This window comes from Adiantum capillus-veneris, chromosome 16 (assembly GCF_014529385.1).
Source record: "Adiantum capillus-veneris isolate H3 chromosome 16, ASM1452938v2, whole genome shotgun sequence".
NCBI lineage: Eukaryota > Viridiplantae > Streptophyta > Polypodiopsida > Polypodiales > Pteridaceae > Adiantum > Adiantum capillus-veneris.
Genome location: NC_140946.1, coordinates 26,573,689 through 26,645,777, shown reverse-complemented (window position 1 = coordinate 26,645,777; position 72,089 = coordinate 26,573,689). Strand labels below are relative to the sequence as shown.

At 40.9% G+C, this 72,089-nt stretch overlaps 2 non-coding genes and 2 pseudogenes across 2 annotated transcripts; 2 read left to right on the top strand and 2 right to left on the bottom strand.

Annotated features, from left to right (window-relative positions):
- LOC147438754 (scarecrow-like transcription factor PAT1) overlaps positions 1-12,125 on the top strand; it is a 21,851-nt pseudogene extending 9,726 nt beyond the window's left edge.
- Positions 12,126-29,362: 17,237 nt separating this feature from the next.
- LOC147438752 (chitin-inducible gibberellin-responsive protein 1-like) lies at positions 29,363-54,398 on the top strand (annotated as a pseudogene).
- Positions 30,992-31,064, bottom strand: TRNAM-CAU (transfer RNA methionine (anticodon CAU)). Its single transcript has one exon. It is a non-coding gene; the product is annotated as a tRNA-Met (tRNA).
- An 8,371-nt stretch (positions 54,399-62,769) lies between the features above and the next one.
- On the bottom strand, positions 62,770-62,842 carry TRNAM-CAU (transfer RNA methionine (anticodon CAU)). The gene has a single exon. It is a non-coding gene; the product is annotated as a tRNA-Met (tRNA).
- Between the last annotated feature and the right edge of the window lie 9,247 nt (positions 62,843-72,089).

The window sequence follows — 72,089 nt, the reverse complement described above, 5'->3', positions numbered from 1 at the left end:
ATCCCTTTGGGTATCTTCTACCAAACTCCTTAATTTCTTGACTCTCTCAATCTCCTCTGTAGGGTTTGGATAAGTTTCTATCTTCTTTTTGGATCCTGGCCATTGTGGCTCATGAAGATCGTCCTTGTTGGTTTCTATCTTAGTGGTCGTTTTGGTCTCCATGGTTTCACTTGAATCAAAATCCTCTTCAGCGTCGTTCATATATACGGGGTCGTCACCAGTTCCTATGTTGGTCTTTGAACTGGGGTCTGACTTCGCTGCTTTTTGCGATCTCTTCCTTCATGGTTTCTTCTTTTTCTGAGATTGGGCAATTGATGCCGTGTCTCTTTCCTCATGAATATAATTTCGTTTTTGGAGCATCGATCATGTGTGTACGTTTACTGGTACCACAGATGTACTTTGTGATGGCTCCTCGATAACGTCAATCAAGTTTAATGGCGAGATCTTCGGTGCATTTGGATTATTTGGTTGCGGTTCCCTAGGGACCATGTGTTGTGATGTTTGTTCAAGAGGTGGGACCGGCATCAATGCAGGCACTCGAGGTGTGTCTGTCCATGCTAAGGTTGGTCTATTGTCTATCACGCGCTTAAATACTATGAAATCCTTAGCTTGATGACCATACCTTCCACGGACATTGCAGTTCCCATTGAATTTTACTCTAAAAGTAGGGCATTCACTGGTACTATGCGGTCCATAGCATACTGAGAACCATTGTTGCTCCCTTCTTGGATATATATGATTGTTTTGCGGAGCAAGATTGTCTCTAAGACTCTCTTGAATAGCCTTGGTGAGATCTACTAAAGTCATCTCAGATATCTTTGGCTCCTTAGCAATAGGCTTTAGGGTCATTGGCTGATGCCTTGATGCTTGCGAGCTAATAGATTTAGGATCAACAGACACTCTTTCTCCTTGAATCATTAAATTATCCTGCAATTGGATCGCATTGGTGGTGACTGCTTCCCAAGTGGTGATACCTCTATAATGACTAGGCCATTGTAGATATCCTCATGTCGTAATCCCCTAATGAATCTATCAAGAAATTGATTATTATTGAAGCGCTCATTTGGATTACAACGAGAATTCAAATGCTTCAAGCGACTAATAAAGTCTCTCACCGACTCTCCTTCCTCTCGTTGGGCTTTCTGGAGTTGAAAGGCTACACCCCAAAGCACTCCCTCTCGTATGTATTCTTTCAAGAAAAATCTCCTAAGAGTAGGGTAAATCGTTTTTCCTTCCACCCTTAGGGTTCTATACCAATCCCTTGCCTTCCCACTTAAGGTTAGGCTTAAAGCATTACTCTTATGTAGATCATTGTGTTCTCCTAGAGAATCGCATATTTGTTCAAACACTTCGATATGCAGGGCATTGTGTTCTCCTAGAGAATCGCATATTTGTTCAAACACTTCGATATGCAGGGCATTGTGTTCTTCTAGAGAATCGCATATTTGTTCAAACACTTCGATATGCTTTCATACATCCCCGTCTCCACTAAATTTTTGTGTGAGCTTGGCTATTTGTATTGCCTTACTTCTAGGCTCTCTATCAGGCGTGTTACTCATATTCTCAGCAATAGATCGACCAATAGCTTGAGCAAAAGTTACCAAGTCACCTAAGTGAGCAGGCACCATGGGTGAAGGCTCTCCAGAGACTACATGTGGAGTAGGTATTGACATTGGGCTTGGCGCATAGGAAGCCCTTGGGTTCCACGTTTGGTACGGTGTTGTGCCATGTGGCGGCCCAAAGTTCATATGTGTGGCCCTAGGCATAGAAAACGTCGGATGTGACATGCTAATGCTAGCTGGTATAGTCCCATGAAAATAAGAACTTGGGTGTTGTGGTTGTGGAGCATAGGTTTTTGAAACAATGGGAGGGGTAGGGACTACATGCGTACGAGGACTACATGGGTGTATACGATTGGGAGGGGTAGGGACTACATGAGCACGAGGACCCATGTGTGTATACGATTGGTACACACTTGTAGGTACTATTGCAGGCATTGAGCTACCATGTAGTGGTGCTTTACTAACAAATGAGGTCCATGGCGTGTTTCTTGGCATGCCCATCATTGGGGTAAGCATGGTAGCCGTGGTGTCATCAAGGGAAAGATGAGCTAGACTTGGAAAGGTAAAGCTATCACTTGTGGGCTCAGATTGCATTGAGACCCCTGGAGAAACAACATTTGGAGGATCCATCGGACTTACCAACGGAGTCTCCATTTGCGATAAGGTCAATTTTTTAGCCTTTCCTGTATCCAAGAACCTCATGAGACCCGTTGAAGGCATGTTGATCCCTTTGTTCTGTCTCTCTAACTCAATGACCCTATGGATGATCTCACAAACTCTTTGTTGTTGATCCTCCACACTAGTAGCACCCACTGTGGATTGCAGGACATCTAACCCATTAGAAAATTTCGGAGGTCATTTGGAGGGCCTTGTAAGAAATTGTATTTCTCTCTCTAAAAACTTTTTTTAAAATGCACTTGCACCTTGTGAGTACGTCCAAAAGGACAACCAGACACTCTAAAAAGTAGATTTATATTCCCAATCGTCCTTGCAAACGGTCACTTTTTTATTTAATGCGAGCGTCTTTTTCAGGAGGCAGGTGCGGCGCATTCAATGCAGCTTACGTCATCACTGAAAGTTAAAAAGTCACAAACTGTAAAATAGTGATAGATTTTGAGTATTTTGACAGCACCAATGCATCCGGAACGCCAAAATACCTTAAAAACGAATGTCTACTTGTCTCATTCCGACATCCGGAGAGGCAAAAAATGTCAAAAAAGCCCCAAACATGGGCTTTTTACTTAAGGCGCACGAGGAGGCATTCTAAAATTTTAGAATGCCCCTCTGCGCGTCGTTAGTACAAAGCTCCTTTTAGTGATTTTTGGACACTTATCTTTCCAAAAAGCCCCTTTTTAGAGGTTTTTGCACATTTTCCTCTCAAAAAGCTCCCTAAAAAAAAGAAAAAAGGGCCTTTTTACTAACGGCGCGCGAGGAGGCATTCCAAAATTTTGGAATGCCCCCTCGCACGCCGTTAGTACAAAGCTCCTTTTAGTGATTTTTGGACACTTATCTTTCCAAAAAGCCCCTTTTAGAGGTTTTTGGACATTTTCCTCTCAAAAAGCTCCCTAAAAAAAAGAAAAAAGGGCCTTTTTACTAACGGCGCGCGAGGAAGCATTCCAAAATTTTGGAATGCCCCCTCGCACGTCGTTAGTACAAAGCTCTTTTTAGTTATTTTTGGACACTTATCTTTCCGAAAAGCCCCTTTTTAGAGGTTTTTGGACATTTTCCTCTCAAAAAGCTCCCTAAAAAAAAGAAAAAAGGGCCTTTTTACTAACGGCGCGCGAGGAGGCATTCCAAAATTTTGGAATGCCCCTTCGCGTGCCGTTAGTACAAAGCTCCTTTTAATGATTTTTGGACACTTATCTTTCCAAAAAGCCCCTTTTTAGAGGTTTTTGGACATTTTCTTCTCAAAAAGCTCCCTAAAAAGAGGGAAAAAGGGCCTTTTTACTAACGGCGCGCGAGGAGGCATTCCAAAATTTTGGAATGCCTCCTCGCGCGCCGTTAGTAAAATGTTCTTTTAGGGGTGTTTGACATTTTTGGCCTCTTTGGATGTTTAAGCGAGGCAATTGGACATTCATTTCTAAGAGATATGTGCGTTCCGGACGCATTGGCAGTATCAAAAGTTTCAAAATCTTCCACCACTTGATAGTTTTGTGACTTTTTGAGTTCTAGTGATGATGTATCCCGTATCAAATGCACCGCATCTACCTTCTGAAAAAGGTGCTCGCATTAAATAAAAGAGAGTGCTCGTCTTCAAGGACCACTAGATTATTAAATGAGGAGAGGGACACCTTTTATATTTTTGTTGATATCAATCTATTTTTCTACGTAACGTAGGCTCTTCTCTCATTGGAGGAGCTTATTTTCCTCTCTCTACCAAAAGGCCCTCCAAAAGACCTCCGAAATCTCCTAATGAACCCACGTGATAGGTGTCACCTGTGTATAGATCGGTTAGAGTTTCCGTTTGTAGTTCGTACTCCTAGTTTTCATTTAAGAACGCTCCATCTAGGATTGAGGTGATAGGGGTGTCCTTTGAGCTAGATGCTATGTTGCTCTCTATGGGTTGACCCTTAGTGGTCAATAATTCAAAAGTGCTTGATTGCTCTCCTAGCAAGGATACTGACATAGGAGCTTTTGAGATTAACTCTCTTCGTTGCTCCGCCTTGCGTAAGCTCTCGATTTCCTTTTCCCTTGCTGCAAGGATATATCGCTCAACCTTTTGCACTTCGACAAGGATTATACCATCGGTGGGTAATATGACCTCGGAGGGGAATAGCTTTGAAGAGGCAGGAGGTGCAGTGAATGAAGTATTCACGTGCACATTCTCTAAGAACATAGGGTCTACATTGGTCATGAATGGAGAATTTACTTCCCCACCCCCCTCATTTACATCATTAGCTCCATGTTCGGAGCGAGTGGCTCTACTAAAGGTTTCCTTCAAGCAGCTAAGCACGCTCGGCCCGGACCGCGGGCCTATGGCATGCATGTCTTGGCTTGAGCTATCGGGAGTAGGCATTTGGAAACCCTCCATGACGTCATAGCCAGAGGAAGAGTCATTAGCCGCTATGTTCGAGTTTTGGTTTGTACTACCTTGGGTCCCCGTCGAGGGCTCGGAACGTAAGGTAGGTGGGTAATGAGAACTCGCGTAAGTCGAAATTCTCTCTAGTTTCTCCATCTCTAGCACACGACCAGAGCGCAGATGCATGTGCCTTTGACACCCTACAAGCGTCCACGAATAATCTCGAAGGTTAACCGCTTACTTTTTTAGGCGTCCGTTTTCACTCGTTTTTTTAAAAATGTTTTTTAATGATCGGTTTTTTTTATTAAAGTGTGTGATAGCTCAAAAAGAGCGTATCACTCAGAAGGTCGCGGTGTGCTTTACAGCACAACATTCGGTCAACTGAAGTTCGGTTGGTCCTCAAAAGAGTCGAATTTTAGCTACGTGTGAAGCTAAAATACGTAATTTTAAAGGGCAACTGAGGCCTAAGCCTGAGCGTGAGCTTGGGTTTGGGTCTGGGCTTGAGTCTAGGAGATATTCCCGATCCCGGTCCTACCTTTAAATTTTTTTCAAAAATAATATATTTTTAATTTATTTTCTTTGGGATAAGGTCATTGCGGCCTGCGCGTGAGCACACACACACACTCTAACTACCTACTTACAACTAATACACCTACTGTTACACACTAACACACTTCATTAGCTCTCACAGATCTACTTCCTACTTACTGTACTTTACATTACACAGAACTAACAACCTTAATACTAATACTCAGTACAGAAAAAACACAGTAACCATTCAAAACTTCATTAACAAAGAAATACACAGTAGCAACACAAAATCCTTCTTCTTCTCAACACACACACCATCCTTCCCTACCCTTCCTACAATTTAAATTGCACCACAAAAGAAGCACAGAGTGCCATTCAAGCTTAGTGTATGGCATTCCCCAGCAGCGGCGCCCAAAATGTGTACGTATGTCGCACGTGTCAATGGAAGGAACTTTCCGATACACTATGTGCGAGCCACAAATGGCTCCAAGCACACAACAAGCCTAAACTAGTAGCTCAAAGATGGTGATGGTGATGGTGTGTCACTCACGGCTCTACGCTTGCTGTCGCGAAGGATTCCTCGCCGCGAAGAAGAAGGAGACGCCGCTACACCGCGCTCAACCGCCTCACCACCGTGGTGCCGTCGCAATGCTCAATCGCACTCTCTATCTCTCTCTCGCACTCTCTCTCTCTCTCTCTCTCTCTCATACACACACACACACACAAGGAGATGAAGAAGAAGAAGATGAAGATGGAGCAAGAGCACTCTTCAATTGCACAATGAGAGAATGAGTGAATTTTAGGTTTAGTTGAGATATGAGCTCGCCCCATTCACACATGGACGCCCATGCATAGTCAACTAATCCCTTGAATGTTCCAGTTAGAGAGCACCTCTCATCGGCGATCACTCTTACCCTTTTCCTATTGGACCGACAAGCTTGGTACCTGACTCTATCAAATAAATAATACGGCGTCCTTCTTAGGTGATAGGAATGTGCGTGAGGGTTAATAAAGGGAAGCAACCTGGATTGCTTCAACCTTGGCCAATCCCTAATTCACCATGGGAGAGCATATCTGTGGATTTTATCTTTGGATTGCCCAAGTCTATCCATGGGAATAGAGGAATATGGACGATAGTAGAAAGGTTTAGCAAACAAGCACATTTCATACCTAACAAAAAGACTATCAAGGCCCATCAAATGGCAATCCTCTTTATATCACAAATTTTTAAATATTGTGACTTGCCAATGTCTATAGTCTCGGATAGAATTCCTAGAATGACCAGTAATTTCTAGAAGGGTCTCTTTGAAAATTTAGGTACAAGGCTAAACTTCGTTTCGGCCTATCATTCCAAAACGGATGGCCAAAGTGAACTTTGCTAAACTAACAATCCTTGATCTACTAAACGCTTACGTCACAGAAGTAGAGATGGAGTATGCTTACAATAACACTAAACATCTTCCATAGGAAAAGCACCTTTTGAGGTAATAGAGAGAAGATCAAAAAGTTCCCTGCTACTCAAGGTACATGGGAAGATCTTCGCTGCAGATGAATATAGTTGAGACCTACAAGAATCTTTCCAAAAGATTAAGGATGCTATATCCATCTCTCGGCAAAGGCAAAAGGCTGCTGCTAATAAGCACAAAAGAGCCCTATCCTTTAAACAAAATGATTGGGTCTTGCTTAACTTTCCCAAGGCTCAATTAAGGCACACAACGGGCAAGATTCCTACTGGACACCAAAAGTACTATTCTAAGTTAGCAAAAAGGTACTATGGTCCATTTCAGATTCTTAGGCCAATCAATGAGATGACCTATCAACTGAAGTTTCCCAACCATTGGCTCATACACAATGCTTTCCACGTGAGCCTACTAAAGGCTTACAAAGGGGAGCCAGCTCAAGAAGCAATCATTGAAGACCCACCGGAGATCGAGGACCAAGAAGAGGTGATGCAGCTCGAGTCCATTCTCCGACACAAAGACAAGGTATTACGAGGCAGTAAGACTATCCGCCGATATGTTATCAAGTTTAAAAATTATCCTTTTGAAGATGCTAGATGGATGCAAGGCTTCTGGATGCAAGGCTTACAATTAAAGGATAACCTTAACCTTGTCAATGCTTACAATGATTCCCTAGAGTAAGAAAATGTAAATATGTTTAAATGAACAAAGTTTTTGTCTTATAAGACTCTCTTTTTATTTATTGTGCACAAATGTTGATAAGTATGCATGCTTAGGATCATGTTTGTCGAGACAATGTCTCCCGAACACCAAGAAGAGTTTGTCACTCTACTATGGAAGATTCCTATGGACTATATGCAGACAAGCTTGCGGCGGCAGCTAAGGCTCTCAAGCACCAAATGGACTAGTCATCCATTCTAGAACGGTGTCGTAGGGTAAAATAGGGATCCTCTACCCACTAACAAATGGACTAGTAACTAGGCTTTATCTTCTCTATGTCATAAAATCTAATATCTAATATCTAACCAACCCAAATGATTTTCTCATATTAAATTGATCACTTAATGTGGGAGAATAAACGGGAACAAGTGTTAAGATATAGACATGTGTTTATAGATCTATCTCAACATGGGGCCAATGGTAAGGGGCCCAAATGAGAGATGGTATATGAAAGAGCAAGGCTAACAAATGGAGCATAAGACCTTAGCGTTAGCTTCATTGAAGACCTCCAATAATGTGTGTAAAAGGCCTTTGACCTTAGGTAAGCTAGGGAGCTTGAGGCGCGGGAACCCGACCCAGCTCGAGGTGCTTGTCCTGCTTGTCATGCTTGATGACTAAGGTGCTTGAGGTGCTTCATGATCGAGCTGCTTGAGATGCTTGAGGTGCTTAATTATTGAGAATCTGATGCTTGAGGTGCTTGACATGCTTGAGATGCTAGGGTTGCACTTGAGGTGAGAACCCAGCCCAAGCTTAAAGTGCTTATGAGCCATGCTTGTGGTGGGAAATGGGCCTATACATAAGGGGCTTAAGATGTCAAAAAGTCAAAGATTCAATGCCTACAAGGAGGGGGCGAGCCCTACATGAGGGGGGATGAGAGAGAACACCCACACACTCACACAAGGCATGCATGGTACAAAGAAAGCAAAAGGGACACTTGTCAAGTTCCTCCTCATGTTGCCCTCATGGTGTGCTTGAAGCCTATTGGTTGGCCACCCAAGGGGTCCAATAATAATTTAGCAGATTTAATTAAATGACTTAGCATTTATCTAGCCCTCTCTCTCAAAGGGGAAAGGGGGACACTTGTCTCAAGGCTACCCTTGCTGCTTGTAATGCCTCCTGCTTGTGATTGGCTAGGCCTGGAGGGGTCCAATGAGCTTCAAGCATGAGCTACAAGGGGGGGTCGACCCAAGCAAGCTAGGGGGTTGCTTAGGGGGTATACTCACCCACACACACTCAAAAACACTCTCATTGTGTGCTATGCAAAGTGCAAGAGCTCCCTCTCCTTCTCCAAGCAAGTAGAGGTTGAGAGCCTACACCAACACTCTTGGATATGGAATGCAAATCCCACCAAGAGCCATGCTTCAATGCTTAAGCTTGCCATCTCCTTCTTCTTCATTACTATGCTATTGTGTATGCTAGAAACAAGAGTTATGATAAGTGAGGAACTAATTCTTTCTCCTACGAAATGTTTCTTCTTCCTCTTCCCTACCCTCATTCCCTGCTAGCTCTCTCCACCTTCGAAGGTGTTTGAGGTCTTGGGACTGAGGCTTGGGATAGTTAAAGCTATTCTTCAAGTTTATGTTATGTTTGTGATGCATGAAGCTTTCCATCTTCATTGCATCACCTAGGTCACAAGGAACACAGATTGTATTGTAACAAGTCTCTCTTAATGGGAGAAATCATAATACAAATGCTTGTTGGAGGGACTGGCTGCACATAAATCCGGTCCTCAATTGTTGTCATGTTCTCTAAATTCTCTCTGTTGCAAAAGTATTGTTCATGCCAAGTTAGCTAATTGCTATGATTATGTTTCTATCTTCAATTATGTTCACCCGCTATGCTCACAAAGTCATTTCTCAAAAGTACTCTCATTAATTTCCGCTACTCTCAAATTAAATAGGCCAATTCCATTACACTCTACCTCATAGTCGAGGACGACTATGATTTCAAGAGAGAGGCAATTTCATAAAAACTAATATCTAATTCTCCCAAATGATTTTCTTATGTTAAAATTATCATTTAATATGGGGAAGTACCAGGGGAGTAAAAGCTAGAATATTGGCAAGGATGCCAGACCGGTCTCTGTCAGGGACCCAAAGGAGCAAAAATAGGGATCCAAAGGGGGACAATTTGCAAAAGAGCAATGTGCTTCAATGGGGCTTAAAATACCTAAGGTTCATCTCCATTAAGACTTCCATAGGCTAAAGTTCCTAAATTTAATTCTATTGTCCAATGGCCAAAGTAGGGGAAAATTGGATGTTCATGGGAAGACTAAAAAGTCTTTCCACATCCCTAGGAGGGGTTGAGTCCTAATGGTAGGGGATGAGAGAGAGAAACACACACACTCTCACAAGCTCTCCCCAAAGGAAAGAATGGACACATGGCAGGCTCCTATGCAACCTCCCACCAATTTCTCCTCAAATCCTATTAGATGGCCATAGAGGTGGACCAATGAGAATTAGGCTAGAGTAAAATTAGTCTAATCAATTTAAAAATTCTTGATAGAAAACCAATAGAAATTAAGCTCCCTGAAGACTATTGGACAGTCTATCAAGGGGTATCCAGCAACCTAATGGCTTGCCTGATTCCTTTTGGCCAGAAGACAGAAAGGTCCAATGAGACTTTAAATGAATTATTTAATTACCTAAATCTCTCACAAAAGGTGAAAGGGGGACACATGTCACAAGGCTATCAATTATGCTTCTAATTTGTGGTTGGCTAAGCTTTGCAGGAGCCAATGAGAGGCCAACACAATTTTCAAGAGGGGTCAACCAAGAAGAGAGAGAGGGCTGCATTTTAGTCTAGCACCTTGCTACACACATACACACACACAACTCATGTGTGTAAGAAGAACTCCATCTCCTTCTCCAAGCATTGAGAAGTAGAGGCCTACACCAACAACTCTTGGCTATGGAATGAAAATCCAACCAAGAGCCAAGCTTCAATGGCATGCTCATCTCTCTACAATGCTAATTACTAAGCTAAGCTATTCTATTAGCATGATTATGTGAGGTGAATACTTCTTTCTCGTAAGATACATCTTCTTCTTCTCAATCTACCCTCATTCCTTGCTAGCTCTCACCATTTGTGAAGGTGTATGAGGTCTTGGGGGCTGAGGCTAGGGACACTAGGTGTGTTTTTCAAGCATAATTTGGTGCATGAAGCTTCCATCTTCATTGCACTAACTAGTTTTGTCAAGGAACACAAAGATTGTATTGTACAAAAGTCTCCTTCAAAGGGAGAATCTATAATACAAAGCCTTTATAGAGGGGGGATCGGCTCCATGTAAATCCGGTCCTCAACTGTTGTCAATTGTTCTATTTCTCTCTCTTTTTAGGTATTGTCAATGCCAAATTAGCTAGGTGTAAATTGATATGTTGCTTTCTCAAATTAAGTACTCTCTCTATGCTCATTAGGAACTTGTCTTAATGAAATGCTCACTATGTTATCAATTTGTGCTACACACAAGCTACTAATGCATTAAATGTTACTCAAAGCTTATCATTTTTTTTTAAACGATTCAATTTTGTAGTAAAACATACGATATTCAATATGATCATAAAAGCCACGTTTATTTTTTAACAAGTATGGTTAAATCTAAACAACTAACATATGATTATCTAGTGTTTTGGAAGGGTATAAATAATTTGAATATTAAAACCAAATTAACATGTAGTGGTAAGAAAAATTGCTTAAGGACCATTTAGATAAATACTTAAAACTTTCTGATTACTTGATAACAAATCCAAAAGATTGTAGAGTGTATCTATACTTTTGCAATGCTAGATGTAGTATTAATCTATTAATTACTTTGCAAATGTATTTAAATTAAGTTTATAGATTTCTCAAGACCAAAAAAGTATTTTAAAATTTGAGAAAGATCCTTTTTGTTAATAAACCTTTGATATAAAAAAGTTTAAAATTGAGCATGCCTCTAGCTCCACTATATACTAGGCATTAAAATGCAAGTGCTTTCCTGCTATCGAAGTAAAGCTAGCTATGCAAAAACTTTGTAAAATATGCACATACATCTAGGTTGCATTTATGGTAGCAAATTGTGCAATTGTTGAAGCATTTAGAAAAGAACCCATGGTTCATATCTTTGATTTCCAAATTGATCAAGAACAAAGTGGTTCTCTCTTATACAAGCTTTGGTGAGCAGGCCTAAAGGTCCCTCATGTATGCGTATTAGTACTGTTGATGATTTTATTGCTCACTCTTATCCTTTGGGAGGCATGGATGCTAGCTATTAAAATGAGGTTGGCGAATAACCTTGGTGTTTTGATTTCACCACTATTAATTCTTTGGAATTTGAAGGACTTCATGATCGAAAGGAAGTTTGGGAGGCCCTGGCCATAAATTTTTATCTACAACTTCATCATATGTCAAATGAAAGTGTTTGCCTAGATAACCCTAGGATCGCATTATAAGAATGTGCAAGAGTATGAATCCGAAGGTGCTCACTCTGGTGGAGCAAGATGGAAACACAAACACAATGCCTTTTTTTGCCAGGTTTGTGGAAACTTTGGATTCTTACTCTGTTGTGTTTGAGTCTATTGATGTGGCACTCCCACAGGACAGCAAAGACAAAATGGATGCCAAGGATTATTGTTTGGCTCATGATATTGTCAATGTTACAGTAAACTTATGAAGGCCTAGAACGAGTTGAGCATCATGAGATTGTTGATAAATGGAGAGCACGCACGGTTGATGGTTGGATTCAAGCCGCACCCACTAAGCTTATATGTAGACAGTGCAATGAAATACCTACTTGAGTCCTACAATGAAAAGTACAAATTGAAAGAAGATAGAAAAGGTAAAACAGAAGATTAAATCTAGCACCTTCTGCATGGCATTAAGGTGTGGATAAATGCTAGCATCCTTTGTATGGCATCATTTGTGAACTAAAGCATGCATGCAGATAAAAGTGTGCATTCTTGCCAAGCATATTTTGACGTTATTTCACCTTGTTTAAGAGGCATAACCAAGGCAGGAGAAGAGATTGTGCTTACAAAAGTATCTAGTCAATAAAGAGGTCTTGGTATATGACTTTTTGTCCAATACTAGACTGAACTAGAGTTTTGCTTGTGTCACAGGGAATAGATCATGGATTATGATTATATCTCTGCACTGAGGGCTTATACTCTAACTTTAGTGTGATGGGCGACAGGTTGGATTTTGTTGGCTCATTTGTTACTAAGTTTTCAAAGATCTTTAAAGATAAGGTATCAACCCATATATTTCTTTCATTAACTACAAGGTTCCTTTTGCTTGATGGGTCAATGCTTAGATTTAACATAATTGAGGCTTGATAAATATTGAAATTAGGCCGATTAATCTTGAAAGAAGACTCGTAAGTACATTTGATAACTCCCCCAAGAATTGTATATTGTTCTATAAACCATGAAAGATCAACCTTGTCATAAAAATTAATGTATAATTCTTGCAAATGATTTTCTCATGTTAAACTGATTATTTTATATGGGGAAGTACAAATAGAGTAAAACCTAGAATATTGGTAAGGCTGCCAGACCAATCTCTATCAGGGATCCAAAGGAGGATCCAAAAGGGGACAGTTTGCAAAAGAGCAATGTGCTTCGATGGGTCTTAAAAGAACTAAGGTTCAGCTCCACTAAAACTTCCATAGGCTAAAGTTCCTAAATTTAATTCACTTGTCCAAAGGCCAAAGTAGGGGAAAATTGGATGGTCATGGGAAGACTAAAAAGGCTTCCCACATCCCTAGGAAGGAGGGGATGAGCCCTAATGGTAGGGGATGAGGGAGAAACACACACACACTCCCAAGCTCTCCCCAAAGGGAAGAATGGACACATGGCAAACTCCTAGGCCAGTTGCCCCCAATTTCCCCTCAAATCCTATTGGATGGCCATAGAGGTGGACCAATGAGAATTAGGCTAGAGTAAAATTAGTCTAGTCAATTTAAAAATGTTGAATAAAAGAACCAATAGAAATTAAGCTCCCTAGAAGACTATTGGACATTCTACCAAGGGGTTCGATGAGCATCCAACAGCCCAATGGCTTGCCTAATCCTTTTGGCCAGAAGACAAAAAGGTCCAATGAGAGTTTAAATGAGTTATTTAATTACCTAAAGCTCTCACAAAAGGGGAAAGGGGGACACATGTCACAAGGCTATCAATTATGCTTCTAAGTTATGATTGGCTAAGCCTTGCAAGAGCCAATGAGAGGCCAGCAAAATTTGCAAGAGGGGTCAACCAAGAAGAGAGAGAGGGCTACATTTTAGTCTAACACATTGCTACACACACACACAACTCATGTGTGCAAGAATAACTCCATCTCCTTCTCCAAGCATTGAGAAGTAGAGGCCTACACCAACAACTCTTGGCCATGGAATGCAAATCCAACCAAGAGCCAAGCTTCAATGGCATGCTCATCTCCTCTCTACCATGCTAATTACTAAGCTAAGCTATGCTAATTAGAGTGACTATGTGAGGGGAATACTTCTTTCTTGTAAGATACATCTTCTTCCTCTCAATCATCTTCATTCCCTGCTAGCTCTCACCATTTATGAAGGTGTGTGAGGTCTTGGGACTGAGGCTAGGGACACTAGGTGTGTTTTTCAAGCATAATTTGGTGCATGAAGCTTCCATCTTCATTGCACCAACGAGTTTTGTCAAGGAACACAAGAATTGTATTGTACAGAAGTCCCTTGATGAGAGAATCTATAATACAAAGCCTTTATGAGGTCAATTGTTATTTTTCTCTCTCTTTTAAATTATTGTAAATGCCAAATTAGCTAGGTGTAAATTGCTAGGTTGCTTTCTCAAATTAAGTACTCTCTCTATGCTGATTAGGAACTTGTTCTTAACGAATTGCTCATTATGTTACCAATTTTCGCTACACACAAGTTACTAGTGCATTAAATATTACATTGGTATCAGAGCTATTGGTTTCTCTTTTCTTTCTCAAGAAGAGAGGTCCTCAAGCTTGATACAAATGGTTGGTGTTATTAATTGCAAAAGAGTAAGTAGAGTTGGGATTTTTCATCCTTCATGCAGTTAACGGGGATACCATCAAGATCTATGGTCATAATAATGGAGTCCTACGGGTCTTGCCTATGGCTTAACCATTATTGAGCTATTAGAAGCTTGATAGGAATCGGTGTTGTCTTGGCTCTGTTGAACCCTTTCTTCTATTCCTTCCAATTCATAATATTCGAGCCACGAGTATAGATTCTTGAGTGCTTATCTTTGAAGGAAAACATGAGTAGTAACTAGGGCTTGAAGTGCCAAAGTATAAGTAAAAATTTACACCTAAAATTTGCTAGTACACTTGACAAGGGAAAATAGATTAAAATGAATGCTGATAGATTTGATAGATTAAAATGAATGTTGATAGATTTGATTTTGCTAATGAAAGAGAAACTAATGATTCCCCTATGCTTGTAAACTATCTTGTTTCTAGGCTTCAACAAGCCATGGGCAATCCATCCCTCCAAGGTGAAGTGCTACAGCAATTGCGCACCCATGGTATTCTCCAAGCTCCCCACCAAGAAGAGAGAGTACCTAGCAAAGCTCCTGGTGAGACTTCCAAAAGAGGACTCTATCCGATAAGGGAAGAAGAGGAGGATCCCTACGAAGGGCTCCAAAGCTTACAACTCGATGAGGCATATCCCTCCCTAAGGAGAGCCCAAGTTTCAACGGTAGAGCCCCCACCAAAAGAACAAGAAAGAAGTGAGTCTCCTGCTTCCTTGGCGGAGATGGCTCCACAAAGACGGCGGGCAAAACGCTCTCCAACACCCCCTAAACAGAGAAGACCATTGCATACTTCTCTACACCATAATTCAAAGAGGGAAGAGAGAAAACAAGAGAAGAAAAGGCGAGAAAGAGGTCACCCTCTTCTCCATCTTTCTTTGTCCTCTTCCTCTTTTGAAGAAAGTGATGGTTCAGACAAGGAGGAACAAGGGAAAAAAAAGGCGAGAAAGAGGTCACCCTCTCTCCATCCTTCTCATACTCTTCTTCTTCTAAAGAAAGTGATGGTGCAGCTCTCAAACTACCCAAAAGAAGAGGCCATAGGAAATACAATGCCACCTAGAAAAGGTCGTCCAAGCTAAAAAAAAGTTCAAAGAGGGAGGAAAGAACATCTCTTTCCTTACCAACGATGGCACTTTTGGTGCTACGGACAAAGTCTTGGCCTTTATCCAACAATTCGATGCATGGTTTGGAGATGAGGGCTTCATGGAGTCCTCTAAGCTACGTCATGTAGCTATGCATTTTCAAAAGTCTACCAGACAACGGAGGTCTAGCCTACGAGCAAACAGTGAACCTCCACGAACATGGAAAGCTTTAAGAGCTTCCATCATGAAGCAGTTTTTGGCTACCGATGCCAACGACAAAGTGCTCACCGAATGGGAAGCTTGAAGCTCTCTCCCTACAAATCTATTCACAAATATGTAGACAAGTTTTGGGATTTACACCTCAAATCCATTGTCTTCAAAAAGATGGATTTTGGAGAGCAAAAACAAAAAATTTGTGTGGGTTTTAACAGAGGATATGGCAGAGTATGTTAACTCCCAAAGACCACACACCATATCTGCGGTTATACACCATACCATGGTGGGTTCAAGAATCAACTTTCAACAAGGGACTAAGAGAAATCTTAAGCCCATGGAAAACAAGGAACAAGCCTAAGGGGAGGACAACGTCCAAAAGTATCCCAAAGGCAACACCAACAACAACAAAGCTAAGGAGAAGGGAGTTTATAAAGGAAAAAATAAACTCTCTCGTGAATAGCTACAGTGTTATTGAAAAGATAATCATTGTTTCAAGTGCAGGGATCAAGGGCATGCGCGCCTAGTGTGCTCGTCCCCACAAGAATACACAATGATCCTCCTAGACCTACCTTAGTCGAAATTCAAGAAGAGGATGCTCATCACACAAAGGATCTCCTCTATGTCATGCTTGGGGAAAGGTAAGAGAACATGATGCTTTCATTCTCTTTGACCCTGGTTCTAAATTTCATATCCACAAAGTTGGCCACCAAGCTAGGCATCCAAGCCTATGAGATGGCTCCCTTAATTGGGAAATTGAGGCTTCATGTCCAAAGCAATGTGGACAAGGAGCTCTCCTCTCAAGAATGAGTATGTAATTCTAGGGACGCCATGGTTTGATTGCATGGCTACCAATGTTAAATTCCCTGAAAAGCAAATCTACTTTAGGTTCAGGGAAAAATATATGTACATAAATTCTAAGGAGTTGGATAGTACCATACCCATTGTACATAAGCAAGCTTCAATAAGTCAATAAAGAGCTCTATTTCTGTGTACATGATTTTTATTAAAGGTTCTCAAAATGAACCTAATTCCTTAGCAAAAGCAAATATAAACAAATCAAAAGGAATTAGCGTTATCCAATTTCCTCAATGGGTTCCAAGATGTTTTTATTGACGACATTCCATGTGAACTACCTCCCAAACGAGGGGATGACAACCATGCAACTGAACTCCTTCCTAATAAACCTCCTTATTGAGTTTCTCAAGCTCAACAAGAGGAGATTATGCAGCAAGTGCATGAGTTGGTTGAGAAAGGCGTGGTTAGGCCTAGCTCATCTCCATTTTGTTCACCAGTGTTATTAGTGCAAAAGAAAGATGGTACATATTGTATGTGTGTCGACTATAGAGCACTAAATAGAATCACTATCAAGAATAGGTTTCCCGATCCACAATTAGAAGACCTATTTGATAATCTACGGGTCGACCTACTTCAATAGGATTGACCTAAAAAGTGGCTACCATCAAATAAGGATAGTTGATCAAGACATTGTAAAGACTTCATTTCGCACCACGTTTGATCTTTATGAGTACATTGTCATGCCTTTTGGCTTGACCAATGCACAAGCCACATTTAACCATCTGATGGAGAAGATATTCAGGCCTCATTAAACCTTTACTGGAGTGCTCTTTGATGATATAATCATCTACTCTAATTCATTAAACGAACACAAGAAACACCTCCATGTAATATTCCAAGTTTTATGAGAGAATAAACTTTATATTAATCGAAAGAAAATTAAATTTTTCTTACAAGAGATTCAGTATTTAGGTCACATTATCTCTCAAGATGGCATAAGTGGATCCATCAAAGTTAGAGGTAATAAAAGGATGGCCTAATCCAAGGAATCTGCATGAACTAAGAAGCTTTATAGATATGTGTGCATACTATAGACACTTCATAGAAAGGTTCTCACAAATCGCGAGACCATTACATGACCTAACAAAGAGAAACATCAGGTATATATGGTCCACCAAGGAGAAAAATGCTTTCAAAAAGCTTAAAGAAATGCTTATCTCTCAACCTGTGCTTACAGTGTCGGATCTCTCAAAGCCATTTGAGGTCCAATGTGATGCTTGTGGTGATTGCCTTGGAGCTGTTTTGCTTCAAGAAGGGCACGCCATAGCCTACAAAAGTCGAAGGCTCGACCCTGTTGAGCAAGCTCTAGGCATATATGAGAAGGAACTCTTAGTAGTTCTACATGCTCTAGATTTGTGGAAGCACTAGTTACTGGAGACTCCTTTCATTCTGCGAACGGATCACCAAAGTCTTAAGTACTTCATGATGCAAACCAAGCTCTCCGACAAACAAATGAGGTGGAAAATTTTCCTTTCACAATTTCATTTTTATATTGCTCACATTGCTAGCAAGAATAATCAAGTGGCCGATGCACTCTCAAGACGACTAAGAGTGAATGTGGTATCCATAGCAACTCACAATGATCTATCTTCTAAGATAGATGAGTACGATATCGATCTCGATTTTAAAGATGTGGTTTTAGTCCCCCTAGCACTAGGGAAGAAGGAAGAACCATTTACCTTACAAGATGGTTATCTTCTCTATGACAATAGACTATGTGTCACTAACTCACTACATGAGAAAGTAATATATGAATCTCATGCTCCTCCTTATGCAGGGCATAGAGGGATTCAGTCTACCCTAATTAAAAGGCACAGAAATATACTTCTATTGGCTTGCCATGAAAGCAAACATACAAGAGTATGTTTCAAAATGTGTGGTATGCCAAAAGACGAAGTTTGATAGAGGGAAGCAACCTAGGTTACTTCAACCTTTGTCATCAACAATACGGTCATGTTATTTGTTGTATCTATAAGAGATCAATTCCAATACGTTTCTTGTGCTTTCCTAAGGACTTCAGCCAGCCTTAAGATATATTGATCCAGATAGTTGATTAATTATTTCATTTTCTTTGAAATATTAAACTCGTTCAGTTCTTCATGTCGGTCCCTTGCTACCCAATTCAAGGCACATTATATCGGCTAGAGACTTTAACACTAGGTTGGTAACCTAATAGGACATAAAAGTGTCCTTTCAGGGTTTTGAAAAAGACCTCCAAAACCATAGTAGATCCACTCATTTTGTAAAATCCTTTCATGAGGTTATAGTTCAAGGCCTATTACACATGGAAAAAATAAGAAACTTGTAAAATTTCTCATCTTTTGGTCATACCAAGCCTCCAAAGTTGATGGACCAGTACATTTTCATCAAAACAGTCATTTCTTACGTTTTGTTGCATAAAAATAAGATTAGGGATTTTTGTAGGACTTGAGATAAATTCCCTAGTTAACTTCAATGGGTTGGTGATCTGAACATATGATTGCTTCTCACTCACTATTTTTTGTTTTGCCAAAAGAAATAGGTACAAAAAGTTGAATTTTTACCATTCTGCAAACCTATCATCAAAGTTTCTATAGCCACGCTCAATACAAATAATATATGCATGTTTTCGTAGTTCCCTATTGTCCTTTAGGTTTATAAGGAGGCATGGAGCATGTCAAAAGAATAATACATCTCTTACCAAGGGGAATCTTGGGGACAAAGATGAAGTGCTAAATACAGCAAACATGAAAAAACATCTGGGTTCAACATTATGAGTTGTAGAATCCCATAGAAACTATTCAATATCTAGCCAAATTTGATCCTTATGACTAGATATGGTTACTACCTACAAAATGCATGTAGTTGTCACAAGAAACTAACAATATTGAAAAAGTATACTTGATATACTAGAATGTTTCGTTTTCTTCTATAATTGAAAAAATCAACCATCGTTGTCTACTATGAAAGATTAAATTAGACTAAAATCATATAGATTTCTTGAATGGTCAAAAATCAGTACAAACTGGCCGGCCGGTCATAAATGGCCAAAGCTCATAAAAGAGCACTTGAATAAAATGTACATAAAATATAATATTCTTTTGCAATAGCCTAGCTTGGTCAAGCCTTTTCCACTTGTCAGCTGCAATAAATAATAAAATATCAATTTCATAACGTACAAACCATAAAATCAACTCTCAAAACTAAGCATAGATTGTCAACTATCATTAACAACAAACGGCTTCCATATGCAGCATCAAGCAAAATATCCCATAAGATGCATGAACATCCCAGCTCAAAAAAGAACCTCACGCAAGATCCTCCAAAAGGCTAAGTAGACACAAGACGCTAGCCACAATCTTAGAAAGGTTCTTCCGGTCCAAGTTTCAGAAACGGTCGAGAAACTACCAAAAACACCAAAAAAATGGCTTCACACAAAGTACAATAGGCAATATTTGCAATTCGGCGTACATGCGTAAGAAACGTGCACAAAGAGACGAGGAATAGTTTTTGCTCTCAAAACACAATTATAATCAATATCCACACATTTTTATTACATTTTCCATGTTTAAAAGACCTTTGGCCACATTTCCTTGCCACTAATTTTCTCTCAGACAACATCATGTAAGAGAGAGAGAGAGAGAGAGAGAGAGAGAGAATAGATCATGGATTATGATTATATCTCTGCACTGAGGGCTTATACTCTAACTTTAGTGGGGTGGCCTACATGTTGGATTTTGTTGGATCATTTGTTACTAAGTTTTCAAAGATCTTTAACACTAGAATGGTAACCTAACAGGACATAAAAGTGTCCTTTCAGGGTTTTGGGAAAAATTTCCAAAACCATAGTAGATCCACTCATTTTGAAAATCCCTTTCATGAGCTTATAGTTCAATAACTACTACATATGGAAAAAATGAGAAACTTGTAATTTTTCTCATCCCTTGGTCACTACAAGCCTCCAAAGTTGATGGACCAGTGCATTTTTCCCAAAACAACAATTTCTTATGGTTGATTGCATATAACTAAGAGTGGATATTTTTGTAGGACATGAGATAAAATGCCCCGTTAACTTCAATGGGTTGGTGACCAAAAAATATGGTTGCTTTTACCTCACTAATTTTTTTTTGGGCAAAAAAAATAGGTACAAAAAATTTGCATTTTTGCCATTCTGCGGACCTATCATCAAAGTTTCTATAGTCACGCTCAATACAGATACTATATACATGTTTTCTTAGTTCCCTTTGGGCCTCTAGATTCAAAAGGAGCCATGGAGCATGTCAAAAGGATAATGCATCTCTTACAATTGGAACCTTGGGGGCAATGATAAAGTGCTAAATACAGCAAACACGAAAAAACTGGGTTTAGCATTATGACCTCTAGAAACCCATAGAAACTACTCAATATCTAGCCAAGATTGTAGTCTATGATTAGATATCGTTACTACCTAAAAAATACACACAATTGGCCTAAGAAACTAGCAATATTGAGAAAGTTATACTTTCTACTCTAAAATGTATCGTATTCTTCAGCAATCAAAAAACTCAACCGTCATCATATACTATGCTATATAGCATATTAGGTCCCCCAAAACTCAAGGAAGATTAGCTTTATGTTATACATTACACTTACACAATCAAAATTGAATTTGGATATCAAGAAAGCCACCAAAAAAATCATAAAAGTGCTAATTTTGGCCAAAAACAGGATTATGCAATTCTTGTAAATTAGTCATAACTTTCAATTTTAACACTTAGCTCTCCCTACAAGCATCAAAACATGTTGAGAACTATGGAGGCCTAACCTCTAGCCATCTAAACCTCACAAACATGAAGTTTAGAGTGGTAAAGTTGCCAAAAATTGAAAAAAAAGCCAAGAACAGAACCCGTTTTTTCACACAGTTTAGGTTCAAAAATGTTGTGCAAGAGTAAGGTTAATGGTGAGATCGATACTCAAAAAAAAATGCTAAGTTTTTTTCAGCTCATAAGGCAACTTTGTGGATATATAGCACCTAGAAATTCATTTTCATACTCTTCAAATAATTCAAGCAAAATGGTCACTTAACAGGACACAAAAGTGTCCTGTTACCATTCTAGTGTTAAAGATAAGGTATCAACCCATATATTTTTTTCATTAACTACAAGGTTCCTTTTGCTTCATGGGTCAATGCTTAGATTTAACATAATTGAGGCTTGATAAATATTGAAATTAGGCCGATTAATCTTGAAAGAAGACCAGTAAGTACATTTCATAACTCCCCCAAGAATTGTATATTGTTCTATAAACCATGAAAGATCAACCTTGTCATAAAATTTAATGTATAATTCTCGCAAATGATTTTCTCATGTTAAACTGATCATTTAATATGGGGAAGTACCAGGGGAGTAAAAGCTAGAATATTGGTAAGGCTACCAGACCAATCTCTATCAGGGATCCAAAGGAGGATCCAAAAGGGGATAGTTTGCAAAAGAGCAATGTGCTTCAATGGGGCTTAAAAGAACTAAGGTTCAGCTCCACTAAAACTTCCATAGGCTAGCTAAAGTTCCTAAATTTAATTTAATTGTCCAAAGGTCAAAGTAGGGGAAAATTGGATGGTCATGGGAAGACTAAAAAGGCTTCCAACATCCCTAGGAGGAACAAGGGAAGAAAAAGGCGAGAAAGAGGTCACCCTATTCTCCATCCTTCTCATACTCTTCCTCTTCTAAAGAAAGTGATGGTGCAGCTCTCAAACTACCCAAAAGAAGAGGCAATAGGAAATACAATGCCACCTAGAAAAGGTCGTCCAAGCTAAAAAAGATCAAAGAGGGAGGAAAGAACATCTCTTTCCTTACCAACGATGGCACTATGGTGCTACGGACAAAGTCTTGGCCTTTATCCCCAACAATTCGATGCATGGTTTGAAGATGAGGGCTTCATGGAGTCCTCTAAGCTACGTCATGTAGCTATGCATTTTCAAAACTCTACTAGACAACGGTGAACCTCCACAAACATGGAAAGCTTTAAGAGATTCCATCACGAAGCAGTTTTTGGCTACCGATGCCAACGACAAAGTGCTCACCGAATGGCAAAGCTTGAAGCTCTCTCCCTACAAATCTATTCACAAATATGTAGACAAGTTTTGGGATTTACACCTCAAATCCATTGTCTTCAAAAAGATGGATTTTGGAGAGCAAAAACAACAATTTTGTGTGGGTTTGACTGAGGATACGACAGAGTATGTTAACTCCCAAAGACCACGCACCATATCTGCGGTTATACACCATACAATGGTGGCTTCAAGAATCAACTTTCAACAAGGGACTAAGAGAAATCTTAAGCCCATGGAAAACAAGGAACAAGCCTAAGGAAAGGACAACGTCCAAAAGTATCCCAAAGGCAACGCCAATAACAACAAAGCTAACGAGAAGGGATTTTATAAAGGAAAAATAAACTCTCTCCTGAATAGCTAGAGTGTTATCGAAAAGACAATCTTTGTTTCAAGTGTGGGGAGCAAGGGCATGCCTAGTGTGCTCATCCCCACAAGAATACACAATGATCCTCCTAGACCTACCTTAGTCTAAATTCAAGAAGAGGATGCTCATCACACAAAGGATATCCTCTATGCCATGCTTGGGGAAAGGTAAGAGAACATGATGCTTTCATTCTCTTTGACCCTGGTTCTAAATTTCATATCCACAGATTTGGCCACCAAGCTAGGCATCCGAGCCTATGAGATGGCTCCATTAATTGGGAAATTGAGGCGTCATGTCCAAAGCAATGTGGACAAGGAGGATTTCTTCATCTCTCCTCTCAAGAATGAGGATGTAATCCTAGGGGCACCATGGTTTGATCGCATGGCTACCAATGTTAAATTCCCTGAAAAGCAAATCTACTTTAGGTTCAGGGAAAAAGATATGTACATAGATTCTAAGGAGTTGGATAGTACCATACCCATTGTACATAAGCAAGCTTCAATAATTCAATAAAGAGCTCTATTTCTGTGTACATGATTTTTATTAAAGGTTCTCAAAATGAACCTAATTAAAAGCAAATATAAACAATCAAAAGGAATTAGAGTTATCCAATTTCCTCAAATATGGGTTCCAAGATGTTTTTATTGATGACATTCCATGTGAACTACCTCCCAAACAAGGGGATGACAACCATGCAACTGAACTCCTTCCTAATAAACCTCCTTATTGAGTTTCTCAAGCTCAACAAGAGGAGATTATGCAGCAAGTGCATGAGTTGGTTGAGAAAGGCGTGGTTAGGCCTAGCTCATCTCCATTTTGTTCACCAGTGTTATTAGTGCAAAAGAAAGATGGTACATATTGTATGTGTGTCGACTATAGAGCACTAAATAGAATCACTATCAAGAATAGGTTTCCCGATCCACAATTAGAAGACCTATTTGATAATCTACGGGTCGACCTACTTCAATAGGATTGACCTAAAAAGTGGCTACCATCAAATGAGGATAGTTGATCAAGACATTGTAAAGACTTCATTTCGCACCACGTTTGACCTTTATGAGTACATTGTCATGCCTTTTGGCTTGACCAATGCACAAGCCACATTTAACCATCTGATGGAGAAGCTATTCAGACCTCATTAAACCTTTACTGGAGTGCTCTTTGATGATATAATCATCTACTCTAATTCATTAAACGAACACAAGAAACACCTCCACGTAATATTCCAAGTTTTATGAGAGAATAAACTTTATATTAATCGAAAGAAAATTAATTTTTTCTTACAAGAGATTCAGTATTTAGGTCACATTATCTCTCAAGATGGCGTAAGTGGATCCATCAAAGTTAGAGGTAATAAAAGGATGGCCTAATCCAAGGAATCTGCATGAACTAAGAAGCTTTATAGATATGTGTGCATACTATAGACGCTTCATAGAAAGGTTCTCACAAATCACGAGACCATTACATGACCTAATAAAGAGAAACATCAGGTATATATGGTCCACCGAGGAGAAAAAAGCTTTCAAAAAGCTTAAAGAAACGCTTATCTCTCAACCTGTGCTTACACTGTCGGATCTCTCAAAGCCATTTGAGGTCCAATGTGATGCTTGTGGTGATTGCCTTGGAGCTGTTTTGCTTCAAGAAGGGCACGCCATTGCCTACAAAAGTCAAAGGCTCGACCCTGTTGAGCAAGCTCTAGGCATATATGAGAAGGAACTCTTAGTAGTTCTACATGCTCTAGATTTGTGGAAGCACTAGTTACTGGAGACTCCTTTCATTATGCGAACAGATCACCAAAGTCTTAAGTACTTCATGATGCAGAACAAGCTCTCCGACAAACAAATGAGGTGGAAAATTTTCCTTTCACAATTTCATTTTTATATTGCTCACATTGCTAGCAAGAATAATCAAGTGGCCGATGAACTCTCAAGACGACTAAGAGTGAATGTGGTATCCATAGCAACTCACAATGATCTATCTTCTAAGATAGATGAGTACAATATCGATCTCGATTTTAAAGATGTGATTTTAGTCCCCCTTTCACTAGGGAAGAAGGAAGAACCATTTACCTTACAAGATGGTTATCTTCTCTATGACAATAGACTATGTGTCACTAACTCACTACATGAGAAAGTAATATATGAATCTCATGCTCCTCCTTATGCGGGGCTAGAGGGATTCAATCTACCCTAAAAGGCACAGAAATATACTTCTATTGGCTTGCCATGAAAGAAAACATACAAGAGTATGTTTCAAAATGTGGTATGCCAAAAGACGAAGTTTGATAGACGGAAGCAACCTAGGTTACTTCAACCTTTGTCAATTCCTAATTCACCATGGGAGAGCATATCCATGGATTTTATGTTTGGATTACCCAAGTCTATCCATGGGAATATAGGAATATGGACGATAGTAGACATGTTTAGCAAACAAGCACATTTCATACCTGTCAAAAAGACTATCAAGGCCCATCAAATGGCAACCCTCTTTATATCACCAATCTTCAAGTACCACGGCTTGCAAATGTCCATAGTGTCGGATAGAGATCCTAGAATGACCAATAATTTCTAGAAGGGTCTCTTTGAGAATTTAGGTACAAGGCTAAACTTATCTTGGACCTATCATCCCCAAACGGATGGCCAAAGTGAACTTAATCGAGCCTTGGGAAACTTCAGCAAGACCCAATCATTTTGTTTAAAGGCTAGGGCTCTTCTATGCTTATCAGCAACAGCCTTTTGCCTTTGCTGAGAGATGGGTATAGCATCCTTAATCTTTTGGAAAGATTCTTGCAGGTATCGGCTATATTCATATACGGTGAAGATCTTCCCATGTACCTTGAGTAGCCGGGGACTTTTTGATATTCCGTCTATCACCTCAAAAGGTGCTTTTCCCGTGGAAGTATGTACAATGTTATTGTAAGCATACTCCACTAAGAGTAAGTACTCATCCCATTGGGACTTTTGATCTACTTCTGTGACATAAGCTTTTAGTAGATCAAGAATTTTTAGGTTCCACATAGAGAAATTTGTGTTGTTGGACTTTTTGTAATGTACTTCTCAGAAGAGGATGCCATAATTGCAAGACTTGAGCACTATGTCAAGAAAACTTGACAAATTCTTGGCAAAACCTTCTCTGCAATAGGATTGAATCTCAAGTCAAAACGGTACTCAAAGTGTCATGCAGGAAAAATCCGGTGGAGTCCCCTCTCTAAGGAGAGCAAAAACACAACCCAAATGACGCACACAATGGTACAGACGAAAATATGGCTGCCTTGCAAAATACCCAAGATAACACAATATCTAGCATAAACTGGAAAATCTGCATGCCTTGTGATTCCCATAGCACATAAGCCACGACGTATGCAAACAGAGAGAGAGTGAGAGCGAGACAAAGAAAAAGAGCACGTGCAGACGCACCTCCTAGAGTGGAGTGCTATGCCAGCACGGCGCGAGAGAAGAGAGGAGAGGAGAGAAGAATACACAGACACTGGATGCAATCTCCCCCCATGCAAGAGTGATCATTTCCCTCTTGCACGTATTTAATGTATAGATTTCTTGAATGGTAAAAAATGAGTACAAATTGGCCGGCCGGTCATAAATGACCAAAGCTCATAAAAGAGCACTTAAATAAAATGTACATAAAATATAATATTCTTTTGCAGTAACCTAGCTTGGTCAAGCCTTTTCCACCTATCAGTTGCAATAAATAATAAAATATCAATTCCATAACATACCTCTCTGTTGGAAAGCAACTGTCCTCAGTTGCAAAGATAAGAATCTGCAAACAATACTTGTCAAAAACAATGATTAGAAATCTGTATCAAATAAGAAAAATCCATAAAATTAAACACATTGGTTATGCCTACCGTCATCCATATACTACCTATTCTAGTGTCCCATACCACTAGAATAAGCAGTATATGTCATACCCTGATGAATCAGGATATCATTGGTCACACTCATCATTGTATAAATCAATTCTTATCAATCTCATGTTTACTTTCATAAATACTATCGCATTAGAAAATCATCATATACCAATTCCAATCCAAATCCAAAATATCTTTCATTTTCTATACCCGGGTAACAAAATCAAACCAGTTACAGTGGTGGCCAATCACTGTAGCATGATTTTGTGATCGATGTTGCCTAAATCGGCGAATCTACACCCGACGTGCTGCCTAAATCGTCGAATCTGCAGTAATGCTGCCGAAATCGACGGATCTGCATTTAATTTGTTCAAAATAGTGAAACTGTAATTTATCGGCGTGCTGCCTAAATTCGCGAATCTGCATTGGATATTGTTTAAAAATCATGAATCTTCCGTTTTATCAATGTGCTGCCTAAATCGGTGAATCTGCACCAAGATGTGTATCTACACACTGCCTAAATCGGCGAATCTGTGTGTCTGTGACCAATGGACTAGGCTACGCATAAAAGTGAAAAATAAATGACCTGTTTGATATGAAATTGGAATAGCGTGGAATGTGGAAGCATGTATCAAATCTTATTGATCATTGCACACCATTTGAGCTCATGTAAGTAGTGGTATCAGAAGTCATCTCAGGAAAGAGTCCAATCAAAGAAAATAGAAGCTATGACATTAGAAACAATGGATTTTTCAACATAATGTAAACAAGTAAGAAAGCCTTAAAGCATATGGAAAAAAATTCTTGCCTGCTACAAAGGTGCTTGGGTATTTATAGGGGTGTGAGAATATTAAAAAAAGACTCACTTAAAAGCAATCAAATTTAATTTATCATACCACTATTAAACTAGAGGATTTTCACATAAGAAGATGTGGTGAAGAGTGGGGGAATTTGGAGGGGCCAAGACAAGAGAAGAGACGGGATAAGTACTTGTGATGAATTAGATAATGTTACTTATAGATCTAAAGATACATAGAGATCAGATTGTACTTATCAGGGAGAATTGTAATGATATTTCAAGAGAGGTATTATCAAAATGCATTAAGCAATGTCATACCTAGGGCGTGATATGAGAACATTGTATTTAGATTTATCTGCAAAACTTTGCTAAAAACAAAGCACTAAAAACAACTGTGTTAAATTTAACAACAATCTAATCATACATTGAATTTACGTGGCCAAAAGCCTGAATATCTGGAGTCTATTGATTTTAAAGCTGATAATTCGGGAGAGAATTTGTACAAAATGGAAACAATCATAGTGATAGACAGACAGGGGACATGCCATGTTAACAGTGAGAAGTCGACATGAATGTGTGATATATCTGCTTACCATTGGCATTAAAAGTGAAATTATAATGCACAAAGAGTTTGTGTAATTTAAAATTTAGGCAGTTTCATTTCAAAAAAGTGCTAAATAAAAATAGAACACAATTATGAACATTTTAATACCAAGAATTGATCGAGTGTATGAGTAGTTTGCAGGACAACTTGTGCTCAGACAATTTTGAAGCACGTAATTTTGGTTGAAAGTTCCATTAAAAAAAACAGCTTTCAACTCAGTGACCATGTTCAACTAAAATGAGCAAAGTTGCTCGGGAGAAGCTACAATTTTGAGGGCGGTTAAAGTAGGACACTGATGTCCAAATTATATGTGAGCCCTGCCTGTTGCATTGTTCAAGTACCAGGTAGATGTGTGTTCTCTAATGTATTATTATTATTTCTTATTATTATTATTATTATTAAATTTATATTTATTTTAATGCAATTGGGGATTTTTATACATTGCATAATTGTAAAAAATATAACATGATTGACGTCAATTATCAGAACCTAACAATAGAGGGGGGGCGGGGGATTGTGAAGAGAGTGAAATGAAATGAAATGTTATAGTATCTGTCTTTAAAATGCCAAAATTACCTACGAAAATAAAGTCAGAAGATCCTTGTGGATCAAATCCAATATCTGGGTACAAAAATAAAACGAATTACAATGAAAGACTAAAACTAAAAGTCTGAAATCATCACAAGAAAATGCAACAACATCATCGTGAATGGGCGAGGATGCCTGACAGGAGGTGTTGTCCGAAAAGCTATCACATCGGTTCGTTGAAGAGGTTCGTCTATGTCTATTGCTATAAGGAGAGGGAAGATAGAGAGCGAACAATCCTTATGGATCTACTACAATGTCTGGGTACAAAATGAAATGAAGTAAAGCGAAAGATTAAACTAGACTGAAATCATGATCATCGTCGTCGTCCCGTGGATGTATGGCTTCCGGAGAGAGTATTTCCTGTGGTCTTTCAAGAGCTTCCTCGATGTCCGTCGTTGTAAGGGGTCGTAATGGGAGGGGAAGAGACATAGCCAAAAATAAAATGTTATATTACTCGTCTTCAGAAGACCATGGGATCAAACTCAGCCTGTTCTGATGGATCTAATCCAATGTTTGGATAAAAAATAAAATGAAGGACAATAAAATACTAAATTGTAAGAACACTAAAGCTAAAGTCCGAACTTAATAATCGCCATCATCAACGTGGATGCCCGAGAATGCGCTGCAGCGAGCAGCTTGGCAATGAGTATTACAGCAGCCATGAAGGAGCTTCTGGAACATCCACCTCTGTAAGCAGTCCACTTGGGGGAGAGAGGTATTAACTACACGAGGATCGAGCAGGGCCAAGACAGTGGTGGACTGGCTATGAGTGGACACGCAATGGAGAGAGCTTTGGAAAGGAAAAGAGCTGAAAATGAGAGGGCTGGCCTTCTGCTGCTTCCGAATGTTGTTGCACGCACTTGTGTCATTGATGCTTGGTGGCGTCCAAAATGGCCACCTCAGAGCCATCACGTGATCGGACAAAACTTGCGCATGGTGGACTGTTTGTGATGGTTGCGGGGACCAACTGAGTGAGAGCATAAGGTTGGAGAACTCCGGTTAATGTGTGCGAGAGACTGAGTAGGAGGTAACCAGGATGGCTGGTGGGCATCAACCATGAGCTGTTTTGGTGTCCACTGCCTAACTCAGGGTGCACCCAAAGCAGGTTGAATACACTACACGGATCTCCCCCTGTGCAAGAGTGACCATTTTCCTCTTGCACGTATTTAATTTAGAGATTTCTTGAATGGTCAAAAATCAGTACAAACTGGCCGGCCGGTCATAAATGGCCAAAGCTCATAAAAGAGCACTTGAATAAAATGTACATAAAATATAATATTCTTTTGCAATAGCCTAGCTTGGTCAAGCCTTTTCCACCTGTCAGCTGCAATAAATAATAAAATATCAATTCCATAACGTACAAACCATAAAATCAACTCTCAAAACTAAGCATAGATTGTCAACTATCATTAACAACAAACGGCTTCCATATGCAGCATCAAGCAAAATATCCCATAAGATGCATGAACATCCCAGCTCAAAAAAGAACCTCACGCAAGATCCTCCAAAAGGCTAAGTAGACACAAGACGCTAGCCACAATCTTAGAAAGGTTCTTCCGGTCCAAGTTTCAGAAACGGTCGAGAAACTACCAAAAACACCCAAAAAATGGCTTCACACAAAGTACAATAGGCAATATTTGCAATTCGGCGTACATGCGTAAGAAACGTGCACAAAGAGACGAGGAATAGTTTTTGCTCTCAAAACACAATTATAATCAATATCCACACATTTTTATTACATTTTCCATGTTTAAAAGACCTTTGGCCACATTTCCTTGCCACTAATTTTCTCTCAGACAACATCATGTAAGAGAGAGAGAGAGAGAGAGAGAGAGAGAGAGAGAGAGAGAGAGAGGTGCAAGCGCAGCTAAATAATACGTTATTGTGTTCTTCTCATAATAATTACAAGTTGATTTCCCACATGGTGAGGAATTAAATTTATAGCAGCGACAATGTGATCTAAAAGGCGTGTGCCAAAAGGATGGGAAGAGGTGCGCCTTGTTGTGGGTTGTCGCATCCTTGCCCTCCACTGTGCACCATGTGAATGCGTAGCACGTGCACCTTGCGCCTTAGTTTGGGTTGTCGCATCCGTGCCCTCCATGTAGATCTCTATGCGCACCATGTGAAAATTTAGATAACTCAAGTGTCTAAAGACCTTCAAATATGATCGATTTCGTAGGTTTATCCAAGTTCTTAGAACACTTTTGGAGTTGTTTAAGAGAGAAAAAGATTGACCCGAGAAAAATTATCAGAGCGAGGTGTCGATCCTCGGCCTTTGGGTTATGAGCCCAACGCGCTCACCGGTTGCGCCACTCTGATTGGTTGTTGGCTTGCTGGGCCCACCACCAACCGCTTTAAAAACAGCTAGCCTATGGAGTCTGCAGCATAGCGCCATTGCACCACCAGTCCACCATTGCACCACCGTTGCAAGACGATGTCTTCTTCATTGGCGGGTCCGTCTCTCCGTACGTTTTCTTCAGGCACTGCGCAACTCCTCCCTCTATAGTTTCCAGTAGCTCCAGAGTACGAAGCGTCTTCGTGTCCAAACCCTAAGGTTTTCCCAGATTCACCTTCTGCTCAAGGCGCTGCAGGCGATTGGGAAGCTGCCATCAGCAAGCAGGCTGGTTTCAAGGACTGCAGAGACAGCAGGGTTGCCTACTTTGTTCCAGATCTATCATGCTCATGATAGAGCATAGTCTCTTATGTGTCAGGGTTTTAAGGCTCTCAACTTTCTAAAGAGCACAGACTTCCTTCCCCTTCTCAAAGTCAATGTCTCCCCTGCAGGCTCTCTATGGCGCTGTTAGAAGTGGAGATTGGGACACATTTTCCCATTGACGAATGTATGGCCTTCTGCAGGTTGAGAGTATACAATCAGTCAAGAACTATTCTGATTATGAGATCGCCAGCGCCTTCTTATGTCCGGAGAGAGGTGGGCTGACATGGTTATGGCCTGATGCTGACATTCTTCAATCTGTAAGATTTGGATGCTTTTGTTCACAAACGAAAAATAGAAAAGTCCTTTGTTCCGTCTGACAGATCATGATTAGCATTTGATGAACAATGATTATTTTACAAATTTTAGTCTGCTTGTTGTGATTTATAGCATCGTGCTCGATGGCCCAAATGCGTGTATATCTTAGCATTTGATGATGAACACTAATTATTTTACAAATTTTAGTCTGCTTGTTGTGATTAGCATCGTGCTCGATGGCCCAAATGCTTGTATATCTTTACATCACACGGATACATCTAATCATTCTCTCTTTTACTTGTTGAATGGCTAGACTTTGTGTCTGTTCAGCCTGAATACAGTTATTCCACCTTTTTGTTTCATCCTTTGAGCAACTGCCATAGCACATGTTGTGTTTTAGTTGAGACAACTGGCATATCACATGTTGTGTTTTAGTTGCCTATTCATGGTTGCTTACAAACCTATCTCTATGTTGACACGCCTCGCAAAATGCTGCTACTCTTGAGGGTCATTATGCTGCCTTCTCGACAGTAGAATCAATCATGCATGAAGTCTTCTTCTCCTACACTATTGAAGTCACAAAGATGAAATCTCTGCAAGAATAGTTTCTTAGCTAACATCTGGATCAGCTACATATGGAAAATGGTTGAAATAAATTGAAGATAGAAGAAGAGTTGCATAGAAAACTTAGCAAGACCCACTCCTTCATTGATTATTCCAATTTTGATAAAATATCTATACTTTGCATGTGGTGAATGATTACAAGAATTGTCATTTCAGATCCTACATATTGTACAGACAGACCCACTCAACAATGAGAACAAGCGACATGAAACAAAACGTGTATCAGGCAAGGCACCACGTGCTGAGAATTTTGTCAAATCGTGGTGCCATACAATATACTACTACTTGCATGATTTGGATAATAGATGTACTTTAATAGACAGCATAGAAGGACGTTAGATCAAAAATACGTGTTTTCATTGATGTACTGCTTTTGTCTCGACTCTAAAAGCACATCACCCTCTCTCTCTCTCTCTCTCTGTGGGCAGAGAGGGACAGGATACGCGCAGCCGGGCAGGCAGGATTCAGGAGAGTTTTTTCTACTCTTAACCATATCTTGACACTCACAGCCATCATTGAGGAGGGCAGATCACATGGGAGACGGATCTATTGCAGCTTTGTGGACTTCTGCAAAGCACTTGACACCGTACCCAGAGCTAGATTGATGCGCAGATTACAGGAGATGGGAGTACCCACAGAGCTCATTTGGGGGGTCATGGCACTATACTGGTCAGTAGTGGGGCATGTGCAGCACCTCAGAGGACCTTTCTACAGCGGTTCCTTCCACTATTGGGGTGAAGCAGGGTTGCCCGCTCTCTCCTACTTTGTTTGGTATGTATGTGGATGAGGTTTCTGACTACATTGAGAGAGATGGTGATAGAGGTGCACAACTGGCACGAACATGGATCCCACTATTCTTATATGTTGATGATATTATGTTGATCTCCGACTCTCCAAAGGGGATGCAACGTCACTTGGATGCTTTGCATAGCTTTGCCCATGAAAGTGGTTTGTCTGTCAACCTTGGTAAAACCAAAGTCATGATATTTAATACGACCCCACAGTGGATCAGGAGGTCAGCGCCCGCATTCACATACGGCCAGGAGACTGTGGAGTATACAGATGCTTACACCTACCTTGGAGTGGTTTTTAGTGGACCAGCATTTTCATTGAGAAGAGCAGCAGAGACTAGATTGACCAGAGCCCATGCAACATTGGGTAGATTGGAGAGGATGTGTTCACATGTTCAGTTTCAGGAGCCTCAGACGAAGCTCTGGCTCTTTGACACCGTGGTGGCTTCTGCATTGCTCTATGGAGCTGAGATTTGGGGACCTTCATTGGACCATCATGGGAGGACACTAGTCTCTATGATCTCACGGCTTCAGTACCACGTGCTGAGAATTTTTACAAATTTTAGTCTGCTTGTTGTGATTTATAGCATCGTGCTCGATGGCCCAAATGCGTGTATATCTTAGCATTTGATGATGAACACTAATTATTTTACAAATTTTAGTCTGCTTGTTGTGATTAGCATCGTGCTCGATGGCCCAAATGCTTGTATATCTTTACATCACACGGATACATCTAATCATTCTCTCTTTTACTTGTTGAATGGCTAGACTTTGTGTCTGTTCAGCCTGAATACAGTTATTCCACCTTTTTGTTTCATCCTTTGAGCAACTGCCATAGCACATGTTGTGTTTTAGTTGCCTATTCATGGTTGCTTACAAACCTATCTCTATGTTGACACGCCTCGCAAAATGCTGCTACTCTTGAGGGTCATTATGCTGCCTTCTCGACAGTAGAATCAATCATGCATGAAGTCTTCTTCTCCTACACTATTGAAGTCACAAAGATGAAATCTCTGCAAGAATAGTTTCTTAGCTAACATCTGGATCAGCTACATATGGAAAATGGTTGAAATAAATTGAAGATAGAAGAAGAGTTGCATAGAAAACTTAGCAAGACCCACTCCTTCATTGATTATTCCAATTTTGATAAAATATCTATACTTTGCATGTGGTGAATGATTACAAGAATTGTCATTTCAGATCCTACATATTGTACAGACAGACCCACTCAACAATGAGAACAAGCGACATGAAACAAAACGTGTATCAGGCAAGGCACCACGTGCTGAGAATTTTGTCAAATCGTGGTGCCATACAATATACTACTACTTGCATGATTTGGATAATAGATGTACTTTAATAGACAGCATAGAAGGACGTTAGATCAAAAATACGTGTTTTCATTGATGTACTGCTTTTGTCTCGACTCTAAAAGCACATCACCCTCTCTCTCTCTCTCTCTCTGTGGGCAGAGAGGGACAGGATACGCGCAGCCGGGCAGGCAGGATTCAGGAGAGTTTTTTCTACTCTTAACCATATCTTGACACTCACAGCCATCATTGAGGAGGGCAGATCACATGGGAGACGGATCTATTGCAGCTTTGTGGACTTCTGCAAAGCACTTGACACCGTACCCAGAGCTAGATTGATGCGCAGATTACAGGAGATGGGAGTACCCACAGAGCTCATTTGGGGGGTCATGGCACTATACTGGTCAGTAGTGGGGCATGTGCAGCACCTCAGAGGACCTTTCTACAGCGGTTCCTTCCACTATTGGGGTGAAGCAGGGTTGCCCGCTCTCTCCTACTTTGTTTGGTATGTATGTGGATGAGGTTTCTGACTACATTGAGAGAGATGGTGATAGAGGTGCACAACTGGCACGAACATGGATCCCACTATTCTTATATGTTGATGATATTATGTTGATCTCCGACTCTCCAAAGGGGATGCAACGTCACTTGGATGCTTTGCATAGCTTTGCCCATGAAAGTGGTTTGTCTGTCAACCTTGGTAAAACCAAAGTCATGATATTTAATACGACCCCACAGTGGATCAGGAGGTCAGCGCCTGCATTCACATACGGCCAGGAGACTGTGGAGTATACAGATGCTTACACCTACCTTGGAGTGGTTTTTAGTGGACCAGCATTTTCATTGAGAAGAGCAGCAGAGACTAGATTGACCAGAGCCCATGCAACATTGGGTAGATTGGAGAGGATGTGTTCACATGTTCAGTTTCAGGAGCCTCAGACGAAGCTCTGGCTCTTTGACACCGTGGTGGCTTCTGCATTGCTCTATGGAGCTGAGATTTGGGGACCTTCATTGGACCATCATGGGAGGACACTAGTCTCTATGATCTCACGGCTTCAGTACCACGTGCTGAGAATTTTTACAAATTTTAGTCTGCTTGTTGTGATTTATAGCATCGTGCTCGATGGCCCAAATGCGTGTATATCTTAGCATTTGATGATGAACACTAATTATTTTACAAATTTTAGTCTGCTTGTTGTGATTAGCATCGTGCTCGATGGCCCAAATGCTTGTATATCTTTACATCACACGGATACATCTAATCATTCTCTCTTTTACTTGTTGAATGGCTAGACTTTGTGTCTGTTCAGCCTGAATACAGTTATTCCACCTTTTTGTTTCATCCTTTGAGCAACTGCCATAGCACATGTTGTGTTTTAGTTGCCTATTCATGGTTGCTTACAAACCTATCTCTATGTTGACACGCCTCGCAAAATGCTGCTACTCTTGAGGGTCATTATGCTGCCTTCTCGACAGTAGAATCAATCATGCATGAAGTCTTCTTCTCCTACACTATTGAAGTCACAAAGATGAAATCTCTGCAAGAATAGTTTCTTAGCTAACATCTGGATCAGCTACATATGGAAAATGGTTGAAATAAATTGAAGATAGAAGAAGAGTTGCATAGAAAACTTAGCAAGACCCACTCCTTCATTGATTATTCCAATTTTGATAAAATATCTATACTTTGCATGTGGTGAATGATTACAAGAATTGTCATTTCAGATCCTACATATTGTACAGACAGACCCACTCAACAATGAGAACAAGCGACATGAAACAAAACGTGTATCAGGCAAGGCACCACGTGCTGAGAATTTTGTCAAATCGTGGTGCCATACAATATACTACTACTTGCATGATTTGGATAATAGATGTACTTTAATAGACAGCATAGAAGGACGTTAGATCAAAAATACGTGTTTTCATTGATGTACTGCTTTTGTCTCGACTCTAAAAGCACATCACCCTCTCTCTCTCTCTCTCTCTCTCTCTCTCTCTCTCTCTCTCTGTGGGCAGAGAGGGACAGGATACGCGCAGCCGGGCAGGCAGGATTCAGGAGAGTTTTTTCTACTCTTAACCATATCTTGACACTCACAGCCATCATTGAGGAGGGCAGATCACATGGGAGACGGATCTATTGCAGCTTTGTGGACTTCTGCAAAGCACTTGACACCGTACCCAGAGCTAGATTGATGCGCAGATTACAGGAGATGGGAGTACCCACAGAGCTCATTTGGGGGGTCATGGCACTATACTGGTCAGTAGTGGGGCATGTGCAGCACCTCAGAGGACCTTTCTACAGCGGTTCCTTCCACTATTGGGGTGAAGCAGGGTTGCCCGCTCTCTCCTACTTTGTTTGGTATGTATGTGGATGAGGTTTCTGACTACATTGAGAGAGATGGTGATAGAGGTGCACAACTGGCACGAACATGGATCCCACTATTCTTATATGTTGATGATATTATGTTGATCTCCGACTCTCCAAAGGGGATGCAACGTCACTTGGATGCTTTGCATAGCTTTGCCCATGAAAGTGGTTTGTCTGTCAACCTTGGTAAAACCAAAGTCATGATATTTAATACGACCCCACAGTGGATCAGGAGGTCAGCGCCCGCATTCACATACGGCCAGGAGACTGTGGAGTATACAGATGCTTACACCTACCTTGGAGTGGTTTTTAGTGGACCAGCATTTTCATTGAGAAGAGCAGCAGAGACTAGATTGACCAGAGCCCATGCAACATTGGGTAGATTGGAGAGGATGTGTTCACATGTTCAGTTTCAGGAGCCTCAGACGAAGCTCTGGCTCTTTGACACCGTGGTGGCTTCTGCATTGCTCTATGGAGCTGAGATTTGGGGACCTTCATTGGACCATCATGGGAGGACACTAGTCTCTATGATCTCACGGCTTCAGTACCACGTGCTGAGAATTTTTACAAATTTTAGTCTGCTTGTTGTGATTTATAGCATCGTGCTCGATGGCCCAAATGCGTGTATATCTTAGCATTTGATGATGAACACTAATTATTTTACAAATTTTAGTCTGCTTGTTGTGATTAGCATCGTGCTCGATGGCCCAAATGCTTGTATATCTTTACATCACACGGATACATCTAATCATTCTCTCTTTTACTTGTTGAATGGCTAGACTTTGTGTCTGTTCAGCCTGAATACAGTTATTCCACCTTTTTGTTTCATCCTTTGAGCAACTGCCATAGCACATGTTGTGTTTTAGTTGCCTATTCATGGTTGCTTACAAACCTATCTCTATGTTGACACGCCTCGCAAAATGCTGCTACTCTTGAGGGTCATTATGCTGCCTTCTCGACAGTAGAATCAATCATGCATGAAGTCTTCTTCTCCTACACTATTGAAGTCACAAAGATGAAATCTCTGCAAGAATAGTTTCTTAGCTAACATTTGGATCAGCTACATATGGAAAATGGTTGAAATAAATTGAAGATAGAAGAAGAGTTGCATAGAAAACTTAGCAAGACCCACTCCTTCATTGATTATTCCAATTTTGATAAAATATCTATACTTTGCATGTGGTGAATGATTACAAGAATTGTCATTTCAGATCCTACATATTGTACAGACAGACCCACTCAACAATGAGAACAAGCGACATGAAACAAAACGTGTATCAGGCAAGGCACCACGTGCTGAGAATTTTGTCAAATCGTGGTGCCATACAATATACTACTACTTGCATGATTTGGATAATAGATGTACTTTAATAGACAGCATAGAAGGACGTTAGATCAAAAATACGTGTTTTCATTGATGTACTGCTTTTGTCTCGACTCTAAAAGCACATCACCCTCTCTCTCTCTCTCTCTCTCTCTCTCTCTCTCTCTCTCTCTCTCTCTCTCTCTCTCTCTCTCTCTCTCTCTCTCTCTCTCTCTCTCTCTCTCTCTCTCTCTCTCTCTCTCTCTCTCTCTCTCTCTCTCTCTGGGCAGAGAGGGAAGGGATACGCGTAGCCGGGCAGGCAGGATTCAGGAGAGGTTTTTCTACTCTTAACCATATCTTGACACTCACAGCCATCATTGAGGAGGGCAGATCACATGGGAGACGGATCTATTGCAGCTTTGTGGACTTCCGCAAAGCACTTGACACCGTACCCAGAGCTAGATTGATGCGCAGATTACAGGAGATGGGAGTACCCACAGAGCTCATTTGGGGGGTCATGGCACTATACTGGTCAGTAGTGGGGCATGTGCAGCACCTCAGAGGACCTTTCTACAGCGGTTCCTTCCACTATTGGGGTGAAGCAGGGTTGCCCGCTCTCTCCTACTTTGTTTGGTATGTATGTGGATGAGGTTTCTGACTACATTGAGAGGGATGGTGATAGAGGTGCACAACTGGCACGAACATGGATCCCACTATTCTTATATGTTGATGATATTATGTTGATCTCCGACTCTCCAAAGGGGATGCAACGTCACTTGGATGCTTTGCATAGCTTTGCCCATGAAAGTGGTTTGTCTGTCAACCTTGGTAAAACCAAAGTCATGATATTTAATACGACCCCACAGTGGATCAGGAGGTCAGCGCCCGCATTCACATACGGCCAGGAGACTGTGGAGTATACAGATGCTTACACCTACCTTGGAGTGGTTTTTAGTGGACCAGCATTTTCATTGAGAAGAGCAGCAGAGACTAGATTGACCAGAGCCCATGCAACATTGGGTAGATTGGAGAGGATGTGTTCACATGTTCAGTTTCAGGAGCCTCAGACGAAGCTCTGGCTCTTTGACACTGTGGTGGCTTCTGCATTGCTCTATGGAGCTGAGATTTGGGGACCTTCATTGGACCATCATGGGAGGACACGTCCAATTGATGGATGGGGGGACATGGAGAAGCCACTAGTCTCTATGATCTCACGGCTCATTAGAGCCAAGGCTTCAGTACCACGTGCTGAGAATTTTTTCAAATCGTGGTGCCATACAATATAGTACTACTTGCATGATTTGGATAATAGATGTACTTTAATAGACAGCATAGAAAGACGTTAGATCAAAAATACGTTTTCATTGATGTACTGCTTTGGTCTCTACTCTAAAAGCACATCACCCTCTCTCGTCACTAAATGACACCTCCAAAAGGAGGTGGGATCAACGCCGTTGATATGTAAATGGAATCGTAAAGGGAATAATAGAATCCAGCAGCCTCTAATTTAGGCAGCATCAGGTTCATGAGCGCAGTTCACTCAAATTGAATTGCAGTTCACAAGACGGGTTCTATTCGCAGAGAAGGGCCGAGAAGAGGTGCTCACCAAGGCGGAGGTGCTCAGCGAGGTGCTCATCGCTCTCTCTCTCTCTCTCTCTCTCTCTCTCTCACACACACACACACACACACACACACAGAAACACACACGCAGTTAAGCTGTGGCCTGGATCGTCTCTCTCTCTCTCTCTCTCTCTCTCTCTCTCTCTCTCTCTCTCTCTCTCTCTCTCTCTCTCTCTCTCTCTCTCTCTCTCTCACTCACACACACACACACACACACACACACACGCAGTTTGGCTGTGGCTCAGGGTGCTCAGCATGTGATTGACCAATTGGGGCACTTTCTCTATCTCTCTCTCTCTCTCACACACATACAGACATTCAACAGAGCTTGTTGACACACACATATAATACTCTCGCTCTCTAAATTGACTCAGGGGTACACACACACAAGAATAATCCAACGGCCGACCATATGTACGGGGCCTCGTCACTAAATGACACCTCCAAAAGGAGGTGGGATCAATGCTCCAGGACTGGCGTCGCGAGCGGCAAAAATCCAGGCCGTCCATTTATTTGTGAACTAGCCGGGAATTGGGTGTGAACTATATTTAGTGTGAACTATGTCCTGACTTCAAAAAGTGCACGATTTCGGGGGCAAGCCGCCAATGTTAGGGCCATTTAATAAGGGAGAGCCCACCACTTGCAAAGATTCAAATCCACTTTACACGCTTTACTTCTTCCTCTCCCTTTCATTTTCACAAGCTCAAAACATAAGCAACGATGCTAGTCATCACCATCTCCTTCCCTGCACCTCTTGAACTAGTTTAGGGTGTGATCTATGCCATGAACCATGTGTGAACTGTGTTCAGGTGAACTAAGAGTTTATTTGGTGCGATCTGAGAGTGAACTAGATGTGAACAATATCAAGTCTTTTCTTTTCGGGGACCGCATTTCGCACTACATTTGGTCTTTTTACGAGTACATTGTCATGCCTTTTGGCTTGACCAATGCACCAACCACATTAAACCGCCGGATGGAGAAGCTATTCAGACCTCATTGAACCTTTACTGGAGCATCCTTTGATGATATAATCATCTACTCTAATTCATTAGACAAACACAAGCAACACCTCCAAGTAATATTTCAAGTTTTACAAGAGAATAAACTTTATACTAATCGAAAGAAAAGTGAATTTCTTTGACAAGAGATTCAGTATTTAGGTCACATTATCTCTCAAGATGGCATCCAAATGGATCCATTAAAGTTAGAGGTAATAAAAGGATGGCCTAATCCAAGGAATCTGCATGAAGTAAGAAGCTTTATAGGTATGTGTGTATACTATAGACGCTTCACAGAAAGGTTCTCACAAATTGCGGGACCATTACATGACCTAACAAATAAAAATGCTAGGTATATATGGTCCACCAAGGAGAAAAGTTCTTTTGAAAAGCTTAAAAAGAAGCTTATCTCTCAACCTGTGCCAATTGAGGTCCGATATGACGCTTGTGGTGATTTCCTTGGAGCTGTTTTGCTCCAAGAAGGGCACGCCATAGCCTATGAAAGTCGAAGGCTCCATCTTGTTCAAGAAGAAGAAGATGGAGATGGAGATGAAGAAGAAGAAGATGGAGATGGAGCAAGAGCACTCTTCAATTGCACAATGAGAGAATGAGTGAATTTTAGGTTTAGTTGACTTTTATATGAGTTCACCCCATTCACACATGGGCGCCCATTCTTAGCCAACTAATCCCTTGAATGTTCTAGTTAGAGTGCGCCTCTCATCGACGATCACTCTTACCCTTTTCCTATTGAACCGACAAGCCCGGTACCTGACTCTACCAAATAAATAATATGACGTCCTTCTTTAGGTGATAGGAATGTGCGTGAGGGTTAACATGCCCCCCTTCCTGATGTAGATTCCGTCCTCGGAAGCTATTGAGTTGAAGCTTGCTCGTTGAGGTGGAAGAGCATTTGAGATGAATGTCCTTAACTTTCTTCAGTCACCACAAAATCAAACAACATTGGCACAGTAATTGCATTCTCATATACAATTAAAAATCATATGCAGTTGTAGACAGACAATTTGATTGGTAATAAAAATTTAAACCATTTGTCAGCAATAAACATTAAATTGCAACATAATTCAACGCATAAATAGTTATGAAGGTCAAAAACTAAACAAATCTGGGGTCACTAATTTAACGGTCGAAAGGCACTAAAGATGCACTATTAATACCATGGGTAAGCTTCTTAATTTTCTCTGGTCAATTAAGTTGTTTAATCGCGAGAACCAAGTATTTTATGTTCGAGGGCTGACTAGAGGCTATACCTAGAAGACCTTGAAGTTAAGCTACGATAAAAGGAATTTCTCATAAAATCATCGCCTGACTGATTACCTTTTCTTTGACCCCCCAAAATCTTTTCACAATGATTCAATTTTGATGTGTGTGCTTGTTTTGTATGCCTTGGGTTTTTTGCTTATCAAGGAAAAGAGCCCACACTGGGAACCTCTAGGGCTCTAGTACCATAGGCGATACCTGTGTGAGTGGAGTACCAAATCAAGCTGAGGTTTCTCTTCCAGCAACTTGTTCTTTCTTCGGTACCCAAACTAGCTCTAGAGCGAGTGTGTAACATTCTATGATTTTTTTCTTTCCACGATCGTCAATTCGTTTTGGAGCTACATGATTGGACGCATTTAGCATCAGCCATGGTCGCTAAAGAAGCTTTAGGGACCCACTTGTATGTTTTCTTCGTTATATTAGGATGAGTCTTGTCAAAAGCTATATGAATTGCTTGTAGCATATTTAAGGGTACATGCATTTCATCCCCCTCAGGTGTTACCCAGGTCGTCCCCCTATTTCCCCAAGTATCTATGGTTACTGCTAGGTGGACCCAATTCGCATTGTTTGACTCAGTCATCCCAGGTAGTACATCCATATAAGGAGAATCGTCCCCAACATCAGTGTCCGCTTTACACGTGTAACAATACTTCAATGGGGCCGAGTGAACTGTGGTGTCGGATCTATAATCAATTATAAAATTATTTCCTAGAGGATGTGCTCGACCAGTCACAAGATCCACTCGAATGACAGAATCTTGGAACTGTAAGTAGACATGGTCTTTAGACCAGTCATGCACCATTTTTGCTTCCCTCATGAAAGGACGTCCTAAGATCATCTCCGATGCCATAGTGTGTTTGGAGAAATCCATAACAATGAAGGTAATCCTTATTTTATTTCCAAAGACCTTGCTCTTGAGATCTTCTAGCATCCCAATAGATTTAACGATAGACCTATTGGCCATCTTCACTACAATGGTTGTGGTCGCAAGCTGAGGTCTTCCCATAGTTTCCCAGAATTTTTTAGTCACAATGCTAACCCCAGCGCAACCATCAAGGATTCCCTTCATAGTTAATCCCTTATTAGTGATTGGTATGGTCGCATTGGATTCATTACCCTCAAAGTATTGTCCCAATTTGTTAATAGGTATTTCTATAACAAAGTTCTCATCTACGTTGGGTTGTGGATCTAAGTGTTGCTCCTCTATTGGCATCTCCCCAGATCCATCCATCGTGCAAATTGTGGTAGCCCAAACTTTAGTTCTCCATTGTGGAAGGCTCAAAGAGCTGAGACTAGATCAGGGTCTTTATATAGTTTGGACATGATGGTGGTTCTAACTTCTGAAGACATGAAATCCATCAATTTGGCAATGTTTAACGGCACCTTTTGGACTTTAGTCCCTTGACGTGGGGAAGATGGGATGTCCATTTCTTCTATAGAATCAGGTAGTCCCTCTATAAACATTCTTTCCATCAAGAAGTGAGTATGCCCACTTTCCCATGACTTTAAGTCACTTTCTTCTTGGATGACACTAGGTATGGCTAAGGGTCTATGGACTTGGTGAGGTTGTTGTTGGGTAGAGAACACAGTGTCTGTAATCTGGATCTGCCAACGTGCTGATTCTAGATCCCTTTCGGTATCTTCTACCAAACTCCTTAATTTCTTGACTCTCTCAATCTCCTCTGTAGGGTTTGGATAAGTTTCTATCTTCTTTTTGGATCCTGGCCATTGTGGCTCATGAAGATCGTCCTTGTTGGTTTCTATCTTAGTGGTCGTTTTGGTCTCCATGGTTTCACTTGAATCAAAATCCTCTTCAGCGTCGTTCATATATACGGGGTCGTCACCAGTTCCTATGTTGGTCTTTGAACTGGGGTCTGACTTCGCTGCTTTTTGCGATCTCTTCCTTCATGGTTTCTTCTTTTTCTGAGATTGGGCAATTGATGCCGTGTCTCTTTCCTCATGAATATAATTTCGTTTTTGGAGCATCGATCATGTGTGTACGTTTACTGGTACCACAGATGTACTTTGTGATGGCTCCTCGATAACGTCAATCAAGTTTAATGGCGAGATCTTCGGTGCATTTGGATTATTTGGTTGCGGTTCCCTAGGGACCATGTGTTGTGATGTTTGTTCAAGAGGTGGGACTGGCATCAATGCAGGCACTCGAGGTGTGTCTGTCCATGCTAAGGTTGGTCTATTGTCTATCACGCGCTTAAATACTATGAAATCCTTAGCTTGATGACCATACCTTCCACGGACATTGCAGTTCCCATTGAATTTTACTCTAAAAGTAGGGCATTCACTGGTATTATGCGGTCCATAGCATACTGAGAACCATTGTTGCTCCCTTCTTGGATACATATGATTGCTTTGCGGAGCAAGATTGTCTCTAAGACTCTCTTGAATAGCCTTGGTGAGATCTACTAAAGTCATCTCAGATATCTTTGGCTCCTTAGCAATAGGCTTTAGGGTCATTGGCTGATGCCTTGATGCTTGCGAGCTAATAGATTTAGGATCAACAGACACTCTTTCTCCTTGAATCATTAAATTATCCTCCAATTGGATCGCATTGGTGGTGACTGCTTCCCAAGTGGTGATACCTCTAATGACTAGGCCATTGTAGATATCCTCATGTCGTAATCCCCTAATGAATCTATCAAGAAATTGATTATTATTGAAGCGCTCATTTGGATTACAACGAGAATTCAAATGCTTCAAGCGACTAATAAAGTCTCTCACCGACTCTCCTTCCTCTCGTTGGGATTTCTGGAGTTGAAAGGCTACACCCCAAAGCACTCCCTCTCGTATGTATTCTTTCAAGAAAAATCTCCTAAGAGTAGGGTAAATCGTTTTTCCTTCCACCCTTAGGGTTCTATACCAATCCCTTGCCTTCCCACTTAAGGTTAGGCTTAAAGCATTACTCTTATGTAGATCATTGTGTTCTCCTAGAGAATCGCATATAGATCATTGTGTTCTCCTAGAGAATCGCATATTTGTTCAAACACTTCGATATGCAGGGCATTGTGTTCTCCTAGAGAATCGCATATTTGTTCAAACACTTCGATATGCTTTCTCACATCCCCGTCTCCACTAAATTTTTGTGTGAGCTTGGCTATTTGTATTGCCTTACTTCTAGGCTCTCTATCAGGCGTGTTACTCATATTCTCAGCAATAGATCGACCAATAGCTTGAGCAAAAGTTACCAAGTCACCTAAGTGAGCAGGCACCATGGGTGAAGGCTCTCCAGAGACTACATGTGGAGTAGGTATTGACATTGGGCTTGGCGCATAGGAAGCCCTTGGGTTCCACGTTTGGTACGGTGTTGTGCCATGTGGCGGCCCAAAGTTCATATGTGTGGCCCTAGGCATAGAAAATGTCGGATGTGACATGCTAATGCTAGCTGGTATAGCCCCATGAAAATAAGAACTTGTGTGTTGTGGTTGTGGAGCATAGGTTTTTGAAACAATGGGAGGGGTAGGGACTACATGCGTACGAGGACTACATGGGTGTATACGATTGGGAGGGGTAGGGACTACATGAGCACGAGGACCCATGTGTGTATACGATTGGTACATACTTGTAGGTACTATTGCAGGCATTGAGCTACCATGTAGCGGTGCTTTACTAACAAATGAGGTCCATGGCGTGTTTCTTGGCATGCCCATCATTGGGGTAAGCATGGTAGCCGTGGTGTCATCAAGGGAAAGATGAGCTAGACTTGGAAAGGTAAAGCTATCACTTGTGGGCTCAGATTGCATTGAGACCCCTGGAGAAACAACATTTGGAGGATCCATCGGACTTACCAACGGAGTCTCCATTTGCGATAAGGTCAATTTTTTAGCCTTTCCTGTATCCAAGAACCTCATGAGACCCGTTGAAGGCATGTTGATCCCTTTGTTCTGTCTCTCTATTTCAATGACCCTAAGGATGATCTCACAAACTCTTTGTTGTTGATCCTCCACACTAGTAGCACCCACTGTGGATTGCAGGACATCTAACCCATTAGAAAATTTCGGAGGTCATTTGGAGGGCCTTGTAAGAAATTGTATTTCTCTCTCTAAAAACTGTTTTTAAAATGCACTTGCACCTTGTGAGTACGTCCAAAAGGACAACCAGACACTCTAAAAAGTAGATTTATATTCCCAATCGTCCTTGCAAACGGTCACTTTTTTATTTAATGCGAGCGTCTTTTTCAGGAGGCAGGTGCGGCGCATTCAATGCAGCTTACGTCATCACTGAAAGTTGAAAAGTCACAAACTATAAAATAGTGATAGATTTTGAGGATTTTGACAGCACCAATGCATCCGGAACGCCAAAATACCTTAAAAACGAATGTCTACTTGTCTCATTCCGACATCCGGAGAGGCAAAAAATGTCAAAAAACCCCCAAAAATGGGCTTTTTACTTAAGGCGCACGAGGAGGCATTCTAAAATTTTAGAATGCCCCTCTGCGCGCCGTTAGTACAAAGCTCCTTTTAGTGATTTTTGGACACTTATCTTTCCAAAAAGCCCCTTTTTAGAGGTTTTTGGACATTTTCCTCTTAAAAAGCTCCCTAAAAAATAGAAAAAAGGGCCTTTTTACTAACGGCGCGCGAGGAGGCATTCCAAAATTTTGGAATGCCCCCTCGCGCGTCGTTAGTACAAAGCTCTTTTTAGTTATTTTTGGACACTTATCTTTCCGAAAAGCCCCTTTTTAGAGGTTTTTGGACATTTTCCTCTCAAAAAGCTCCCTAAAAAAAAGAAAAAAGGGCCTTTTTACTAACGGCGCGCGAGGAGGCATTCCAAAATTTTGGAATGCCCCCTCGCGCGCCGTTAGTACAAAGCTCCTTTTAGTGATTTTTGGACACTTATCTTTCCAAAAAGCCCCTTTTTAGAGGTTTTTGGACATTTTCCTCTCAAAAAGCTCCCTAAAAAGAGGGAAAAAGAGCCTTTTTACTAACGGCGCGCGAGGAGGCATTCCAAAATTTTGGAATGCCTCCTCGCGCGCCGTTAGTAAAATGTTCTTTTAGGGGTGTTTGACATTTTTGGCCTCTTTGGATGTTTAAGCGAGGCAATTGGACATTCATTTCTAGGAGATATGTGCGTTCCGGACGCATTGGCAGTATCAAAAGTTTCAAAATCTTCCACCACTTGATAGTTTTGTGACTTTTTGAGTTCTAGTGATGATGTATCCCGTATCAAATGCACCGCATCTACCTTCTGAAAAAGGTGCTCGCATTAAATAAAAGAGAGTGCTCGTCTTCAAGGACCACTAGATTATTAAATGAGGAGAGGGACACCTTTTATATTTTTGTTGATATCAATCTATTTTTCTACGTAACGTAGGCTCTTCTCTCATTGGAGGAGCTTATTTTCCTCTCTCTACCAAAAGGCCCTCCAAAAGACCTCCGAAATCTCCTAATGAACCCACGTGATAGGTGTCACCTGTGTATAGATCGGTTAGAGTTTCCGTTTGTAGTTCGTACTCCTAGTTTTCATTTAAGAACGCTCCATCTAGGATTGAGGTGATAGGGGTGTCCTTTGAGCTAGATGCTATGTTGCTCTCTATGGGTTGACCCTTAGTGGTCAATAATTCAAAAGTGCTTGATTGCTCTCCTAGCAAGGATACTGACATAGGAGCTTTTGAGATTAACTCTCTTCGTTGCTCCGCCTTGCGTAAGCTCTCGATTTCCTTTTCCCTTGCTGCAAGGATATATCGCTCAACCTTTTGCACTTCGACAAGGATTATACCATCGGTGGGTAATATGACCTCGGAGGGGAATAGCTTTGAAGAGGCAGGAGGTGCAGTGAATGAAGTATTCACGTGCACATTCTCTAAGAACATAGGGTCTACATTGGTCATGAATGGAGAATTTACTTCCCCACCCCCCTCATTTACATCATTAGCTCCATGTTCGGAGCGAGTGGCTCTACTAAAGGTTTCCTTCAAGCAGCTAAGCACGCTCGGCCCGGACCGCGGGCCTATGGCATGCATGTTTTGGCTTGAGCTATCGGGAGTAGGCATTTGGAAACCCTCCATGACGTCATAGCCAGAGGAAGAGTCATTAGCCGCTATGTTCGGGTCTTGGTTTGTACTACCTTGGGTCCCCGTCGAGGGCTCGGAACGTAAGGTAGGTGGGTAATGAGAACTCGCGTAAGTCGAAATTCTCTCTAGCTTCTCCATCTCTAGCACACGACCAGAGCGCAGATGCATGTGCCTTTGACACCCTACAAGCGTCCACGAATAATCTGGAAGGTTAACCACTTACTTTTTTAGGCGTCCGTTTTCACTCGTTTTTTTAAAAATGTTTTTTAATGATCGGTTTTTTTTATTAAAGTGTGTGATAGCTCAAAAAGAGCGCATCACTCAGAAGGTCGCGGTGTGCTTTACAGCACAACATTCGGTCAACTGAAGTTCGGTTGGTCCTCAAAAGAGTCGAATTTTAGCTACGTGTGAAGCTAAAATACGTAATTTTAAAGGGCAACTAAGGCCTAAGCCTGAGCGTGAGCTTGGGTTTGGGTCTGGGCTTGAGTCTAGGAGATATTCCCGATCCCGGTCCTACCTTTAAATTTTTTTCAAAAATAATATATTTTTAATTTTTTTTTTTGGGATAAGGTCATTGCGGCCTGCGCGTGAGCACACACACACACTCTAACTACCTACTTACAACTAATACACCTACTGTTACACACTAACACACTTCATTAGCTCTCACAGATCTACTTCCTACTTACTGTACTTTACATTACACAGAACTAACAACCTTAATACTAATACCTCAGTACAGAAAAAACACAGTAACCATTCAAAACTTCATTAACAAAGAAATACACAGTAGCAACACAAAATCCTTCTTCTTCTCAACACACACACCATCCTTCCCTACCCTTCCTACAATTTAAATTGCACCACAAAAGAAGCACAGAGTGCCATTCAAGCTTAATGTATGGCATTCCCCAGCAGCGGCGCCCAAAATGTGTACGTATGTCGCACGTGTCAATGGAAGGAACTTTCCGATACACTATGTGCGAGCCACAAATGGCTCCAAGCACACAACAAGCCTAAACTAGTAGCTCAAAGATGGTGATGGTGATGGTGTGTCACTCACGGCTCTACGCTTGCTGTCGCGGAGGATTCCTCGCCGCGAAGAAGAAGGAGACGCCGCTACACCGCGCTCAACCGCCTCACCACCGTCGTGCCGTCGCAATGCTCAATCGCACTCTCTATCTCTCTCTCGCACTCTCTCTCTCTCTCTCTCTCTCTCTCTCTCTCTCTCATACACACACACACAAGGAGATGACGAAGAAGAAGATGAAGATGGAGCAAGAGCACTCTTCAATTGCACAATGAGAGAATGAGTGAATTTTAGGTTTAGTTGAGATATGAGCTCGCCCCATTCACACATGGACGCCCATGCATAGCCAACTAATCCCTTGAATGTTCCAGTTAGAGAGCACCTCTCATCGGCGATCACTCTTACCCTTTTCCTATTGGACCGACAAGCTTGGTACCTGACTCTATCAAATAAATAATACGGCGTCCTTCTTAGGTGATAGGAATGTGCGTGAGGGTTAATAAAGGGAAGCAACCTGGATTGCTTCAACCTTGGCCAATCCCTAATTCACCATGGGAGAGCATATCTGTGGATTTTATCTTTGGATTGCCCAAGTCTATCCATGGGAATAGAGGAATATGGACGATAGTAGAAAGGTTTAGCAAACAAGCACATTTCATACCTAACAAAAAGACTATCAAGGCCCATCAAATGGCAATCCTCTTTATATCACAAATTTTTAAATACTGTGACTTGCCAATGTCTATAGTCTCGGATAGAATTCCTAGAATGACCAGTAATTTCTAGAAGGGTCTCTTTGAAAATTTAGGTACAAGGCTAAACTTCGTTTCGGCCTATCATTCCAAAACGGATGGCCAAAGTGAACTTTGCTAAACTAACAATCCTTGATCTACTAAACGCTTACGTCACAGAAGTAGAGATGGAGTATGCTTACAATAACACTAAACATCTTCCATAGGAAAAGCACCTTTTGAGGTAATAGAGAGAAGATCAAAAAGTCCCCTGCTACTCAAGGTACATGGGAAGATCTTCGCTGCAGATGAATATAGTTGAGACCTACAAGAATCTTTCCAAAAGATTAAGGATGCTATATCCATCTCTCGGCAAAGGCAAAAGGCTGCTGCTAATAAGCACAAAAGAGCCCTATCCTTTAAACAAAATGATTGGGTCTTGCTTAACTTTCCCAAGGCTCAATTAAGGCACACAACGGGCAAGATTCCTAATGGACACCAAAAGTACTATTCTAAGTTAGCAAAAAGGTACTATGGTCCATTTCAGATTCTTAGGCCAATCAATGAGATGACCTATCAACTGAAGTTTCCCAACCATTGGCTCATACACAATGCTTTCCACGTGAGCCTACTAAAGGCTTACAAAGGAGAGCCAGCTCAAGAAGCAATCATTGAAGACCCACTGGAGATCGAGGACCAAGAAGAGGTGATGCAGCTCGAGTCCATTCTCCGACACAAAGACAAGGTATTACGAGGCAGTAAGACTATCCGCCGATATGTTATCAAGTTTAAAAATTATCCTTTTGAAGATGCTAGATGGATGCAAGGCTTCTGGATGCAAGGCTTACAATTAAAGGATAACATTAACCTTGTCAATGCTTACAATGATTCCCTAGAGTAAGAAAATGTAAATATGTTTAAATGAACAAAGTTTTTGTCTTATAAGACTCTCTTTTTATTTATTGTGCACAAATGTTGATAAGTATGCATGCTTAGGATCATGTTTGTCGAGACAATGTCTCCCGAACACCAAGAAGAGTTTGTCACTCTACTATGGAAGATTCCTATGGACTATATGCAGACAAGCTTGCGGCGGCAGCTAAGGCTCTCAAGCACCAAATGGACTAGTCATCCATTCTAGAACGGTGTCGTAGGGTAAAATAGGGATCCTCTACCCACTAACAAATGGACTAGTAACTAGGCTTTATCTTCTTTATGTCATAAAATCTAATATCTAATATCTAACCAACCCAAATGATTTTCTCATATTAAATTGATCACTTAATGTGGGAGAATAAACGGGAACAAGTGTTAAGATATAGACATGTGTTTATAGATCTATCTCAACACGGGGCCAATGGTAAGGGGCCCAAATGAGAGATGGTATATCAAAGAGCAAGGCTAACAAATGGAGCATAAGACCTTAGCGTTAGCAAATCCCACCAAGAGCCATGCTTCAATGCTTAAGCTTGCCATCTCCTTCTTCTTCATTACTATGCTATTATGTATGCTAGAAACAAGAGTTATGATAAGTGAGGAACTAATTCTTTCTCCTACGAAATGTTTCTTCTTCCTCTTCCCTACCCTCATTCCCTGCTAGCTCTCTCCACCTTCGAAGGTTTTTGAGGTCTTGGGACTGAGGCTTGGGATAGTTAAAGCTATTCTTCAAAACGACTATGATTTCAAGAGAGAGGCAATTTCATAAAAACTAATATCTAATTCTCCCAAATGATTTTCTTATGTTAAACTTATCATTTAATATGGGGAAGTACCAGGGGAGTAAAAGCTAGAATATTGGCAAGGATGCCAGACCGGTCTCTGTCAGGGACCCAAAGGAGCAAAAATAGGGATCCAAAGGGGGACAATTTGCAAAAGAGCAATGTGCTTCAATGGGGCTTAAAATATCTAAGGTTCATCTCCATTAAGACTTCCATAGGCTAAAGTTCCTAAATTTAATTCTATTGTCCAATGGCCAAAGTAGGGGAAAATTGGATGTTCATGGGAAGACTAAAAAGTCTTTCCACATCCCTAGGAGGGGTTGAGTCCTAATGGTAGGGGATGAGAGAGAGAAACACACACACTCTCACAAGCTCTCCCCAAAGGAAAGAATGGACACATGGCAGGCTCCTATGCAACCTCCCACCAATTTCTCGTCAAATCCTATTAGATGGCCATAGAGGTGGACCAATGAGAATTAGGCTAGAGTAAAATTAGTCTAATCAATTTAAAAATTCTTGATAGAAAACCAATAGAAATTAAGCTCCCTGAAGACTATTGGACAGTCTATCAAGGGGTCCAATGAGCATCCAGCAACCTAATGGCTTGCCTGATTCCTTTTGGCCAGAAGACAGAAAGGTCCAATGAGACTTTAAATGAATTATTTAATTACCTAAATCTCTCACAAAAGGTGAAAGGGGGACACATGTCACAAGGCTATCAATTATGCTTCTAATTTGTGGTTGGCTAAGCTTTGCAGGAGCCAATGAGAGGCCAACACAATTTTCAAGAGGGGTCAACCAAGAAGAGAGAGAGGGCTGCATTTTAGTCTAGCACCTTGCTACACACATACACACACACAACTCATGTGTGTAAGAAGAACTCCATCTCCTTCTCCAAGCATTGAGAAGTAGAGGCCTACACCAACAACTCTTGGCTATGGAATGAAAATCCAACCAAGAGCCAAGCTTCAATGGCATGCTCATCTCTCTACAATGCTAATTACTAAGCTAAGCTATTCTATTAGCATGATTATGTGAGGTGAATACTTCTTTCTCGTAAGATACATCTTCTTCTTCTCAATCTACCATCATTCCTTGCTAGCTCTCACCATTTGTGAAGGTGTATGAGGTCTTGGGGGCTGAGGCTAGGGACACTAGGTGTGTTTTTCAAGCATAATTTGGTGCATGAAACTTCCATCTTCATTGCACTAACTAGTTTTGTCAAGGAACACAAAGATTGTATTGTACAAAAGTCTCCTTCAAAGGGAGAATCTATAATACAAAGCCTTTATAGAGGGGGGATCGGCTCCATGTAAATCCGGTCCTCAACTGTTGTCAATTGTTCTATTTCTCTCTCTTTTTAGGTATTGTCAATGCCAAATTAGCTAGGTGTAAATTGATATGTGGCTTTCTCAAATTAAGTACTCTCTCTATGCTCATTAGGAACTTGTCTTAATGAAATGCTCACTATGTTATCAATTTGTGCTACACACAAGCTACTAATGCATTAAATGTTACTCAAAGCTTATCATTTTTTTTTAAACGATTCAATTTTGTAGTAAAACATACGATATTCAATTTTGTAGTAAAACATACGATATTCAATATGATCATAAAAGCCACGTTTATTTTTTAACAAGTATGGTGTTAAACAACTAACATATGATTATCTAGTGTTTTGGAAGGGTATAAATAATTTGAATATTAAAACCAAATTAACATGTAGTGGTAAGAAAAATTGCTTAAGGACCATTTAGATAAATACTTAAAACTTTCTGATTACTTGATAACAAATCCAAAAGATTGTAGAGTGTATCTATACTTTTGCAATGCTAGATGTAGTATTAATCTATTAATTACTTTGCAAATGTATTTAAATTAAGTTTATAGATTTCTCAAGACCAAAAAAGTATTTTAAAATTTGAGAAAGATCCTTTTTGTTAATAAACCTTTGATATAAAAAAGTTTAAAATTGAGCATGCCTCTAGCTCCACTATATACTAGGCATTAAAATGCAAGTGCTTTCCTGCTATCGAAGTAAAGCTAAATATGCAAAAAATTTGTAAAATATGCACATACATCTAGGTTGCATTTATGGTAGCAAATTGTGCAATTGTTGAAGCATTTAGAAAAGAACCCATGGTTCATATCTTTGATTTCCAAATTGATCAAGAACAAAGTGGTTCTCTCTTATACAAGCTTTGGTGATCAGGCCTAAAGGTCCCTCATGTATGCGTATTAGTACTGTTGATGATTTTATTGCTCACTCTTATCCTTTGGGAGGCATGGATGCTAGCTATTAAAATGAGGTTGGCGAATAACCTTGGTGTTTTGATTTCACCACTATTAATTCTTTGGAATTTGAAGGACTTCATGATCGAAAGGAAGTTTGGGAGGCCCTGGCCATAAATTTTTATCTACAACTTCATCATATGTCAAATGAAAGTGTTTGCCTAGATAACCCTAGGATCGCATTATAAGAATGTGCAAGAGTATGAATCCGAAGGTGCTCACTCTGGTGGAGCAAGATGGAAACACAAACACAGTGCCTTTTTGTGCCAGGTTTGTGGAAACTTTGGATTCTTACTCTGTTGTGTTTGAGTCTATTGATGTGGCACTCCCACAGGACAGCAAAGACAAAATGGATGCCAAGGATTATTGTTTGGCTCATGATATTGTCAATGTTACAGTAAACTTATGAAGGCCTAGAACGAGTTGAGCATCATGAGATTGTTGATAAATGGAGAGCACGCACGGTTGATGGTTGGATTCAAGCCGCACCCACTAAGCTTATATGTAGACAGTGCAATGAAATCCCTACTTGAGTCCTACAATGAAAAGTACAAATTGAAAGAAGATAGAAAAGGTAAAACAGAAGATTAAATCTAGCACCTTCTGCATGGCATTAAGGTGTGGATAAATGCTAGCATCCTTTGTATGGCATCATTTGTGAACTAAAGCATGCATGCAGATAAAAGTGTGCATTCTTGCCAAGCATATTTTGACGTTATTTCACCTTGTTTAAGAGGCATAACCAAGGCAGGAGAAGAGATTGTGCTTACAAAAGTATCTAGTCAATAAAGAGGTCTTGGTATATGACTTTTTGTCCAATACTAGACTGAACTAGAGTTTTGCTTGTGTCACAGGGAATAGATCATGGATTATGATTATATGTCTGCACTGAGGGCTTATACTCTAACTTTAGTGTGATGGGCGACAGGTTGGATTTTGTTGGCTCATTTGTTACTAAGTTTTCAAAGATCTTTAAAGATAAGGTATCAACCCATATATTTCTTTCATTAACTACAAGGTTCCTTTTGCTTGATGGGTCAATGCTTAGATTTAACATAATTGAGGCTTGATAAATATTGAAATTAGGCCGATTAATCTTGAAAGAAGACTCGTAAGTACATTTGATAACTCCCCCAAGAATTGTATATTGTTCTATAAACCATGAAAGATCAACCTTGTCATAAAAATTAATGTATAATTCTCGCAAATGATTTTCTCATGTTAAACTGATTATTTTATATGGGGAAGTACAAATAGAGTAAAACCTAGAATATTGGTAAGGCTGCCAGACCAATCTCTATCAAGGATCCAAAGGAGGATCCAAAAGGGGACAATTTGCAAAAGAGCAATGTGCTTCGATGGGTCTTAAAAGAACTAAGGTTCAGCTCCACTAAAACTTCCATAGGCTAAAGTTCCTAAATTTAATTCACTTGTCCAAAGGCCAAAGTAGGGGAAAATTGGATGGTCATGGGAAGACTAAAAAGGCTTCCCACATCCCTAGGAAGGAGGGGATGAGCCCTAATGGTAGGGGATGAGGGAGAAACACACACACACACTCCCAAGGTCTCCCCAAAGGGAAGAATGGACACATGGCAAACTCCTAGGCCAGTTGCCCCCAATTTCGCCTCAAATCCTATTGGATGGCCATAGAGGTGGACCAATGAGAATTAGGCTAGAGTAAAATTAGTCTAGTCAATTTAAAAATGCTGAATAAAAAAACCAATAGAAATTAAGCTCCCTAGAAGACTATTGGACATTCTACCAAGGGGTCCGATGAGCATCCAACAGCCCAATGGCTTGCCTAATCCTTTTGGCCAGAAGACAAAAAGGTCCAATGAGAGTTTAAATGAGTTATTTAATTACCTAAAGCTCTCACAAAAGGGGAAAGGGGGACACATGTCACAAGGCTATCAATTATGCTTCTAAGTTATGATTGGCTAAGCCTTGCAAGAGCCAATGAGAGGCCAGCAAAATTTGCAAGAGGGGTCAACCAAGAAGAGAGAGAGGGCTACATTTTAGTCTAACACATTGCTACACACACACACACAACTCATGTGTGCAAGAATAACTCCATCTCCTTCTCCAAGCATTGAGAAGTAGAGGCCTACACCAACAACTCTTGGCCATGGAATGCAAATCCAACCAAGAGCCAAGCTTCAATGGCATGCTCATCTCCTCTCTACCATGTTAATTACTAAGCTAAGCTATGCTAATTAGAGTGACTATGTGAGGGGAATACTTCTTTCTTGTAAGATACATCTTCTTCCTCTCAATCATCTTCATTCCCTGCTAGCTCTCACCATTTATGAAGGTGTGTGAGGTCTTGGGACTGAGGCTAGGGACACTAGGTGTGTTTTTCAAGCATAATTTGGTGCATGAAGCTTCCATCTTCATTACACCAACGAGTTTTGTCAAGGAACACAAGAATTGTATTGTACAGAAGTCCCTTGATGAGAGAATCTATAATACAAAGCCTTTATGAGGTCAATTGTTATTTTTCTCTCTCTTTTAAATTATTGTAAATGCCAAATTAGCTAGGTGTAAATTGCTAGGTTGCTTTCTCAAATTAAGTACTCTCTCTATGCTGATTAGGAACTCGTTCTTAACGAATTGCTCATTATGTTACCAATTTTCGCTACACACAAGTTACTAGTGCATTAAATATTACATTGGTATCAGAGCTATTGGTTTCTCTTTTCTTTCTCAAGAAGAGAGGTCCTCAAGCTTGATACAAATGGTTGGTGTTATTAATTGCAAAAGAGTAAGTAGAGTTGGGATTTTTCATCCTTCATGCAGTTAACGGGGATACCATCAAGATCTATGGTCATAATAATGGAGTCCTACGGGTCTTGCCTATGGCTTAACCATTATTGAGCTATTAGAATCTTGATAGGAATCGGTGTTGTCTTGGCTCTGTTGAACCCTTTCTTCTATTCCTTCCAATTCATAATATTCGAGCCACGAGTATAGATTCTTGAGTGCTTATCTTTGAAGGAAAACATGAGTAGTAACTAGGGCTTGAAGTGCCAAAGTATAAGTAAAAATTTACACCTAAAATTTGCTAGTATAGTTGACAAGGGAAAATAGATTAAAATGAATGCTGATAGATTTGATAGATTAAAATGAATGTTGATAGATTTGATTTTGCTAATGAAAGAGAAACTAATGATTCCCCTATGCTTGTAAACTATCTTGTTTCTAGGCTTCAACAAGCCATGGGCAATCCATCCCTCCAAGGTGAAGTGCTACAGCAATTGCGCACCCATGGTATTCTCCAAGCTCCCCACCAAGAAGAGAGAGTACCTAGCAAAGCTCCTGGTGAGACTTCCAAAAGAGGACTCTATCCGATAAGGAAAGAAGAGGAGGATCCCTACGAAGGGCTCCAAAGCTTACAACTCGATGAGGCATATCCCTCCCTAAGGAGAGCCCAAGTTTCAACGGTAGAGCCCCCACCAAAAGAACAAGAAAGAAGTGAGTCTCCTGCTTCCTTGGCGGAGATGGCTCCACAAAGACGGCGGGCAAAACGCTCTCCAACACCCCCTAAACAGAGAAGACCATTGCATACTTCTCTACACCATAATTCAAAGAGGGAAGAGAGAAAACAAGAGAAGAAAAGGCGAGAAAGAGGTCACCCTCTTCTCCATCTTTCTTTGTCCTCTTCCTCTTTTGAAGAAAGTGATGGTTCAGACAAGGAGGAACAAGGGAAAAAAAAGGCGAGAAAGAGGTCACCCTCTCTCCATCCTTCTCATACTCTTCTTCTTCTAAAGAAAGTGATGGTGCAGCTCTCAAACTACCCAAAAGAAGAGGCCATAGGAAATACAATGCCACCTAGAAAAGGTCGTCCAAGCTAAAAAAAAGTTCAAAGAGGGAGGAAAGAACATCTCTTTCCTTACCAACGATGGCACTTTTGGTGCTACGGACAAAGTCTTGGCCTTTATCCAACAATTCGATGCATGGTTTGGAGATGAGGGCTTCATGGAGTCCTCTAAGCTACGTCATGTAGCTATGCATTTTCAAAAGTCTACCAGACAACGGTGGTCTAGCCTACGAGCAAACAGTGAACCTCCACGAACATGGAAAGCTTTAAGAGCTTCCATCATGAAGCAGTTTTTGGCTACCGATGCCAACGACAAAGTGCTCACCGAATGGGAAGCTTGAAGCTCTCTCCCTACAAATCTATTCACAAATATGTAGACAAGTTTTGGGATTTACACCTCAAATCCATTGTCTTCAAAAAGATGGATTTTGGAGAGCAAAAACAAAAAATTTGTGTGGGTTTTAACAGAGGATATGGCAGAGTATGTTAACTCCCAAAGACCACACACCATATCTGCGGTTATACACCATACCATGGTGGGTTCAAGAATCAACTTTCAACAAGGGACTAAGAGAAATCTTAAGCCCATGGAAAACAAGGAACAAGCCTAAGGGGAGGACAACGTCCAAAAGTATCCCAAAGGCAACACCAACAACAACAAAGCTAAGGAGAAGGGAGTTTATAAAGGAAAAAATAAACTCTCTCGTGAATAGCTACAGTGTTATTGAAAAGATAATCATTGTTTCAAGTGCAGGGATCAAGGGCATGCGCGCCTAGTGTGCTCGTCCCCACAAGAATACACAATGATCCTCCTAGACCTACCTTAGTCGAAATTCAAGAAGAGGATGCTCATCACACAAAGGATCTCCTCTATGTCATGCTTGGGGAAAGGTAAGAGAACATGATGCTTTCATTCTCTTTGACCCTGGTTCTAAATTTCATATCCACAAAGTTGGCCACCAAGCTAGGCATCCAAGCCTATGAGATGGCTCCCTTAATTGGGAAATTGAGGCTTCATGTCCAAAGCAATGTGGACAAGGAGCTCTCCTCTCAGGAATGAGTATGTAATTCTAGGGGCGCCATGGTTTGATTGCATGGCTACCAATGTTAAATTCCCTGAAAAGCAAATCTACTTTAGGTTCAGGGAAAAATATATGTACATAAATTCTAAGGAGTTGGATAGTACCATACCCATTGTACATAAGCAAGCTTCAATAAGTCAATAAAGAGCTCTATTTCTGTGTACATGATTTTTATTAAAGGTTCTCAAAATGAACCTAATTCCTTAGCAAAAGAAAATATAAACAAATCAAAAGGAATTAGCGTTATCCAATTTCCTCAATGGGTTCCAAGATGTTTTTATTGACGACATTCCATGTGAACTACCTCCCAAACGAGGGGATGACAACCATGCAACTGAACTCCTTCCTAATAAACCTCCTTATTGAGTTTCTCAAGCTCAACAAGAGGAGATTATGCAGCAAGTGCATGAGTTGGTTGAGAAAGGCGTGGTTAGGCCTAGCTCATCTCCATTTTGTTCACCAGTGTTATTAGTGCAAAAGAAAGATGGTACATATTGTATGTGTGTCGACTATAGAGCACTAAATAGAATCACTATCAAGAATAGGTTTCCCGATCCACAATTAGAAGACCTATTTGATAATCTACGGGTCGACCTACTTCAATAGGATTGACCTAAAAAGTGGCTACCATCAAATAAGGATAGTTGATCAAGACATTGTAAAGACTTCATTTCGCACCACGTTTGATCTTTATGAGTACATTGTCATGCCTTTTGGCTTGACCAATGCACAAGCCACATTTAACCATCTGATGGAGAAGATATTCAGGCCTCATTAAACCTTTACTGGAGTGCTCTTTGATGATATAATCATCTACTCTAATTCATTAAACGAACACAAGAAACACCTCCACGTAATATTCCAAGTTTTATGAGAGAATAAACTTTATATTAATCGAAAGAAAATTAAATTTTTCTTACAAGAGATTCAGTATTTAGGTCACATTATCTCTCAAGATGGCATAAGTGGATCCATCAAAGTTAGAGGTAATAAAAGGATGGCCTAATCCAAGGAATCTGCATGAACTAAGAAGCTTTATAGATATGTGTGCATACTATAGACACTTCATAGAAAGGTTCTCACAAATCGCGAGACCATTACATGACCTAACAAAGAGAAACATCAGGTATATATGGTCCACCAAGGAGAAAAATGCTTTCAAAAAGCTTAAAGAAATGTTTATCTCTCAACCTGTGCTTACAGTGTCGGATCTCTCAAAGCCATTTGAGGTCCAATGTGATGCTTGTGGTGATTGCCTTGGAGCTGTTTTGCTTCAAGAAGGGCACGCCATAGCCTACAAAAGTCGAAGGCTCGACCCTGTTGAGCAAGCTCTAGGCATATATGAGAAGGAACTCTTAGTAGTTCTACATGCTCTAGATTTGTGGAAGCACTAGTTACTGGAGACTCCTTTCATTCTGCGAACGGATCACCAAAGTCTTAAGTACTTCATGATGCAAACCAAGCTCTCCGACAAACAAATGAGGTGGAAAATTTTCCTTTCGCAATTTCATTTTTATATTGCTCACATTGCTAGCAAGAATAATCAAGTGGCCGATGCACTCTCAAGACGACTAAGAGTGAATGCGGTATCCATAGCAACTCACAATGATCTATCTTCTAAGATAGATGAGTACGATATCGATCTCGATTTTAAAGATGTGGTTTTAGTCCCCCTAGCACTAGGGAAGAAGGAAGAACCATTTACCTTACAAGATGGTTATCTTCTCTATGACAATAGACTATGTGTCACTAACTCACTACATGAGAAAGTAATATATGAATCTCATGCTCCTCCTTATGCAGGGCATAGAGGGATTCAGTCTACCCTAATTAAAAGGCACAGAAATATACTTCTATTGGCTTGCCATGAAAGCAAACATACAAGAGTATGTTTCAAAATGTGTGGTATGCCAAAAGACGAAGTTTGATAGAGGGAAGCAACCTAGGTTACTTCAACCTTTGTCATCAACAATACGGTCATGTTATTTGTTGTATCTATAAGAGATCAATTCCAATACGTTTCTTGTGCTTTCCTAAGGACTTCAGCCAGCCTTAAGATATATTGATCCAGATAGTTGATTAATTATTTCATTTTCTCTGAAATATTAAACTCGTTCAGTTCTTCATGTCGGTCCCTTGCTACCCAATTCAAGGCACATTATATCGGCTAGAGACTTTAACACTAGGTTGGTAACCTAATAGGACATAAAAGTGTCCTTTCAGGGTTTTGAAAAAGACCTCCAAAACCATAGTAGATCCACTCATTTTGTAAAATCCTTTCATGAGGTTATAGTTCAAGGCCTATTACACATGGAAAAAATAAGAAACTTGTAAAATTTCTCATCTTTTGGTCATACCAAGCCTCCAAAGTTGATGGACCAGTACATTTTCATCAAAACAGTCATTTCTTACGTTTTGTTGCATAAAAATAAGATTAGGGATTTTTGTAGGACTTGAGATAAATTCCCTAGTTAACTTCAATGGGTTGGTGATCTGAACATATGATTGCTTCTCACTCACTATTTTTTGTTTTGCCAAAAGAAATAGGTACAAAAAGTTGAATTTTTACCATTCTGCAAACCTATCATCAAAGTTTCTATAGCCACGCTCAATACAAATAATATATGCATGTTTTCTTAGTTCCCTATTGTCCTTTAGGTTTATAAGGAGCCATGGAGCATGTCAAAAGAATAATACATCTCTTACCAAGGGGAATCTTGGGGACAAAGATGAAGTGCTAAATACAGCAAACATGAAAAAACATCTGGGTTCAACATTATGAGTTGTAGAATCCCATAGAAACTATTCAATATCTAGCCAAATTTGATCCTTATGACTAGATATGGTTACTACCTACAAAATGCATGTAGTTGTCACAAGAAACTAACAATATTGAAAAAGTATACTTGATATACTAGAATGTTTCGTTTTCTTCTATAATTGAAAAAATCAACCATCGTTGTCTACTATGAAAGATTAAATTAGACTAAAATCATATAGATTTCTTGAATGGTCAAAAATCAGTACAAACTGGCCGGCCGGTCATAAATGGCCAAAGCTCATAAAAGAGCACTTGAGTAAAATGTACATAAAATATAATATTCTTTTGCAATAGCCTAGCTTGGTCAAGCCTTTTCCACCTGTAAGCTGCAATAAATAATAAAATATCAATTCCATAACGTACAAACCATAAAATCAACTCTCAAAACTAAGCATAAATTGTCAACTATCATTAACAACAAACGGCTTCCATATGCAGCATGAAGCAAAATATCCCATAAGATGCATGAACATCCCAGCTCAAAAAAGAACCTCACGCAAGATCCTCCAAAAGGCTAAGTAGACACAAGACGCTAGCCACAATCTTAGAAAGGTTCTTCCGGTCCAAGTTTCAGAAACGGTCGAGAAACTACCAAAAACACCCAAAAAATGGCTTCACACAAAGTACAATATGCAATATTTGCAATTCGGCGTACATGCGTAAGAAACGTGCACAAAGAGACGAGGAATAGTTTTTGCTCTCAAAACACAATTATAATCAATATCCACACATTTTTATTACATTTTCCATGTTTAAAAGACCTTTGGCCACATTTCCTTGCCACTAATTTTCTCTCAGACAACATCATGTAAGAGAGAGAGAGAGAGAGAGAGAGAGAGAGAGAGAGAGAGGTGCAAGCGCAGCTAAATAATACGTTATTGTGTTCTTCTCATAATAATTACAAGTTGATTTCCCACATGGTGAGGAATTAAATTTATAGCAGCGACAATGTGATCTAAAAGGCGTGTGCCAAAAGGATGGGAAGAGGTGCGCCTTGTTGTGGGTTGTCGCATCCTTGCCCTCCACTGTGCACCATGTGAATGCGTAGCACGTGCACCTTGCGCCTTAGTTTGGGTTGTCGCATCCGTGCCCTCCATGTAGATCTCTATGCGCACCATGTGAAAATTTAGATAACTCAAGTGTCTAAAGACCTTCAAATATGATCGATTTCGTAGGTTTATCCAAGTTCTTAGAACACTTTTGGAGTTGTTTAAGAGAGAAAAAGATTGACCCGAGAAAAATTATCAGAGCGAGGTGTCGATCCTCGGCCTTTGGGTTATGAGCCCAACGCGCTCACCGGTTGCGCCACTCTGATTGGTTGTTGGCTTGCTGGGCCCACCACCAACCGCTTTAAAAACAGCTAGCCTATGGAGTCTGCAGCATAGCGCCATTGCACCACCAGTCCACCATTGCACCACCGTTGCAAGACGATGTCTTCTTCATTGGCGGGTCCGTCTCTCCGTACGTTTTCTTCAGGCACTGCGCAACTCCTCCCTCTATAGTTTCCAGTAGCTCCAGAGTACGAAGCGTCTTCGTGTCCAAACCCTAAGGTTTTCCCAGATTCACCTTCTGCTCAAGGCGCTGCAGGCGATTGGGAAGCTGCCATCAGCAAGCAGGCTGGTTTCAAGGACTGCAGAGACAGCAGGGTTGCCTACTTTGTTCCAGATCTATCATGCTCATGATAGAGCATAGTCTCTTATGTGTCAGGGTTTTAAGGCTCTCAACTTTCTAAAGAGCACAGACTTCCTTCCCCTTCTCAAAGTCAATGTCTCCCCTGCAGGCTCTCTATGGCGCTGTTAGAAGTGGAGATTGGGACACATTTTCCCATTGACGAATGTATGGCCTTCTGCAGGTTGAGAGTATACAATCAGTCAAGAACTATTCTGATTATGAGATCGCCAGCGCCTTCTTATGTCCGGAGAGAGGTGGGCTGACATGGTTATGGCCTGATGCTGACATTCTTCAATCTGTAAGATTTGGATGCTTTTGTTCACAAACGAAAAATAGAAAAGTCCTTTGTTCCGTCTGACAGATCATGATTAGCATTTGATGAACAATGATTATTTTACAAATTTTAGTCTGCTTGTTGTGATTTATAGCATCGTGCTCGATGGCCCAAATGCGTGTATATCTTAGCATTTGATGATGAACACTAATTATTTTACAAATTTTAGTCTGCTTGTTGTGATTAGCATCGTGCTCGATGGCCCAAATGCTTGTATATCTTTACATCACACGGATACATCTAATCATTCTCTCTTTTACTTGTTGAATGGCTAGACTTTGTGTCTGTTCAGCCTGAATACAGTTATTCCACCTTTTTGTTTCATCCTTTGAGCAACTGCCATAGCACATGTTGTGTTTTAGTTGAGACACCTGGCATATCACATGTTGTGTTTTAGTTGCCTATTCATGGTTGCTTACAAACCTATCTCTATGTTGACACGCCTCGCAAAATGCTGCTACTCTTGAGGGTCATTATGCTGCCTTCTCGACAGTAGAATCAATCATGCATGAAGTCTTCTTCTCCTACACTATTGAAGTCACAAAGATGAAATCTCTGCAAGAATAGTTTCTTAGCTAACATCTGGATCAGCTACATATGGAAAATGGTTGAAATAAATTGAAGATAGAAGAAGAGTTGCATAGAAAACTTAGCAAGACCCACTCCTTCATTGATTATTCCAATTTTGATAAAATATCTATACTTTGCATGTGGTGAATGATTACAAGAATTGTCATTTCAGATCCTACATATTGTACAGACAGACCCACTCAACAATGAGAACAAGCGACATGAAACAAAACGTGTATCAGGCAAGGCACCACGTGCTGAGAATTTTGTCAAATCGTGGTGCCATACAATATACTACTACTTGCATGATTTGGATAATAGATGTACTTTAATAGACAGCATAGAAGGACGTTAGATCAAAAATACGTGTTTTCATTTATGTACTACTTTTGTCTCGACTCTAAAAGCACATCACCCTCTCTCTCTCTCTCTCTCTCTCTCTCTCTCTCTCTCTCTCTCTCTCTGGGCAGAGAGGGAAGGGATACGCGCAGCCGGGTAGGCAGGATTCAGGAGAGGTTTTTCTACTCTTAACCATATCTTGACACTCACAGCCATCATTGAGGAGGGCAGATCACATGGGAGACGGATCTATTGCAGCTTTGTGGACTTCCGCAAAGCACTTGACACCGTACCCAGAGCTAGATTGATGCGCAGATTACAGGAGATGGGAGTACCCACAGAGCTCATTTGGGGGGTCATGGCACTATACTGGTCAGTAGTGGGGCATGTGCAGCACCTCAGAGGACCTTTCTACAGCGGTTCCTTCCACTATTGGGGTGAAGCAGCTTTGTGGACTTTCGCAAAGCACTTGACACCGTACCCAGAGCTAGATTGATGCATTTAAGATGAATGTCCTTAACTTTCTTCAGTCACTACAAAATCAAACAACATTGGCACAGTAATTGCATTCTCATATACAATTAAAAATCATATGCAGTTGTAGACAGACAATTTGATTGGTAACAAAAATTTAAACCATTTGTCAGCAATAAACATTAAATTGCAACATAATCCAACGCATAAATAGTTATGAAGGTAAAAAACTAAACAAATCTGGGGTCACTAATTTAACGGTCGAAAGGCACTAAAGATTGACTATTAATACCATGGGTAAGCTTTTTAATTTTCTCTGGTCAATTAATTTGTTTAATCGCGAGAGCCAAGTATTTTATGTTCGAGGGCTTACTAGAGGCTATACCTAGAAGACCTTGTACTTAAGCTACGAGAAAGATCCCATGAAGGTCCAAATCCTAACAACAGCAATACGTTCCTGTACACACTAGAAAACACAAATAATACCTCTAGGAGGCACATCAGTGGGAAAAAAGAACTTTGCTAATCACTAAACTCTAAAACAGAAACACTCATATCGTACTAATGTTAACTACCCTCCATCACTCAAGTGATGAGGATCAAAGGTGTTCGATGACATAGGTTTATGTTTCAGTGTACCAGATATGAATGTGTAGGTCTGGGTCAATGTTTTGACTTTGATTGTGCATACTCATTTGCTAATTGCTCTTGCTCTTTACGTTTTTTCTGTTTTTTGTGAGTATAAGGCTTTATATATACATTCCCTAAGATTGGGAGATTGAGAGGTCATGGAGGAAGGTTGAGAGGGGGGTGAGTGAATGATGACTGTCAGCAAACACTCCCCCCTTCCTTAGGTAGATCATACAGTTTGAAATGTGCTCGTCACCCTTTGAAACCAATTGTTTCAATTGGTACAAGGTGAGGATTTTTGCCATTAGTTTTCTATTACCTTAGGTGCCTCGTCGAGTTGCAAGGGTGGTAAGGTACTCTCCCAGGATCGAACTTGAAGTGGTTCATCATGTAATTCTTGAACACTGGGAGGTGCAGAGTCCTTTATAGCTTTATGAAGGTTCACTATTGTAGGTGGAGGTTGTGGAGAAGCTTTTACCTCTATGGATGCATTACATGAGGATCTAGAAGCTTCATGGGACTCCCCCCTTCCTGAGCTAGGTGGAACAAATTGTTCTTTCTTCGGTACCCAAACTAGCTCTAGAGAGAGTGTGTAGCATTCTATGATTTTTTTTTTTCCACGATCGTCAATTCGTTTTGGAGCTACATGATTGGACGCACATGGGTCAGGTGACAGGTAAGAACACAATCTACGTTTTGGCACCCAGATTTGATCATTTCCTTGATAGTAGCCAGGGACTTCCAATAGTCGTTTAGGAATCCAACGCCACGTTTTCTTACTTCTTTTGGAGCAAGTGGGACGTTTCTTACGAGGCTTCTGTTTTTTAGCATCAGCCATGGTCGCTAAAAAAGCTTTAGGGACCCACTTGTATGTTTTCTTTGTTATATTAGGATGAGTTTTGTCAAAATCTATATGCATTGCTTGTAGCATATTTAAGGGTACGGGCATTTCATCCCCCTCAGGTGTTACCCAGGTCGTCCCCCTATTTCCCCAAGTGTCTATGGTTACTGCTAGGTGGACCCAATCCACATTGTCTGACTCAGTCATCCCAAGTAGTACATCCATATAAGGAAGATGGGACCTCCTTTTCTTCTATAGGATGAGGTAGTCCCTCTGTAAAGATTCTTTCCATCAAGAAGTGAGTACGCCCACTTTCCCATGACTTTAAGTCACTTTCTTCTTGGATGACACTAGGTATGGCTTAGGGTCTATGGACTTGGTAGGTTGTTGTTGTGTAGGGAACACGATGTCTGTAATCTGGATCTGCCTAGGTGCTGATTCTAGATCTCTTTGGGTATCTTCTACCAAACTCCTTAATTGCTTGACTCGCTCAATCTCCTCTGTAGGGTTTGGATAATTTCCTATCTTCTTTTTGGATCCTGGCCATTGTGGCTCATGAAGATCTTCCTTGTTGGTTTCTATCTTAGTGGTCATTTTGGTCTCCATGGTTTCACTTGAATCAGAATCCTATTCAGCGTCATTCATATATACGGGGTCGTCACCAGTCCCTATGTTGGTCTTTGAACCGGGGTCTGACTTCGCTGCTTTTTGCGATCTCTTCCTTCATGTTTTCTTCTTTTTCTGAGATTGGGCAATTGATGCCGTGTCTCTTTCCTCAAGAATATAATTTCGTTTTTGGAGCATCGATCGTGTGTGTACGTTTACTGGTACCACAGATGTACTTTGTGATGGCTCTTCGATAACTTCAATCAATTTTAATGGCGTGATCTTCGGTGCATTTGGATTATTTGGACATTGGACAATCAAATGATCTATGCCACATCGATTACACATGAGTATTTGCATTGTAGACGTGCTTCCTTGATTGGTTTGCATTAGAGTGGCGTTCTTTTGTAGCATAATAGGACACTCGACTACACGATGTGGACCTCCACACTCATAGCATTGAAGAGGTGGTCTCTTAGCAGTGTAATTGATATTTTGGCCTCTTGCCGCAAGATCAGCTACTTGATAGACATGTTTGACTTGTCCCCAATAGTCCTCCATGCAGTATTGTGGACTTTCTTCAAGCACATCCATCTCATAGGCAATACTAGGATCTATGTCTTCCTCACATCCTTCCAAACAAGTAATAGATGACTCACAACCTACTTGATTCACAGAAGTGATTCTCGGATGTGGTGGTTGTTGTGCTAGCATTGGAGGTGGTAAGGGTGTTGTTTGAACAACATTCTGGGCCCTAGGGACCATGTGTTGTCATGTTTGTTCAAGAGGTGGGACCGGCATCAATGCAGGCACTCGAGGTGTGTCTGTCTATGCTAAGGTTGGTCTATTGTCCATCACGCGCTTAAATACTATGAAATCCTTAGCTTGATGACCATACCTTCCTCAGACACTGCAGTTCCCATTGAATTTTACTCTAAAAGTAGGGCATTCACTGGTACTATGCGGTCCATAGCATACTGAGCACCATTGTTGCTCCCTTCTTGGATACATATGATTGTTTTGCGGAGAACGATTGTCTCTAAGACTCTCTTGAATAGCCTTGGTGAGATCTGCTAAAGTCATCTCAGATATCTTTGGCTCCTTAGCAATAGGCTTTAGGGTCATTGGCTGATGCCTTGATGCTTGCGAGCTAATAGATTTAGGCTCAACAGACACTCTTTCTCCTTGAATCATTAAATTATCCTCCAATTGGATCGCATTGGTTGTGACTGCTTCCCAAGTGGTGATACCTCTAATGACTAGGCCATTGTAGATATCCTCATGTCGTAATCCCCTAATGAATTTATCAAGCAGTTGATTATTATTGAAGCGCTCATTTGGATTACAACGAGAATTCAAATGCTTCAAGCGACTAATAAAGTCTCTCACCGACTCTCCTTCCTCTCGTTGCGCTTTCTGGAGTTGAGAGGCTACACCCCAAAGCAGGGTAAATCGTTTTTCCTTCCACCCTTACGGTTCTATACCAATCCCCTACCTTCCCACTTAAGGTTAGGCTTAATGCATTACTCTTATGCATGTCATTGTGTTCTCGTAGAGAATCGCATATTTGTTCAAAACACTTCGATATGATTTCTCACATCCCCGTCTCCACTAAATTTTTGTGTGAGCTTGGCTATTTGTATTGCCTTACTTCTAGGCTCTCTATCAGGCGTGTTATGCATATTCTCAACAATAGATCGACCAATAGCTTGAGCAAAAGTTGCCAAGTCACCTAAGTGAGCAGGCACCATGGGTGAAGGCTCTCCAGAGACTACATGTGGAGTAGGTATTGGCATTGGGCTTGGCGCATAGGAATCCCTTGGGTTCCACGTTTGGTATGGTGTTGTGCCATGTGGCGGCCCAAAGTTCATATGTGTGGCCGTAGGCGTAGCAAACGTCGGATGTGACATGCTAATGCTAGCCAGTATAGTCCCATGAAAATAAGAACTTGGGTGTTGTGGTTGTGGAGCATAGGTTGTTGAAACAATGGGAGGGGTAGGGACTACATGAGTACGAGGACCCATGGGTGTATACGATTGGTACACACTTGTGGGTACTATTGCAGGCATTGAGCTACCATGTAGCGGTGCTTTACTAACAAATGAGGTCCATGGCGTGTTTCTTGGCATTCCCATCATTGGGGTAGGCATGGTAGCCGTGGTGTCATCAAGGGAAAGATGAGCTAGACTTGGAAAGGTAAAGCTATCACTTGTGGGCTCAGATTGCACTGAGACCCCTGGAGAAACAACATATGGAGGATCCATCGGACTTACCGAGGGAGTCTCCATTTGCGATAAGGTCAGTTTTTTAGCCTTTCCTGTATCCAAGAACCTCATGAGACCCGTTGAAGGCATGTTGATCCCTTTGTTCTGTCTCTCTAACTCAATGACCCTATGGATGATCTCACAAACTCTTTGTTGTTGATCCTCCACACTAGTAGCACCCACTGTGGATTGCAGGACATCTAACCAACCGACGTGATAGGTGTCACCTGTGTATAGATCGCTTAGAGTTTTCGTTTGTAGTTCGTACTCCCAGTTTTCATTTAAGAACGCTCCATCTAGGATTGAGGTGCTAGGGGTGTCCTTTGAGCTAGATGCTATGTTGCTCTCTATGGGTTGACCCTTAGTGGTCACTAATTCAAGAGCACTTGATTGCTCTCCTAGCAAGGATACTGACATAGGAGCTTTTTATTTTAACTCTCTTCGTTGCTCCGCCTTGCGTAAGCTCTCGATTTCCTTTTCCCTTGCTGCAAGGATATATCGCTCAACCTTTTGCACTTCGGCAAGGCTTATACCATCGGGTAATATGACCTCGGAGGGGAATAGCTCTGAAGAGGTAGGAGGTGCAGTGAATGAAGTATTTACGTGCACATTCTCTAAGGGCATAGGGTCTACATTGGTCATGAATGGAGAATTTACTTTCCCACCCCCCTCATTTACATCATTAGCTCCATGTTCGGAGCGAGTGGCTCTACTAAATGTTTCCTTCAAGCGGCTAAGCACGCTCAACCCAGACCGCGGGCCTATGGCATGCATGTCTTGGCTTGAGCTATTGAGATTAGGCATTTGGAAACCCTCCATGACGTCGTAGTCAGAGGAAGAGTCACTAGCTGCTATGTTCGGGTCTTGGTTTGTACTACCTTGGGTCCCCGTCGAGGGCCCGGAACCTAAGGTAGGTGGATAATGAGAACTCACGTAAGTAAAAATTCTCTCTAGTTGCTCCATCTCTAGGAAAGGACCAGAGCGCAGATGCATGTGCCTTTGACACCCTACAAGCGTCCACGAATAACCTCGAAGGTTAACCGCTTACTTTTTTAGGCATCCGTTTTCACTCGTTTTTTTTAAAATGTTTTTGAAAGATCGGTTTTTTTTAATTAAAGTGTGTGAAAGCTCAAAACGAGCGTATCACTCAGAAGGTCGCGGTGTGCTTTACAGCACAACGTTCGGTCACCTGAAGTTCCGTTGGTCCTCAAAAGAGTCGATTTTTAGCTACGTGTGAAGCTAAAATACGTAATTTTAAAGGGAACATGAGGCCTGAGCCTGAGCGTGAGCTTGGGTTTGGGTCTGGGCTTGGGTCGCTGCGGCCTGCGCGCGAGCACACACACTCTATCTACCTACTGTTACACACTAACACACTTCATTAGCTGTCACAGATCTACTTTCTACTTACTGTACTTTACATTACACAGAACTAACAACCTTCATACTAATACCTTAGCACAGAAAAAACACAGTAACCTTTCAAAACTTAACATAGAAATACACAGTAGCAACACAAAATCCTTCTTCTCAACACACACACCTTCCTTCCCTACCCTTCCTACAATTGAAATTGCACCACAAAAGAAGCACAGAGTGCCATTCAAGCTTAGTGTATGGCATTCCCCAGCAGCGGTGCCCATAATGTGTATGTATGTCGCACGTGTCAATGCAAGGATCTTGCCGATACACTTTGTGCGAGCCACAAATGGCTCCAAGCAAACAACAAGCCTAAACTAGTAGCTCAAAGATGGTGATGGTGTGTCACTCACGGCTCTACGCTTGCTGTTTTGGAGGATTCCTCGCCGCGAAGAAGAAGGAGACGCCGCTACACCGCGCTCAACCGCCTCACCACCGTCGTGCCGTCACAATGCTCAATCGCACTCACTCTCTCTCTCTCTCTCTCTCTCTCTCTCTCTCTCTCTCTCTCTCTCTCTCTCTCTCTCTCTCTCATACACACACACACACACAAGGAGATGAAGAAGAAGAAGATGGAGATGGAGCAAGAGCACTCTTCAATTGCACAATGAGAGAATGAGTGAATTTTAGGTTTAGTTGAGATATGAGCTCACCCCATTCACACATGGACGCCCATGCATAGCCAACTAATCCCTTGAATGTTCCAGTTAGAGTGCACCTCTCATCGGCGATCACTCTTACTCTTTTCCTCTTGGACCGACAAGCTCGGTACCTGACTCTACCGAATAAATAATACGGCGTCCTTCTTAGATGATAGGAATGTGCGTGAGGGTTAATAAAGGGAAGCAACCTAGATTGCTTCAACCTTGGCCAATCCCTAATTCACCATGGGAGAGTATATCCGTGGATTTTATCTTTGGATTGCCCAAGGCTATCCATGGGAATAGAGGAATATGGACGATAGTAGAAAGGTTTAGCAAACAAGCACATTTCATACCTAACAAAAAGACTATCAAGGCCCATCAAATGGCAATCCTCTTTATATCGCAAATTTTTAAATACCGTGACTTGCCAATGTCTATAGTCTCGGATAGAGATCCTAGAATGACCATTAATTTCTAGAAGGGTCTCTTTGAGAATTTAGGTACAAGGCTAAACTTCTCTTCGGCCTATCATTCCAAAACGGATGGCCAAAGTGAACTTTGCTAAACTAACAATCCTTGATCTACTCAACGCTTATGTCACATAAGTAGAGATGGAGTATGCTTACAATAACACTAAACATCTTCCACAGGAAAAGCACCTTTTGAGGTAATAGAGAGAAGATAAAAAAGTCCCCTGCTACTCAAGGTACATGGGAAGATCTTCACTGCAGATGAATATAGTTGAGACCTACAAGAATCTTTCCAAAATATTA